Here is a 72,089-nt window from a genome sequence, read left to right on the forward strand (position 1 = left end):
GTTATCAATTTGAAGACGAACAGGCCGATGATGTTTATCAAGAAGAAGAATTGCCAACCACTTTTACTATCGATGAGGGTGTTGCACTGAACTCACTAGTCGGAGACCGTAACGATGTCACTGCTGATGAGTGTGTTGCACCGAAACGAAAACAAAATCCAAGGAACAAAAAAGCCACATTGCGAGCTTTGGATCGAAGAAGACTCCTTGATCGTGATTCTGATGAATTTTGATGTGTAATGCATAATTTCATATTATGTGATGTATTATTTGATTTTTTATTAATTCACTTAATTTTATGGAACTAATACATTTAATGTTTTTCTATTGAACAGGATGAGTGGTAGGAAAACAAAGCGCACTGCTAGGGGGTTTCTTAATGCGGTTAGCAGGATACTCCCTGGTGCACGTTCCCTTTTCCAAGGGAGTTCTTCTAGCCAGAGCAGACAGGAGGCGTTGCTGAGACACGCCCAGCCAGAACTACGTGATACACCTATCGCTCTACAATGGAGTACCGATGTAAATGTTTATGTAATTGATCTTATTTGTCAGTCACTTATGTAATTGATCTTATGTAAATGTTTATGTAAATGTTTACGTGTCTCTATTTCATGTCCATAGGAAGAGGAGGACGACGAGGAGGAGGTGCAACACCATGAGGAGGAGGACGAGCAGGCCCATGAGGAGGAGGAGGTGCAGGCCCATGAGGAGGAGGAGGAGGTGGGCATAGATGTTGAGGCGGATGACGATACCACCGAGGCTCCTGTCGTTTGACGAAGGGGCACTCGGAAGGGCCACTTTGTCCTACCTCCGTCAGCGCCTGCACAATCTGAAGCTTGAGTACTCATCATCCCGGTTGGTGATAGGTACTCACGTTTGGCCGCATTGTTCCTACTTATTTGTTTATTGTACACTATATATATGACATGACTTCCTTGTTTTTTTGTCATGCAGCCAATGGGAAGACACGTCATTTGACGGTCGAGGTCACCATAGATAGGTTAATCAAGTCTTAGGTAACCTCTGTCGTCTACATAATCCAGAAATTGTCACCGACCCGAAAGGTGTGGTGGTTCCTTGCACTAGCTGGTCGCACTTCGCACTAGCTCCACATGCTACATATGGAACAACTCAAGGCGCTGTCAAGCACGACTTTTGGGTAATGTTTCAAACTAACATTTATTAGTTGTTTCAAACAAACATTTATTAGTTGTTTTCAAACTAATTTTATTTTCTATGTTTGACAGAGACGCTATCGTGTGGAACCTGAGGCTCAAGAGCATGCATACCGAGTATTAGAGAAAAATGCGAAGAAGGTGTGCAGGGATGCATTTTCCAATGCTCGTCTACAGGTTGTGAACGCGTACATGAAGTGCCGAGGACATTCTATCAACAACTTTCGACAATATTCGGATGTCTACTTGACTGTAGACTAGTACATGGAGGTAAAAATCTAATTTAGCAGCTCATTCAGATGTGAATGTAATTTTGAGCTAACGCTTTATATGCAGGTAACTCTTCCATGGATGGAACACCGGCCGCAGGCTTACAAGGCTTTGTGTGAGATATGGGCTTCGCCCGAGTGGATTGAGAAGTATAACAGGAATCGACATAGGCAGCGCCATCAGCAGGACGAGGACGATGATGAGGTCGTAGTCAACCATACCTATGGTGCTGATGGACACATTCGGTTGGCGAAGCGAATGGTGAGTATGTAGTATTCTGTTTTTCTCAGAAATGAAACCGGATTAAACTCATATATTTGCAGGAGGCTCAAACTGGAGTTGTCTCGAGCCCAATCGATGTTTATAGGAGAGGGCATAGAGTGAAAAACAGTGAAATCTCCGATGAGCTGTGTAGTCAAGCGGCCATTGAGCGTATGGTTAGTTGTTGTTATGATTAATGTTTTCTTGCCATATAGCTATAAATTACATGTATGCTGAACCTTCATATTGTATTGCAGGAGACATACGGGCAGGAGATGGTTAAGAAGTATGGAGAAGACTACGATTAGCGAGGAGCGCCTACCATCGACGCTGAAGTTGTGCATTCACTTGGAGGCAAGGCGCATGGATGGTATGAGCTTGTGAATTTTTTTCAATAATATTGGAACTATGACCGAATAGCTAATTTTCTTGTTTTTCAAGATATTCTATGTTTACCGGTGTTATCGATTCGATGGAGTTGCGTTCTCGTGGCGGCTCTTCGTCGTAGGCGGGTTTTGGTAGTAGCAACCGTAGTCGCCGCTCTGTATCTAGCATGGAGGAGGCTATAAGGGAGCAGCAAGAAAAGTTTCGTGAAGAGCTGCTGCAACAACAAATGGCATTCCTCAAAGAGCAATCAGAGTACATGGCTGCTTACAACGCACAGGCCCAACAAGCAATGAACGTGAGTGTCTTATTTCTTCTCAACACGCTCGATATTAGTTCTATAACTAACATATTATATTTGCAACAGTCTTGGTTTCCACAGCAGTCACAACAACAACCATTTGTTTTCCCTCAGTTTCAGTCGCCGATGCCTCAATGGGGATTACATGCTCCGCCACCTCCACCTCCACCTCAGGTAATTCAATTTAGTTAAGACTTGTCGTTTGTATCAACCTAATTTCAAATCTTTACTAAACTTGATTTTGTAGGGATCCGGGGTCATGGGCCACAACACGCCACCACTGGTCATACCAGCACCAGGAGGAGCTTATGCAGGGGAGGGAGCTACTCCAGGAGAGGTTAGTTTGAGAAACAATTTGTTTGAATAGTGGTCATACATGTAACCAATGTTGTTATTAATGTCTTCTTTTTTCTTTAGAATCCAAACCCGTTACACGACTTCGTCAACGAGTTTTTCACTTCTAGAGGTAGTGGACACAACTCCAACGACCCCGATATGTGATGGAGTTAGCTTTCTACCGTATTGTGCGTTATAATGGACTATTTGTGGACTTTATGTTTGTATGGATTATTTGTGGACTTCATGTTTGTATGGACTCAAGTATGAATTTTCTGTTATTGTATGAATTTTCTGTTATTGTGTGAATTTTCTGTTATTTTTTGCATTTCTTTCAAAAAAATTTTGCTCTGAAATTATTAATTTTCGGCGGTCTCCCTGGCCGCCGAAAATAAGAAATATTATTTTTGGCACTTGTTATTTTCGGCGGCTGACTCCCTGGCCGCCGGAAACTACCTGTTATTTTCAGCGGCTGACTTGAGGTCGCCGAAAAAAAACTATTTTCGGCGGCTAGACCTTGGCCGCCGAAAATATGGCCTTATTTTCGGCTAATTTTTTCTGGTGGCCAGGAACCGCCGAAAATAAGCCTAAAGCCGCCGAAAATAGCTTATTTTCGGCGGCTTCTGGCCGCCGAAAATGACTCTAGCTCTTGTAGTGTGGTTTTTGTTGGGTCTCAACTCTAGTCTACCCTAACTAACTTGGCACTAAAAGGCTTTGGCGTCGTCATTGTAATTTGTAAATTATATAATTCGTAATGTTCAACCCATAGTACAGGACATGACATTTGCTAATTGCAAGAGTCCACCATCTGCTCTCCATATAGTGATTTTTTCCACGACACTCAGGGAGTTAGGTAAAACAATCACAAACAATACATGATATCAGTATATATATAAGATTTTACTTTCTCATAAAACATGTATGGGTCTATGGTCTGCTCTAGGCTATAACGTTACACAATCCGATAGAGAAAATGGTAGCAGAGAATACATCATTTTGTATTTGTAATAGTCCATCCAAATTAACAGACTATTTTAGGTAGAGAAAAAGTTTAATAATTTCCAATGACCTCTAGGACTTATTTAGAGTGTTCTTCCTATTGGACATCTTTAGAATCGTCAACAGAGATTAGACGAAATAGGAGATGTTTTCGACACCGTGAGCTTGCCTATGATAGATAGACCAGCAATCAAATTTGCTTTCATTGGTTGAGCAAGATCACCCCATTACAGTTGGCAAACAACTTCCAAAATAAGTTAGCAAAGTCCCTAACAAATTCTACTTAAAAATGAGAGAATTACCTTTTCACCAAGTGCAAAAATTGGCCTAGACAACAGTTGTATCTATACATGAACATTTCAGAGCAACATGCAAAATTGACTTGTGTAGCATGCAGTGGGATAGACCTGAACATCCAGAATCATCCCAAGATACCTAAAATCGCCGTTAAGGTCATACACCTAAGCACAATAACTACAAATATTCAGAGCATCATGTGGGGCAAATTGAATCAGCAAAAGCTTCCAGCTGGTGAGACTTGCCATCTAGTGTGGAATAGTAAAGGGATGGATACATTTTATTTTTGAGAGGATACTAAATGGGTGAATAGTAAAGAAATAAATTAAACAATAATAAGGGGGAACAAGGATATAATAAGACTGTCAAGTACTGGTCTCAGATCATCCATAATATACACAAAGTAACCCCAAGTTAGGTAAATTCTATATATGAATTACTCTACATATGAATTATGTAATGAGATGCTTCCCACAACCATAAATCATGATGCCAAGCGACATGCAATCCTCCTGCGGTAAGTGTCGAAGCAAAAACAAGGAGAAGAAATGGGGCACCTTCTTTGACCTTGAGAAGCCGCCTTCTTCTTGAGCGTCTCATCACACGACACCTAGATCAGCGACATGGACGACAACAGGAGATTGAGTATAAAGCCATATCGAACAGAATGGCTGAGTAAATCCAAGAAAGCAGAGCAACCATACCACACATACACACCAGGCCGAGGTATTGGAGGCCTCACTCCGCGATGGGTGTGAACTCCAGCGCCGCCGTCTCGCCCTCGGCCATCATCGCCTTTTAGCCATCGCAAGCATAACCACCATCAATCTCTTCACAAATAGCCGCTACCTCATTCCAAGACCCTGTCCAGTCCACATCGTCGCTCCAGTTCACCACCTCTTTCGCGTCCAGGATCCGCTCTCGGTCCAGATCCCTGTCTTGCTCCAGCCGGCGCCAATCGAGGTCATAGTCGCGGTCTAGGGAGCGCAGGCGAAGCTCCAAGTCTAGGGAGAGGAACGACATGACATGCTGTAGGGGATCTAGGTCGTGGGGGTCGAGATCACCTTCTCGCTGGAGAGACAATAGCTCGCACTTTGAAGGCCGGTGGGAACAACATGGGGATCGGCCACGACAGGTCAACGACTATCAAAGCTCTAAGGTCTGCATTAGTTTGCAAAGAGATAGAGGCGGCAACTGTCATGGCACTGGACATCGTCTCGTCTTCGGCTGCCATCACCTTTCAGCCATCGTAGACATACACTCAGAGCATCTCCCGCACGGACTGTAGGACTTTCCAGATAAACTCAAACACCTCGGAGTCCGTGAAGGTCACCTTCATATCTTCATACCCCTGCTCCGTCCCCATCGCTAGCTACCCCCAACACCTCATCATGGGAAGAATATTAGTGATTGGATCTATAGAAACCACAGATAGAATCAAGATGAATCTGTGGACGAAGTGGAGAAAATTCGAGAGGAGATGAGGGACACTCACCGGTTGTCAGTGGCAAAGGACACACAAAAATCAAGGTGTTGGTAACGCGGAGTCATGGAGCTTGGTGCCAAAACCGCGTCGGAGAACATGAGAGGGGCGGCTAGGCTAGGCAGGGGTGGGGTGGGGTGGAACTCGGCGCCTTGGCCTAGGGCGGGTCCACGCCTCAGCTGAGGGAGCTCGGCTGCCAGTGCCGACCACCGGCGCTGGGGAGGAGCTCGTCCAGTCGTCCTGCCAGGCGAGCACGTGACCTGGGCGGAGCTCGGGGCGGCGGCGGCGGCTCCATCTAGGCGTGGTCAGGTCCGATTGGCGCCGGCGGGCCGAGGCAGCAGAGTTCGGAGGCGTGGTGAGGGACTGGCCCTAATAGCCCCCTAGAAGATGGGTCCCTGACCATAGCGATGAAAGGGCACAAATGGCGGCGTGGGGAGGAGGTTGGAAGATGGGTGACAGAGATGGTCGTTGTCTCAGTTGTATGAGGGGGAGGGCACGGGACCGGGCGGTGGGGGCAGGCGGGGCATGAGGGAGTGCGGATCTCTGGGCTTGGACCGCGCTGGTGACGGTTGCGGTCTGCGGGGATGGGGTGGGCGCGGCTCGCCCGTGAGATTGGCAGGGGTGGGGGAGGGCGAGGGCGAAGCCGTGGTGAAGCAGTGGTGGATGCCCTCCTTACCCTCTTAAGGAGTAGCAGAGACTAGGTGAGTGCCCGTGCGTTGCAATGGGAACATATAATAACACAATAACTTATTATATAAAATACGTGTTATACTGTTATGAGAAAAGGTTTCATAATCCATTTGTGATCCTGGACATACATAAATTTTGTTATTTTAATCTAGTCGTTTCACCACTACATTGCAACCATCAGTATCATGCAGACTTTGATATATGCCACAAGCACGTCCCACACCTACCGGAAGAAATTCCCTCATACATCGTTAGTCATCAGGCACGCACCACCATACGCGCTTGCTTAGACAAAAAGGCAAGTGTGTGTGTTTGCGAAGAGAATTAAAGGCAGGCAAGCACAAAAGCTACCCCGACGGTGGCGTGGATGGCGAACTGGTCATTGCTGTCAGTCCTTATCTGCGTCACCACCGACGCTGAGATGATGCCACAGTCCTTGATATAGTAGTCATCGAACGCGCGCGATATGGCGAGTATCGACGACTCTTGGTTGGGCTACCAGACGAAGTACACCTCGGTCTCATCAGCGAGGTAGTACACCTAGCCGTTGCACCACCGGATGCGCTACTCCTCTACATACATCATGTTCGAGGAAGCTCACACAACGTTAGCAACGACTGTCGTCCTAGCGCACAAAAATTCATGGTCGTCAGTAGCGACTTACGTGGCAGGTTGGGCTTCAGGTGGACGATGAGCTAGACGACATGATGACGCCGTCGTCGGATGCGGTGCCCAGAACAACCCGAGAGTCGGACATTGGCGACGACCATGAGGTCCCCCTGCTTGACAATAGACAGTGCGGTACATCCGCTCTGGACCGCGTCCAAGCGGCGGCTTGCGCCGAAGCTTGTTGTACACAGCGGCGCATGCGACCACGTAGGACTGCTTCTAGAATTCGAACTGGCAGTCGCTAAGCTTCTTCTCGTCGTCGATGAGCGACGCCAACGCAAGCGGCTCCTGCTAGTGGTGTTTGTCCGGGGTTTCTAAGTAAGAAACATGGATTCATCCTTGGCGTTGGTTTATGAAAATGACTCACAAGTCACATCTATGGAAAAAATATTATGGAGAATAAATGCCACGCATGCAAAAAATGAATTTAAGTTGAAAACATTATTCAAACAAAAGAAATTGCATGCAAGGCTCTTTTTTAAATACTACTCGCTCCATCAAAAATATAATTCAAGAATCTCGGTGATATTTATCTACTACTACACATTGTGCAAGGTTAGCAACTGGGCTTAGGAAAGATGTAGTAGATATTTTTCCTGTCATAGATGTAGATATAAACACATATGTGGTGTAGTGGTAGTTACTACTTGTATTTGCTTGAGGAGTTGTGGGTTCAAATCTCATTAGAGCCATTTGTCTTTTTTAATTTTAGCTAGACGTAGGCTGTACGGGTGAATGAAAATGAGAATAAGCTTTGCGGGGAGGAGAAATGAGAAAGACAGAACAGGGAATGATGACAGAACATAAAATGACATCCTTAACAAGTTGTAGAAATATCATTTTCGAGAGGGTTCTATACTTATCCTAATATTAAGGTTATTTTCACATTTCTATACATATTTCTTTTTTGCAAGTATATCTCTATATTTCTTTTTCCTAAGTATATATCTACATTTCAGTATATATTATATATTTTTATTTTCCGCATCTAAAGCTAAAACGATGCCATCTTAATGAAATGTCAGGCATATACTTCTAATATAAAAAAATACAATTTTAAAAATAGTACTATATCAAAATATACCAAGTTTAGTTAAATTTATAGAAAATACTAATATGTGTCATATTAAATAGATACCATTATATTTTCGGTATGATATATATATATATATATATATATATATATATATATATATATATATATATATATATATATATATATATATATATATATATATATATATATATATATATATATATATATATATATATATATATATATATATATATATATATATACTAGTCACTTAAAATTTGGAACGGAGATGGAGAGAGTACATGATTGTATTTTTATATTTTATTGATTTATCGAATGGTTGGCTAATATCTGTTATTAGGACAAACTATCTACCAAATATTGGTTATCTATTCGAGTAGTGTCTGATATCTTTACTCATTCGAATTATTATCTAATTTTATGTTTTTACATGTCCAAATTATTATCTAATTTTATTTTATATTTATTCTGAATTTTAATTATCCGTATAAATCTTGTATGCGAGAGAATTATATTAAGAAACAATCTAAAAAATATCGTGACGAGATGAACCGGCCGACGCCTGTAACGGCCCCAAGTTCCAAAGTACGAAAGCCAGGAGTTGGCACTCGGCACAGTCGAGTCGAGTGGCGGCCTTCGAGATCTCATCGGTGTTCGTCTCAGCCCAGAAGGGGCTACGGCGCGGAGTCGGCGAGTTCCGAGTGGAACCTGGGTTCGATTCGGTGATCGGCGGCGGAATGGGGGTGCCGGAGGCGGTGGCGCTGGAGATACCTGCGGTGGAGGAGGGGTCGCCGACGCCACTGGCCAGGGTGCCACCAAGGATCAGGCGGAGGCTCCTCCAGGCGGGCAGCGGAGAAAACGGCGGCAAGGCGCCGACGGCCGAGGAGATCGAGACCAAGCTACGCCAGGCGCATCTCCGGAGGCAGGTGTGTTTGTGTTCTCCGTTCCCCCTCGCGTGACGTAGAAATTACTACATTTTGTCCCTGTTGGTTTTGTAGGTGGAAAAGTTAAGATGTTAATATGTTTTATTTATTTAACCGAACTCGGGTTTGAATTTCGTGTTCGGTGTAGTTGCGAGCGGGGATTTTGTACATGTTTTAGTAGTATAATAACATGTAGATCAAAAGGTGTCGGTGGATGCTAAAGTCTGCGTTAGCTTAGGAGCAATTAGCACTCTACCACGCGTCCACACCACACGCATTAGCTGATCAAATCCGGAGTTGCATCATGCTCCACTTCGAGTGTTACATTTATTTGCCAATTCTATTGGCTGTGGAAGCTCGCACTTGGTTAACTAACTAATGCAAGACCATTTCTATGCTTTCGTAGTTTATAGATAAAACTTGATTAGGTGGATTGGTGAACTCTTCATTAGCTTGGCACTGTACCTGACCACATTCAGGAGCTGCATGACAATTGACTTGAGAATTGAGATGTATCTGGAAGCAATTCTATGGACAAAGGAAGCTCATGTTTGGCTAGTTAGCTTTTGCAGAATTTAAGTCATGCTGTTACAGATGAGTTTTTGCTATGTCCTCTATCTTATACGACTTGCTATTCTCCAGCAATTCCATGAAGCATTGTCCTCCAAAGCAAGGCGCTCAATTAAGAGCCCTTCAGGGTCATTGCAGGAGGAGGATCGAGGGCAGCTTCTTGAGGCAAAGCTCCTGGCTGCCAGGCAGAAGAGGTATTCAGAAGAGGAATCCAGTAGGGTACATTACTCTGTTGTATTTGGGAAAAAGGTCTGAAGAAACCCGTGTCCTTTGTAGGTTGACCCTCTTGGAAAAGGAACAGAGCCGGTTGGCTAAGCTGGACAAACTGCGACAGGCTGTTAAGAGTGATGCAGAGATGAGGTTCGAGAGGGAAAGGGAAGAACTCGGAATGAAAGTTGAATCACGGGTTCAAAAGGCTGAGAACAATCGTATGCAACTAATGCATGATCGTTTGAAGAGGCAGGCTGCATTAGAGGAGAGGACAAAAAGGTACTTTATGCAAAGATTGACTTGGGAAAACAAGTACAGGGAGCGTGTACAATCTGCAATACAGAAGTGTAATGCTGCTGAGAAGAGACGATTGGGGCTGCTTGAATCTGAGAAAAGACGGGCACAGAGTAGGCTCTTGCAGGTTCAACTTGCTGTGAAGACTGCCTCTAACCAGAGAGAAACTGAGAGGAGCAAGTTAAATGAGCAATTAGAAGAAAAGCTTCAGAAGGTATGCATTTCTGTGATGTATTGTTTTAGCTCTTTAACTTGTGTCATAACCATCTATACATATGCCAAAATAGGCAGAGCAGCAGAGGGCTGACTATTTGAAGCAGCGGGGAAATCCTCACAGTTCTATGCACAGCAGTTCAGTTAAAAATGGAGAATTTCTTTCAAGAAAATTGGCAAGGTACATCTCATAGCACATTCTGAAATTTCCAATTAATTCTTTGTCTTCCATCTGCAGCTTATGATTCTTTTCATTTTTTGGAACTTCAGATGCTGGAGAAGATTCAGAACTTCTAGGAAAACAACAGTAGTATTGGCTAGGGCCTTTGATGCACTGGGGATAAATCAGCGATCAGTTGTGTCTATGCCATTTGAAGAATTAGCTCTCTGCATTGAATCTCCTGCAGTTCTCCAGACCACTAAGGCATTGCTTGACCGTCTTGAGAGTCGTTTTGTCTTTTCTCAGTCATCAACTTCATCAAAACCAGAAAACATTGACCACCTTCTGAAGCATCTAGGATCACCGAAGAGGAAGATCCCACTGAGCAATGTGGGGACAAGTGAAGCAACACTGAAAAACGCAGTTGGAAATTATGATTCCAGTACGTTGTCTAGATATTCGCAAAGGATTGCACTTTGTGCTTATATGATTCTAGGTCATCCAAAATCTGTTCTTAGTGGACAAGGTGAACAAGAGAAATTTCTTATGGAATCAGCAACAATCTTTGTAAAGGAATTTGAACTGCTGGTTAAAACAGTACTTGATGCCCTAGATGGTGCATGCATATTGAGCTGGTCAGTTATAGATGATGCCACACCTGTTCGTTCTAGCTACGAGGAATCTTCATCCATTGTTGCTGATCTGAAGAAATTCAGAACTCAGCTGCTTGCCTTTGACAAAGCTTGGTGTGCTTATCTTTACCATTTTGTGGCATGGAAAGCAAAAGATGCTAAATCATTAGAGGATGAACTCATTAGGGCTGCATGCAAGCTTGAGCTGTCAATGATTCAAACATGCAAAATAACTGAAGGTGAATCTGATAACCTGGGTGGTGATTTGAAAGCCATCCGGAAACAGGTATGATTTGTATATGCAGTTCCTATTCTTTCTTGGTCATTTTTTCTATCAGCCTTGAGGTGCATTGATTCATTTATTGTTAAAATACAAGAATCAAGCTAAAATTAAACACTTCATCTGTTAAGCTTTATGCCCTCTTGTTGACATCTTCAATAGAGAACTACCTTTTAAACTAAGTTTCTGTTCATCATCCAGGTCGCAGAAGACCAGAAACTTTTAAGGGAGAGTATTCAACACCTGGGCGGTGAAGCTGGTATCGGAATGATGGAATCTGCTTTATTTGAAACACGGTCAAAGTTCTTTCAAGCAAAAGAGAAGAGGAGTTCCATTGCAACTACAGTTGCAAATGTAGCATCTCCTTCAGTTACATGTTCTTCAGGACAGTCTAATGATTCTGAAACTGGTATCGGAATGATGGAATCTGCTTTATTTGAAACACGGTCAAAATTCTTTCAAGCAAAAGAGAAGAGGAGTTCCATTGCAACTACAGTTGCAAATGTAGCATCTCCTTCAGTTACATGTTATTCAGGACAGTCTAATGATTCTGATACTGGGGAGAATTGTAACATGGATGCTGAAAAGGCAAGTCGAGTTGTCCAATCTCTTTTTGGAGCATTGTCTTCACGATATGAAAATAGCAAAGGTGGCAAGCTGATGAGTAACGCAGCACCAGAAAAAATGCCTACTGAGAATGAGCAAATAGTCAATGAGATACTACATGATATACATGGTTCTTTTGCTGACATCTCTGATGGTGCTGGTACCGTTGAAGGTGACTTCAAGGTTAGTTCCAATCTTATTGTAAAGTTCAGCGACACATAAAATTTGGAATGTATGTCATAAAAGGTATATTTTATCAGTTTTGAGGATCTTTTACAGAAATTAACATATCTGAATTCAGGTTGTATGAGTTGATTCTCTTGTGTAATTTTATATTTCCTATCTTTTTTGTTATAGGTAAAAGTCAAGGAAACAATGGAGAAGGCTTTCTGGGATGTGGTTGCTGATTCAATGAGAGGAGACATGCCAGACTACTGTTATCTGGTCAGCCTGGTAAAGGAAATCAGGGAAGCACTGGAAGAGTTATCTCCTACAGGGTGGAAAGAAGAAATCAGTGACAATATTAACCTTGAAATATTGACCCAGGTAATAATATTTCAGTTAGTATTATGGACTATGGTGAACCGTGATGCATATTTGAGACAAATATATATATTTTTTGGTGGAAAGTTACTTGAATCAGGTTCCCAGGACAGACAATACCTTGGACAAATTTTGCAGTACTCTCTGGATAAGCTGCGAAAACTGTCTTCTCCTGTGAAGGAACACGAGATGAAGAAGAGTCATGATACATTGTTGGGAGAATTGGTCGAAGACTCTAAATCCAATTATAAAGATCCAAATTCATTTGTTCTTTGCGTTATCAAGGGTTTGCGCTTCACTATGGAGGAATTACAGGTCCTTATCATGAGTCTGTTTCCAAATAAACTTATGAGCTATATGTGAACTTACAATATTACCTCATGAATAAATTTCCTTACTGAAACAGGCTCTAAAAACAGAAGTTACTAGAGCACGCATCCAACTATTGGAACCATTGATTAAGGGATCAGGTGGAGTGGAGTACCTGCAGAAGTCTTTTGCTGGTCGCTGTGGTTCCCCTTCTGATGCGTTAGCTTCTCTCCCTTCAACTGCCCGGTGGATTTTCTCTTTGAAAGATGTCGTGGAAGAACAATGGAATGAACATGTCAGCTCGTTATCAATTCTGCCAGAAGCAGACCATGTTAGTTCTTCATTTGGCCTTGTTTTTTTTTCTTTTCTTTTCTCGAAGGAGAGCTGTGCATTGTTGCATTAAGAAACAAATGCACATGGACACAAACACACAGACACATACACACCTAGCTTCATACATGTCACACCCTAATTCAGAACAACCAATGAGAGCGCTTAAAATCAATCAATCCTCAGCAATGGTCAGAAATGGCAAGCCTTCCGTGCCAATCAATCCTCTTCTTTGAACTAAAGCTGTGGACTGGGTGACAATGCCGTGTTTCTCCATGTTTTCTAGCCAACAGCTTATTTACTTTGTAGTTTGTGCTTATCATTTTTCTCCTGTAGTTGTGATTACACATAGAACTTCTGAGAGTTCCCAACTGTATAACAGGTTCAGACACTTGTTGCCACCCTCCGAACTGGCCATGCAGTTGCAGGTGTACAATCTGTGATACCTGCAGCAGGTAATTTTTTTGTTTCCGGTCTATCTCCACAGGTTGCTATTGACTCATATTCATGGCTGATGTTGCATATCGTGAAGCAGACAATACAGGATTACCAGAGTGTAGGGGAGAAATACTTGGCAAGCTAATAAGGATTGGGCTATTACAGCTCATCAGCAGCATGGAGGGTGTAGAAAGGGAATCGGTTCCTGAGACCTTTATGTTGAATTGGTTGAGGCTGCGGTCTGTTCAGAGTAAGTTTCAACAAGTGATTGTGATAGCGACAAGGTGAGCCATCATCTGGTAGTTCCATGTTTCTTTATCATGTTGTTGTGTTTGTAATCTGATAGAATGGAATGATTGAACCCAATCGTGTTATGTTTCTCTTGTTTGCAGCATGCTTGTTTTGCATCAGGTGTTAGCGAGTGAGAACCCAAAGATCACTTCTTCTGAGCTGGAGAATGCCACTTCGGAACTGTTCAACGTCCTCACAAGGCTGCTAGACAACTTTCCAGATGTTGGCACTGAGAAAATCATTGAGGCCATGATGTACTCGTCAACCTCAAGGAGCTTGTCAGATCATGAAAGGATGAACGCCAGAAAAGAGATATTGACTAGGGTCTTCCTTAGAAGCCTCCAGACCGATGACACCGTCTTCAAGAAGGTCTCTCAGTCCGTATACTGTGCATTCCGTGCAGTCACCCTGGGCGGCAGTGGGGAGAAGGGCCGGATGCTCGCCGATGCATCCCTGAGGCGCGTCGGGGCAACAAAACTCACTGCGCGGCTGGTGAAGGCAGCTGAAGTGCTTATCAAAGCAGCAATGGTGTCAGAGCAGGTCCATGGCCCATGGTACACGCAGTTATTGTGAATGGCTCTGCTACCGCGATATATATATATATATAGCTCTGCTCATGCCCCGTTGTTACAACTGAATGAATGGTTTGTGGGAGTGCCGTGATGTCTGAATTCCAATAAGCATAGGCGACCTGAATGCATGTATATGTAAATATACACGAAACGTAATACGACTCCGAAATGCTCCTTTCTCCCTTTCTCTCTCATGCATACAATGAATGTATTATACATGTGTCTCTTCCATCATCATGCACATCACTACAACCTCATCTGTAAGCTGCCACAAAACCGAATCAGCTGATGAGGACAGCTTCCTGCGCCTCCGGAGCCGCCGAGTCCTGGACAGTGGCGGCGCCATCCTGCGCCTCTACCGCCTCCGCCGGGGCGGGGGCCTCAAGGGTCTGCGCCGGCTGGAACTTGGCCACGTAATAGCTGAGCGGCGGGCCGTTGTAGGCGGCTTCCGGCACCTGCGGCTGGCTCTTGTTCACCTGGATGAGGATGGACGAGGCCGCGGCGACGGTGATGAGGACGAGCCCCGCGGCGATGGCGGCCGTGTTCTCGGCACCCTCCGCCGACATGCCCGCCGCGCCGGAGCTGATGGCGCTCTCGGCCACGTACACCACCGGCTGGTGCATTATAAGCACGCAGGGAGTCAGACCGCTAGAGGTCGTCGGACACGGCGGGACACCAGTGGTCGCAAAATCTGTACGCAAGGCATCGAAGGCTAGCTAGAGCGTTTGAATGTAGGAAGAGCGCGAGTATTATCACCTCGACAGAATAGATGTTGGTCTGGCCGGCGGTGTCCTTCTCCACTAAGCCGGTCCACCCTCTCTTCCTGGGAGGGAAAGTGCCGACGACCTGGGTCCTCTCCTCGGCCAGCCACTCGGCCCTCAAGCTCCCGACCTGCGCGCGCACAGAAATAATGGCATCTCGTTCTCGTTGCTGCTTCAATCCCACACACTCTCTGCTTTTGCTGTCCTGTGCTGGCGTAAACAATCTACGGCTGCGCAACGAGGGAGGCACGCCAAGTCCAGGGCGGAAAGAGGAGCAGCAGTACCTCCTTCTCCGGGGCGCACTCCTCGTCGTTGCAGTCGGGGTCTTCCTGCGCCGGCGCCGGCGAGGGAGGAGACGGGGAAGAGGAAGCGTTGCAGGTTAGCTGGAACGGCCTGCTGCTGCAGCCACCGCCGATGATGCCCCCTCGCACGTGGGAGGAGGAAGCCCGAGGCTTGCTCCTCAGGAGGATGCAGCCGCTGGCGGAGAGCATGGACTGCGCAGGGCAAGCCATCTCTGCCTACTCCTCTTGGCAGACGGCAGACGTGCGCGCGCACACCGCGGGACGGGAAACAAAGAACACAAGGATCATCCAGACGCCCTATTTTGTGTGTTTACTGTTTCAGTCGTGAGCAGAAATCGATATATTTCCGGTGCTTCAGTTGGTTGCTGTCAAGTGGTCACCAGTCCGTCCACGTTGCCGCGTTGGTTGCTGCAGAGATCGCTGGACGGCGCACGGCCTTGTGGGCCTGGCCCGCCCAGCGACAACAGGTGGCGTCCCTTGGTCCATGGTAAACCCCAATGGCACAGGCCACAGCCAACGTATCAACACATATGAACCTGCTATACGTCCGACAGCGTGAACAGCGAGCACACACAAGGTGGGACCCGGCAGCTACTGTGCTCTGTGCTCGGACTTCACCGCACGGCACTTAGGTCAGACGCGGGTATGACGTCAGAGTCGTACGCGTAGCGTTTCCAAAACACATATACCCTTTCCCGAAAACCGCACAAAACTGAGACTCGACAGCTGGGAGCCGCTACAGGGCCACAGCCAAAGAAAAGCTCCGAGCAGTCATCGAGGGCGGCTGCTATTTGTTGTCCGCTCCATGAGAGTCAGACCTCGTCTATATATTGTTTGATTCGCTGCATCTATGATACCGAATTCGCACATTCTAAATTAATTTATCTATATTCGTAAATACGCCAGAAAATATCTGGTAGACCAAGTTGGTAAATGAAAACACGGTAAGCCAACATTGGTAAGACTTTTAACTCTCGATTCGAGTGTCTTTAATCTTTTAACATCATTTTCGTTAGCCTTGCATTTGATTCCATACCATTTGGTTCGAATCACACAACCGTTGTAGTCGATTTTTTGGGTCTCCATGCCGTTTAGTGCACAGAAAGTCACCAAACATGTCATTCACTAAATCCAGGTCCAAATACAACACCGTTGGATGAAAGGCTAACGAAAAATTGTGTTAAAATATTAAAGGCAGTCAAATCGAGTGTGAAGGAAATGGGTGACGCCTAAGAGGGGTGAATTAGAACTTCTAAAACTTTCTCTAAACTAGACCACAAATAAATCACTAAAGCAAAACTTATGCAAATAATCAAACTAGAATGTGCAAACTAGGTTTTGTCTAATTGTTGCTATCTCTACCACAATGGCTAAGTTTCAATCATAAACAATATAAGTATAAGCACAAGATTAAAACTTAAATACTTAATATAAATGCAGAAACTAAAGAGCAAGCTAGAGATGTAAACTCTCGTGGATGACACTGGTATTTTTTACCGAGGTATCCGGAACCACGCAAGGTCCCGACTAATACTCGTTGGTGACTCTACGCAAAGGGAAGCCCACGCGAGGGTCAAGCACCACTGTCGACTAACTCCGTAGAGAGCCGCGGGCCTTCTCCACGTGCAAGTGGTGCTCCGCTTCCGACTCCTCTCAGACGCTCCCCGCCGTCTCCACTATCGAGCTTTCGGCTGAAAACGTCGCGGGCCTTGTTCCCTCCGGTACACGGTGGCGGCCGTGACATAAACGCGGTTTTCACGGTCTCGCAAAACTCTCGCCCAACTCGGTACAATTACAACGGCTTGCGCAAGAGCCGAGAAGTTGTGTGGTTTTTCTAAACTCACTCAACTAACTAGGATTCACCTAGAGCAAGCGCTAAAGCGGTCTAACTAACCTAAGCACTTCGCAAAGCACCTACACTAATTACCAAGTGATTCTATTAAGCACTTGGGTGTATGAGCACTTAGAAATGTCTACTATAAGACTTGGTATGTTGCTTGGGCTCCCACACCTTGAAATGGCCGATTGGGGTGGTATTTATAGACTCCAACACAAAACTAGTCGTTGGAGAAAAGCTGCTGCTCTCTGCGGCACACCAGATAGTCCGGTGCCCCTGTCCGGTGCACCTAGCCATTGGATCTGACACCGCAGGTCACCGTTGGCGCTGCAGGCGTTTACACCGAACGGTCCAGACGTCACACCATATAGTCCGGTGGCTTCTGCCCACCAGTGCCCCTAGAACTAGCCGTTGGGCTACTGTTCCGTGGTGCACAGGACAGTCCGGCGTGTGGCACCGGACAGTCCGGTGCTTCTCAGCCGCGCAGTCCGCCAGTGGCAACACTATTATTTGTTGGTCTTCATTTGATCTTCATAATGTCTTCTTTTGAGGTGTTGCTTTCCTCAATGCCTTAGTCCAAGTAACTTTAGCATCCTGTGAACTACAAGCATAAACACTAGCAAACACATTAGTCCACATGTTATGTTGATCATCAAACATCAAAACCTATCGAGACAAATGGCTTAGGGTCCATTTTCCTTACAATATCCCCACTTTTGGTGATTGATGACAACACAACAAAAACAAGCAAATATAACAATCTTTTGAATGAAAATATGCAATCTACTTGTTAGGATGCATGAGGGTCCCCACAATGTGATATTATGGACTTAAGCCTCCCCCTAACTCCATAATTCACTTACTTCCTATTTAGACCAAAGTGCCAAAACCACTTGAAGGATGAAATTTTTTAAGTTGGTGGTATTTGGTGTTTGATACAATTTTCATTGATTTGGTCCCTAAAACTTCTTCCCCTTTGACACCAACCAACGAAAAGGAAGACATTAAAAACATATAGGAAGCAAATAAGTGTCACACCCGGATTTAATGGACAAAGCCGGGTGCATCTCATATATGCGCCAAAGAAGACAACACATATAATAACAGAGTGTATAGAGATAAATGTCACAATATCATCAAAGTACTTATTACATAGCGGGAGTCTTACAAAATAAAAGATTAATATAAAACGAACTAAAGTCCATCCTTGGCGCCATAAAGTCGACTGGGAGACGCCACCAAGATCAAGTCGAACTCCTCGTTGTGCAGCTCCTCTTGGGCCACCTGTTCTTCTCCTATGGGGGTGGGGGTAATGAGGCAGCAAGGGTGAGCTCACATATGTTCATCGCTCAACAAGTGGTGGGGAATAATGTGCATAAACTCACCAAAGGTGGGAGTTCATGTGATGTGTAAGGCTGATCAACAATAGGGGTTAAAGCTGAGCATTGCTTTTAATAAGTTGGTCAAATTTTATTAGCAGTTACTAAGTGTAAGTAGATACCAAACCATAATAAGAATATAACAAAATTAATGAATAATCCCATGCAATGCAAATGACAAATTGAATTTAGTTCCATAATTTAATCATGTGAGAGTCCTGAGCTGTTCATGACCGTGAGCTTGACTAATATATCAGTTTTACACTCTGCAGAGGTTGTACCCTGTACCCACAAGTCATGTTACCCATCTGCCACGGGGTTGTACGGGCTCCATACACCTCTACCAAGGAAGTGAGGCAGGGTAACACTACGAGGCCTTTACAAAGTTCCACTAGCTTCTGAAAACCCGCTACAGTTTCTGGGAAGAGCAATGCAGGAATCACTCGTCTGACCGCCATCGTAGCAAAATCAACCCGAGAACCTCCCTACACGCCTACTCCTCTACTTCCCTTGCCCCTTTTGGGTAAGGTAGTCTTCCACTAGCTTTCCTAATTAGTCAGCCAAGGGCGTCCCATTCCACCCTTGTGGTGGCACACGTTTCTCAAGTTAAGCTCCTTGTTCCAATTAAAGATAATGATCTTGACATGAACATAAATAAAATAACAGAATAATTGGAACATGGATATAATGAAATATTAACCCAAAACCATATAAAGCAATAGCAAAACTAACCAAATGATTCAGGGGTAAACAAGGTAAAAAGGATAACCAGTTTTGGGTGACCTGTTGGGTCCCATCAAAATTAAACCTATGCATGGATAAGTTATAATAAAAAACATTATTGGGTAAAAAGTGGTCAAGGGCACAACTTGCCTTCAATGAGCTCCTGCTCAGCAACTTCTATCTGCTGAACACCGGGGTCCTCAGCCACTGACTCTTCTACTCACCACAATACAAACAAGCACAGTATAAAGACAAAATTAACATCACACCAAACATGTAAACAAAATACATATGGATAATCTACATATTAAAATAAGATCATAGGAACATGAATCACTAATTTTAGAGTTATGGATTTTAAGTTATGAATTTTTGAAGGTTTTATATATTTGATACAAGATTAATTAAGAGATAAATTTTAATATGGATTTCATGTCAAAACAAAGACACTATGTGATAAATAATAATATTACAAAATTATAAGAACTGGAATGGATTAATTTGGACTTAATATGAATTATCTATGATATAAACAAGTTCTAACCATTATTTTTACAGTAGAAATCATTTTCTAATTACTTTTCCCTGGTTTTCTAGTTTCCTGGACTAGGTGCAAAATAACCGAAAGCGTAGGGTTTAAATCAAAAGATTCACCAGACTCCAGCTACACCTGCACGAGGACTACGGGTTGGTTATGTGGAAGGCCAGGGTCTCATACGCAACATTCTCTGGCCGAATCGGTACATGCCGATCTCAACCGCCCGATCAGCGATGTGGGGTCACGATTAGATCTAGGTTGACCCACAACCCGCACACGACGACTGTCCTTGAATTGTGGATCCACGGTCAGGATTGGTCGCACGAAGGAGGTATCACGCCGTTAATCACGGTCGTCCATCCAGCCACCTACGGTCATGGTCAACACTCCCATTAGCCGCTCGATGTTAACCCGACGGCCCTGATCTAACTCATCAAACGGGGCACCCCAGATCAAATCTCCATCGCGCATCTACAAATCTATGGTGTACGCGTTATCCTCTCCCTCGACCGCAACGACGCAACACCCCGGTGGTGCCATCTCCAGAGTACTCTCTCCCAACGATCCACTGTTCCAACCAGAGCGCTCTCAAGACCCTAAGAACGCAGAGATAAATGTGAACTCAATTGAACGATCCATACCGATGATCGTTGCCGGGATAATTCTGGCCGTGGTGTAGGGCGGAACAGCGGCGATGCGACGACGACGATGAGCAATTGGTGGGTACCCGAGTCGCGCTACTGCCCGTAGAGGGTACACGCACAACACCGGTACCAAGACGATTTGCTTTGGCTGGTCTCAGGGCTCCCTGACGGTGAGAAGGTGAAGTGCGGCGACGGCGGCACTCAATACCTTGGGTTTGGGGGGGGGGGTTCTGGCTTCTATCAGGGTTGGGACGAACGCGCGAAGGGGGCTGTCAGCATTATATCGGCGTTAGATGGTCAAGGTGGCAACGGTCAGGCCGAACTCGTGGGGCGGATCCCGGTTTCCGCGCCGGCGAGCGGCGAATTCGCATCCAGTCCAGCGACGTGGAGGTGGAGGAGATTCGCATGACAACCGGGACCCACCAGCCAGAGCGAGCAGCGCGCGTGTGGGTCAAATGCGGCTGACGACTGGGGCTCGATGTGCAGTGAGCACGGCGGCGCGGACACGGGCAAGGGGGCTGCGCGGTGTACACTCTGGTGGGCCGAGCACCAAGGATTGGGCCCAAAGGGCAGTCTTCTTTTTCTTTTATTCTTTTCGATTTTGTTTTTCCCTTTTTGTTATTTGAATTCAAATTTTCAAATTAATAATTTGAATTCCCAGTCAAATTCAAACTTCATAGTAAATTTTATTTCTCGTCACATGTTCAACTTAAACATGGCATGGGTGAACTCATTTATTTTTATTATTTATTTTGTTAAATCTAGTGCTTTTTTCTCCAATTTCTAGGATTCCAAATTTATGTTAAATTCCTGTTGGGGACTTATTCTCAAATGCTATGAGTTAAGAACAAGGCAACACAAATGATGTTAAATGTTAAGGTCCTTCGTCCTTCGAAGCATTATTTCCCTTGGGATATAATGATCTTCGGACGAAGGTTATGAAGGCCATACCTTCATCATCTCAACATATAATAATGAAGAAAGAATCATATACAACATAAAAGATAATATAAATAGTCATGTATTATTATCAGCTCATTTCTATTTTATTACTATGGGAAAAATAGAAATGATATCAAATTACAAGTGTACCTTCGGCTTGAAAGAAGGTAAAAGTACAAGCGTGACGCAAGAGCCAATGCCAAGTCAGCGTGAACAGTACAAGAGCACTGTTCATCTATTTATAGGCACGGGACGCAGCCCATGTAAAATTACACCCATGCCCTTTACATTTGCTAATAACTCTATAGTAATCCATCGGGGTCTAAATAGCCTTTTCCCCTTTAAGTCTGTTTCCTTTTCTGCTATCACGCCGAAGCTCCCCTGTGCATAGCTTCGGCTCTGTGCCATCCTTCGTATTCTTTGTGCTTCTTCACACTGTGGTTTTGACCCAAGTCCGAAGGTACCTGTTCATGTATTATACTCCAGAAACATTGTTAAATCATGTTTTTGAGGACCTTCGGAAGCCGAAGGCCCCCAACAGTAGCCCCTCACAATATTAATTTGTTAGAATGATAAATTCAGATTGCGATATGGACGAAGGCTCTAAGCCGAAGGTCCGAAAAAACACCTTCCCTTTGCTAGAATAGCAACAGTCATTGACAAGCGGGGCCCTCCAACTTGCAACGCACTAGGCGTATAAATAAGAGCACACCACGAGCTCATTTGGCATGCTTTTTGCCATCTGCTCTGCTTGCTCAATTTTTAGCTCTTGCCTACAAACGCTTGCCTGGCTTTTTAGATTTTCTAAGCTTTGGCCTTAAGGGCACATTTTCAGCATTTTCGAAGAGATGTCTCAAGATAAGAAAGTTGTTGCTGAAACGAAGCTGAGTCTTTCTGAGGAGAATAATCTTGGCTTTATTGAATCAATAGCAAAGACAAATATAGAGAAGATTACTAGAGAAATTTTAGAAGGCTTATCTGAAGACACCGGTGATAGTGATAGTTATGATGTGGAAAGTGGTGGCGAAGACTCCGAAGATCGACCCTGGCGACCAAGACATACAATTTTCGGAAAATCAAGTATTAAACAGAGTCATCTTGATAATATGAGGGGAAGATATTCCCGAGATATGTCTGTTGTGAGGGCAGATGATGGATACAAGACTGTTCCTACTCCCAAAGAGAATGAAGTTGTGATCTTCCGAAGCTTTTTTAAAGCCGGGCTTCGGTTCCCCTTAAGCAATTTTGTGGTTAAAGTTTTAAAGATATATCAGGTCTACCTTTATCAAATTACTCCCGAAGCAATCATAAGAATGGGAATCTTCGTCTGGGCCGTGAGGAGCCAGGGCTTGGAGCCAAATGCAAAAAGTTTCTGCAGTATGCACGAACTGCTATATGAGACGAAGCCCTGGGGTAAAGAGCAGTATCATAACAATGTGAAAGCCCTGGGGTAAAGAGCAGTATGCACGAACTGCTTCGTTGCCCGTTCTGGCTCAAGCTCCCCATTGCCGACTTTTCGGAAGAGATGGCCCGGAGACTAGATGAAAGAATGGTTCTATGTGAAAAATGATTTAAAGACACGAGAAGACATTAAAGAGATAATCATGCGCCCTATCTGGCAGTGCTTCGGCCTTCGGAAGCCGAAGGTAGAGATTGATGAGGCAGCCGAAGGATGCCGAAGAGCCTTCGGCACAGTTTGCTCTTTCATCGGGACAAGGGATCTAATCCAGGAGCATATAGCTTTTAGAGTATGGCCACTTGTAGAAAAGTGGGAAATGCCGAAGGAGACTGTCACTAAGACTGGCGAAGGAGAGCTAGTTCAGTTAAAATACACCTTCAGATATGAAGGTAAGTTTGTTGAGCCGGATGATGACTGGTTAAAATGTATCGAAGCTACAAGTGATGAATTGGTTGGGCCGTACTCCAGAGCAGAAGATAACACATTATCTGCGGCCTTCGGAAACCGAAAAAAGAAGAGGCTAAATAGAGTTTTTGATGCTATAGGATTTATGTACCCTGACTACCGGTACCCACTACGGGGTCAGAAAAGAAAAGGTGCGGCTCCTGTGAGGGATGTTGCTTCGGCTGCCTCTAGTGAGCCTACGCCGAAGAGGAAAAAAGTGAAGGTTCTTACTCACCGACGACGCTACATTGAAACGGCCACGGTGCCCGAATTTGGTGGTGAAACCTCTTCGGCTACCGAAGCTAAAGAACCTGCGCTCACGCAGAAGACTGAAGAGCCAACTGCAATGCCGAAGGCATCATTGGCCAAATTAGGTGAGCTGAAGGCTGATAATATTGAAGAGATAGAGGTCGAGAAAATAAAGACATTAGAAGTTATAAGCCCTTCGGCAGAGGTGACAATGCCGAAGGCGCAAAAGGATCTTACAACGACTCCTAAGAGGAAGAGGATGGTCAACGTACTAGATGTGCTGGAAACGATAAAAACTTCAAGCTCTACTCCGAAGAAGACTGCCGAAGCTTCAAAAACACAAATTGAGGCAAAACTATCCGAAGCCGAAGCTGCCAAGAGCCAGGCCGAGACCGAAGCTGGGCCTTCAGAGCCCGCCAAGGAGAAATCCTTGGAAATCGGAGAAGAAGAAACGAAAAAAGAAGTTGCAGAACAAATTCTGTCTGAAAAAACTACCATTCCTATTCCCGAAGCATCTTCCGAAGCTCTCGATTATATTGTACGACATGCTTCGGGAAAAAGGTTGTCTGCAGAAGAAAAGCTAGAAGCTCAATGTTATGCCCAGAGACTGAAATATCCAAAAGGGGCGTTGATATTCAACGGCAGCGGAGAAGAAGACTTCTTGTATTGTCTCCCAGACAGCAAGGAGATTTCTGTCTGCCGGGAGATGAGCAAAAGCTTCGGGTTCCCGACACTAGAGGACGGGCTTTCGGTGCTATCAAAAGATGAATTGGCCGACAGTTTAGCATATAATAGTTTAAAGGTACGAGAATGAACTTTTTGTACTCTAAAAACAAAAGATTTTTTATTTGCTTATACTTAATACCGCACTCCTTTCACAGGGCCTCATTCTTAGCAACGCCCTCAGGGCGCAAAAAAGTGCTAAAGACGAAAGATGCACTATAGCTTTGAACAACCTTCGTTCCGAGGTAATTGAACTAAGGACCGAAGGTCTTGAAAAAGGTAAAATATTGAACTCATTGGTGAACAAGATAAAAGAAGACGAAGCTACTTCAAAAGCCCAAGCTGAAGCCCAGAAATGTGAAATTGAAGATCTTCGGAAACAGCTAGCAGAAGCAAAATTAAAATGTGCAATTGCCGAAGCTGACCGAGACGCCAGTGATTACTGGAAAAATTATTGGTAGAAAACAGCTGTAGAACTTCAGTCTTCAAAAGAAAGATGTTATAAAAAATCCATAGAATGTGTGGGAAAAATAAAGACTAGCTTCGCCAACGTTGGCGCATACTCCAGCGAGGACAACTTCATAAGAGGCGATCCTGAGGGCCCAATTGAATGGACCAGCAATGAAGCCGATGCTTTTGAGGAAATTTTAAATGGCCATGGAGACGTCTGCGCCTTCTCTGGCGCGAGGGGAGTTGCGGCTATCTTGGAGAAGGTAGGTTGCGAACATGTAAAATCTTTGGCGCAAAACGAAGCTGCCTTATCTATTGAAGATACAAAAGACCCCTCGGTCGAAGCAAGCTTAGTTGGTGGAAAGTTTTTCACCGACATCTAGGAAAATGGCGGCCAAGGGATGGCCCACGAAATTATAAAGAAAAGTGAAAAAGATACTCATGATGCTAGAGAAGCAACAAAGGCAGCTGAAAAGACTGCAGAACTTGAAAGGCGGATAGATATTGCCTAATTGCTTTTGACTTTATGTTTTATTTTTGTGACTTTGGACTTATTTATGTTTTATATCGCAGCCGAACTATCTCCTCCCCCGGAGCCCTTCGTGTCACTGGCCGACCCCGAGGCAAAAAAGGAAGATGAAATTACTAAGATGGCCGAAGCTATTATGGACGAAGCTGTTACTCGACTACTAAACGAAGTTGTGGAAGCAGTTTTAAAAGAAGAATAGCTATTATTGTAAAAACATTTGGAATAATAATGTAATATTTGCTGAACAAAGTGTGTAATATTTTGTAGTTTTGAATGTAATATATAAGCTATTTGTAATTCAATTCTTTATGATGCATGAAACTTTATGTACATACCGTTTTTGAGCCTTCGGCGAAAAAACACCTTCCCTTCTTTTCATGCTTCATGAAGAATATCCATATTCCGTAAAAACATTATGCTTCGTAAGCAATAAACCTCCTTTGATATTAGAGTTGATGAAGTTGTACTTCTTCAAAACTTATTTTGTGCCTTGGCACAACTTCTTTGAAACAATTTCCGAAGATCAACATTGTATCCCCTTCTTGTGCCATTGATGCAATATGATGTATGATGTCATGTTATGCGAATGATGTGATGATGTTATGCTATGCAAAATGATATTTGTGCCGAAGATACACACACATTCCCACAGTAGAACACACAATCTCTTTGCCGTTTATTTTTCGGCTTCACCGCTTATTTTTCGATGTATCAGCGTTGACTTTTCGCTGTAAGTTCTGCATTCCCTTAGGAACGTCTTTTGAACTTCTTTGCCTTCTATTTCGGCAGTATTTGCGTTGACTTTTCGCGCTTCGCCTTATATTTCGGCGGAATCAGCGTTGACTTTTCGCTGTAAGCTCTGCATTCCCTTTGGAACGACTTTTGAGCAGAAAACTTACGCTACGCTCCCTTAGGAACGACCTTTTGTTGCTTCGGTAAAACTTATGCTGCGTTCCTTAGAATGATTTTTGTTGCTTCGGTAAAACTTGTGCTGCGTTCCTTAGAACGACTTTTGAGCTTCACCGACTTTTTGAACTTCGTGAGTCTGTGAAGAAGGTATATTATGCCATGACAATAACGAAGCTATTACAATAAATTGAAAACAACAAAAGAACTAGGCTTTCAATGATTGTTCCTTATTAAAAAAGAAAATGATGACGAAATGCAAAAACTGTTTCATAAGTAGGATATCTCTTAGTAGATGTGCTTCGATTCTGGCACAGTACTATTGACTGTGCGAGCTTCGGACTCCTCCCTGAAGTCTCGGTGCTGGTGAGTGTGCCGGCTCCCTTCTGGCTGCTGGCCTCGGGGATATGCGGGTTGCGTTGGTGGTGGAGGTGGAGGCTGTTGCCAAGATGCCTGAGGTTGGCTTGCCGAAGCAACAAAAGCTATAGGATGGTTACCCACATACTCTGGTATGTACGGTGAATGATACGAAGCAGTATGCATAACTTGCTTCGACTGGTTCTGTTGGGCTACAGCTTCTGCTATCTCCTTCTGTTTTTGGATGGTGACATGGCACATCCTTGTAGTATGGCCCTTGTCCTCACTGCAGAATAGACAATAAATCTTCCTGGGCTGATCCCCAAACCTTCCTCCGAAGCCCCTGGCGCCTCTGCCCCTTGGAGCTGGCGGCCGAAGGTAGCTTTGTTGCTGCCCCGAAGCCTGCGAGGAACATTGTGGCCTCTGTTGCTGGCTTCCTCTGTCGTCATTCTAGGTGGAGTGGATTGATCTGACATGCCTTGGATGAATCCTCCCTCTGAAGCCCCTGGTCATCTCGGAGAATCTGTAAGCTTCCTCCCTTCTTTGACGAAAGTCATTATCAGCGTGGATGTATTCATCCATCTTCTGAAGCAATTTCTCCAGGGTCTGAGGGGGCTTTCTGGCGAAGTATTGGGCCGTAGGTCCTGGTCGAAGCCCCTTGATCATGGCCTCAATGACAATTTCATTGGGCACTGTTGGCGCTTGTGCCCTCAGACGCAAGAATCTTCGGACATACGCTTGAAGGTATTCTTCGTGATCTTGCGTGCACTGGAACAAAGCTTGAGCAGTAACCGGCTTCGTCTGAAACCCTTGGAAACTGGTGATCAACATGTCCTTCAGCTTTTGCCATGATGTGATTGTTCCTGGCCGAAGAGAGGAGTACCAGGTTTGTGCAACATTCTTGACTGCCATGACGAAAGATTTCGCCATGACTGCAGTATTGCCTCCATATGAAGATATGGTAGCTTCGTAGCTCATCAGAAACTGCTTTGGATCTGAGTGCCCGTCATACATGGGGAGCTGGGGTGGCTTGTAAGACGGGGGCCAAGGTGTAGCCTGCAGTTCTGCTGATAGAGGAGAAGCATCATCAAAAGCAAAATTTCCATGATGGAAATCCTCATACCAATCATCCTCGTTGAAGAAGCCGTCTTGGTGAAGCTCTCTGTGTTGGGGCCTTCGGTTTTGCTCATCTTGAGCAAGATGACGTACTTCTTCAGTGGCTTCGTCAATCTGCCTTTATAGGTTAGCTAGCCGAGCCATTTTTTCCTTCTTCTTTTGCACTTGCTGATGAAGCATCTCCATATTCCTGATCTCTTGGTCCAACTCATCCTCTTGGGGTGTTGGACTGGTGGCCTTCCTCTTCTAGCTTCAGGCCTCTCGAAGAGAAAGGGTCTCCTAGTTCGGGTCCAGTGGCTGCAGAGCGGCAGCCCCTGTCGCTGAAGCTTTCTTTGGCGACATGACGAAGGTCGATGCTTACCGAAGGTGGTCGAAAAGGGTTCACCGGAGGTGGGCGCCAATGTTGGGGACTTGTTCTCAAATGCTATGAGTTAAGAACAAGGCAACACAAAGGATGTTAAATGTTAAAGTCCTTCGTCCTTCGAAGCATTATTTCCCTTGGGATATAATGATCTTCGGACGAAGGTTATGAAGGTCATACCTTCATCATCTCAACATATAATAATGAAGAAAGAATCATATACAACATAAAAGATAATATAAATAGTCATGTATTATTATCAGCTCATTTCTATTTTATTACTATGGGAAAAATAGAAATGATATCAAATTACAAGTGTACCTTCGGCTTGAAAGAAGGTAAAAGTACAAGCGTGACGCAAGAGCCAATGCCAAGTCAGCGTGAACAGTACGGGAGCACTGTTCATCTATTTATAGGCACGGGACGCAGCCCATGTAAAATTACACCCATGCCCTTTACATTTGCTAATAACTCTATAGTAATCCATCGGGGTCTAAATAGCCTTTTCTCCTTTAAGTCGGTTTCCTTTTATGCTATTGTTGGGGACTTGTTCTCAAATGCTATGAATCAAGAACAAGGCAACACACAATGTTAAATGTTAATATCCTTCGTCCTTCGAAGCATTATTTCCCTAAGGATATAATGATTTTCGGACGAAGGTTATGAAGGACATACCTTCATAAGCATAAAATATAATAATGAAGAAGGAATTGTATAAAACATAAAAAATGACGTGAACGATTATGTACTATCGTTAACTCATTCACATTTTATTATGATGGAAAAATAGGAGTAAAATCGGATTACAAATGTACCTTCAGTTCGTGAGAAGGTAAAAGTACAAGTATGACGCAAAAGCCAATGCCCAAAATTCCCGTGAACAGTACGGGGATACTGTTCACCTATTAATAGGCACGGGTCGCAGCCCATGCAAAATTACATTAATGCCCTTTACATTTATCAATGAATCTATAGTAATTCTTCGAGGTCTAGTTTGGCTTTTCATCTCTAAGTCGGTTTCCCCTTGCGTCGTGATGCCGAAGCTCTTCCACATATCGCTTCGTGATCGTCTCCGTCCCAGTTAAGCTTCGTCTTGACCATGCTTCTGTATACCCGCAACCTGATTTCTTATTCCGAAGATACCTGCTCGCATACTTAGAAAGCATTGTCAAATTATGTTTTTGAGGACCTTCGGAAGCCGAAGGCCCCCAACAGTAGCCCCTCGCAATATTAATTTGCTGGAATAATAAATTTATATTGCGACATGGACGAAGGCTTCGAGCCGAAGGTCCGAAAAAACACCTTCCCTTTGCTAGAATAGCAACAGTCCTTGACAAGCGGGACCCTCCAGTTTTCGACATAATGAGTGTATAAATACAAGCTCGCCACAATTTATTTTGGCACGCTCCCTTGCCATCTGTTTTGCCTGCTCAAATAGTTTTCTGCCCACAAGTATTTTGTTGCCTCCCTAGTTTTAAGCTTCAGAAGCGAGAGGCAAGAATTCCGAAGAGATGTCTGAGGAGAAGAAGGTTGGTGCCGAAATGAAGCTGAGTCTTTCTGAAGAGATGCATCTGGGTTTTCTTCGATCTATGTCGAAGACTAATATAGAGAAGATCACTAAAGAAATTTTGGAAGGTTTATCTGAAGATACTGGTGATAGCGACAGCTATGATGCGGATAGTGGTGGCGAAGACTCCGAAGATCGACCTTGGCGACCAAGCCATGCGGTTTTCGGCAAATCAAGTATTAAAGAAAGTCATCTTGCCAACATGAGGGGAAGATATTTCCGGGATCTGTCTATTGTAAGGGCCGATGAGGGAGAAAAGACTTGCCCAACTCCTGAGGAAAATGAAGTTGTAGTATTTCGAAGCTTCTTGAAAGCTGGACTACGATTTCCCCTGAGCCGCTTTGTTGTGGAGGTGCTGAAGATATTTGAAATCCACCTTCACCAACTTATCCCCGAAGCGATCATAAGGATGAATATTTTCGTGTGGGCTATGAGGAGCCAAGGCTTGGAACCCGATGCAAAGAGCTTCTGCAATATACACGAATTGTTATACGAGACCAAACCCTGGGGTAAGGAGCAATATCACAACAACTTTGGCTGCTATAGCTTCAGCTCTCGTTCTGGGTCAAGCTGCCCAGTGCCGACCTTTCGCAAGAGGTGGCCTGGCGACTGGATGACGGAATGGTTTTACGTGAAAAATGACTTGAAATCTCGAGAAGATATAAAGAAGATCATTATGCATCCCATCTGGCAACGCTTCGGCCTGCGAAGGCCGAAGGTGGAAATGAATGAAGCAGCCGAAGAATGCCAGAGAGCCTTCGGAGTTGTTTGCTCTTTTATTGGGACGAGGGATTTAACACAAGAACATATTGCCTTCAGAGTGTGGCCTCTTGCAGATAATTGGGAAATGCCGAAAGAAACTATTAAAGAAACTGACGAAGGTGGGCTAGTCCGGCTGAAGTACACATTCAAGTATGGAGACAAATTCGTTGAACCAGATGACGATTGGTTAAAGAGCATTGAGACTGTAAGTGATGAATTGCTTGGGGCATATTCGAAGGCCGAAGATACTGCTTTGTCAGCGGCCTTCGGAGGCCGAAAAAAGAAAAGACTCAACCGGGTTTTTGATGCAATCGGGTTCGTCTATCCCGACTATCGCTATCCAATACGAGGGCAAAAAAGAAAAGGCACAACTTCTGCAAAAGAAAAAGCTGCAGCTGCTCCTAGTGAGCCGGCACCGAAGAGAAAGAGGGTAAAAGTTCTCACACACCGGCCACGCTATATTGAACCAGCCACGGTGCCTGAATTCACCGGAGAGACCTCTTCGGCCACCGAGGCTGAAGAGCCAACCCTGCTGCCAGAAGTCGCAGAAATGGCCGAAGCGCCAACAACAAAGGAATTGGAGGAACCAAAGATTTTGTTACCAGAAACCAAAGAGATGGCCGAAGCGCCATCGACAGAAAAGATGGAAGAAGCAAAAGCATCAACTGAGGGAACAAAAATATCAGAAATTTTAAGTCCTTCAGTAGAAATTGAAGTAGCAAAAATTAAAAAGGGGCCAACAATGACCCCAAAAAGAAAAAGAATGGTCAATGTGTTGGATGTTTTGGAAACAATTAAACTTCCAAGCACAACTCCAAAAAAGGCTGCTGAAACTTCTGAGGGGCCTGCTGAAGTATCTGTTGCTAAGGCTCCGAAGCAACAGACTGTAGTTGAAATTGGGCCTTCAGAACCAACCAAGGTAATACCTTTGGAAGCAGAAGAAGCAAGAATTGAAAAGGCAACTAAAGAAATAAAAATGTCAGAACCTATTTTGGTCGAAGAAATTGATACTGCTGTCCCCGAAGCATCTTCCAAAACATACGATTATATTGTGTGTCATGCTTCGGGGAAAAAATTATCGGAAGAAGAAGTTTTTGAAGCTAATCACTATGCCAAAGAATTGAAATATCCGAAGGGGGCACTAGTATTCAATGGGACGGACGAAGAGGATTTCCTATACTGCCTCCTAGACAATAAAGAATTATCCGTCTGCCGGGAGATGTCTAGAAGCATGGGGTTTCCGAAGCTCGAAGCTGGCTTAAGTGCTATGACGAAAGAAGATCTCGCGGATAGTCTTGCATACAATAGCCTGAAGGTATGGGAATTAGTCGCTTGGAAACTTTATAATTCGTAACTCATTCTTTTATTCTTATACAAACTCTTTTTCATATAGGGTTTAATTCTAAGCAACGCATTGAGAGCACAAAAGAGTGCCGAGGACGAGAGCTATGAAATTGCGTTCAGCAATCTACGATCAGAAGTTATTAAACTGAGAAACGAAGCTCTGGAAAAAGATAAAATTCTGCTTACATTGGTAGACAGGGTAAGAGAGGACGAAGCTGCTTCGAAGGCCCAGGCCGAAGCTCAAAAACGTGAAATTAGAGATCTTCAGAAACAGCTAGCTAGAGCTAAAGAAGAATGTACACTTGAAGAAACAAAATGAGAGCTTAGTGACCAATTGGCCAATCATTTGGAGATAAGTGTTAAGGAGCTTCGTGCATCCCAGAGGAAATGTTATGTTAAATCCATAGAGTGCGTCAAAAAGATAAAATCCAGCTTCGCCAGCGTTGGCGCGTTCTCTAGTGAAGAGAATTTTTCAAGAGGCAATCCTGAAGGTCCAATGGAATGGATCAGTCACGAAGCAGAGGCCTTCGAGGAAATTCTGAACAGCCGCGGCGATATCTGCGCTTTTTCGGGTGCTAGAGGGATTGCTACTATTTTGGAGAAGAAAGGCTGCGAGCACGTAAAATCCTTAGCGCAGTCCGAAGCTACTTTGTCTACTGAAGACATTAAAGACCCCTCACCCGAAGCAAGCATGGTCGGCGGAAAATTCTTCACCGATATCTGGGATAACGGCGGCCGAGAACTGGCTCAAGAAATTATTCAAAGGAGTGAAAAAGGCATCCCCGATGCTAGAGAAGTAGCGGAAGCTGCCGAAAAAAGTGCAGAGCCCGAAGGGCACATAGGTATTAATTAGTGGTTTTTATCATGCTGTAATTTTTATTTCCAAACTCCGCTCTCGGTTTGTAATAGTAATATAGCCGTATCTTTTCTTCCCTCAGAAGCTGTTGAGGCATCTCCGGACCCCCACCCGAAGGGGGACGATGAAATTAGACAAATGGCCGAAGCTATTATGGACAAGGTTGTCAACCAACTATTGAACGAAGCTGCAGAAATAGTACTTAAAGAGGATTGAATGCCATTGTAGGAACATTTGAAATGTAAAAATGTTTAATATATTGTAACTTTAAATGTAATATGCAATCTATTTATAGTTTAATTCTTTACGATGCATGAAACTTTGCATACATACCATTTTTTTGAGCCTTCGGCGAAAAAACACCTTCCCTTCTTTTCATGCTTCGTGAAGAAAACCTTTTCTATATCATAAGAATTTGCTTACTTCTCTGATAAAAAATGTCCAAGCTTCGTGAAATATTCTTCGAAGCTGTAAAAAAGTTTTGTGTTGCTTTTCCGATGAGGCTATACTTCATCTTGATTTGCCTTGTGCCTTAGCACGATTTTCTCTTTCCCCAAAATATGTTCCGAAGGTCAATACTGTATCCCCTTCTTGTTCCAGATGCATTATGCTGTATGATGCTTATGTTATGCAAAAATGATGTGATGATGTTATGTTATGCAAAATGATATTTGTGCCGCAGATATATCTCCCTGCAATAAAGCACACACACTTTTTATATCAGCGCTGACTTTTCGCTGTAAGCCTCCCTTAGGAGCTTCTTCGCCTTTTACTTTCAGCGGAATCAGCGTTTATTTTTCGCTGTAAGCCTCCCTTAGGAGCTTCTTCGCCTTTTACTTTCAGCGGAATCAGTGTTTATTTTTCGCTGTAAGCCTCCCTTAGGAGCTTCTTCGCCTTTTACTTTCAGCGGAATCAGCGTTTATTTTTCGCTGTATGTTTAGAAAACTTACACTGTGCTCCCTTAGGAACGACTTTTTACTGCTTCGAACAATTTGTACTGTGTCCATTAGATCAAATTTTTTTACTGCTTCGGCAACTCGAGCCTATGGAGAAAACATATTTTTATTATGGTAAAAGACGGAAGTATTACAAGAAATTGAAATTCAATTAAAGACATTTAAACTCTTCATAATTGTTCCTTATTAACAAAAGGGTAGTAGCGAATGTAGGAAATGTAAAAGAACTGCTGTTGAGGTAGGATATTCGTCAGTAAATGTGCTTCGACTCTGGCACAGTGCTATTGACTGTGCGAGCTTCGGACTCCTCTCTGAAGTCCCGCTGAAGGTTAGTGCGCTGACTCCCTTCTGGCTGCTGACCTCCTTGGATCGGCGGTGGCGGTGGAGGTTGCTGCCAGGATGCTTGGGGTTGGCTCGCCGAAGCAACAGAAGCTGCAGGGTGGTTGCCTACGTATTCTGGAATATAAGGTGAGTGATACGAAGCAGTATGCATGACCTGCTTCGGCTGACTCTGTTGCGCTGCTGCTTCCGCTATTTCCTTCTGCTTCTGGATGGTAACATGGCACATCCTGGTAGTATGGCCCTTGTCTTCACCATAGAATAGGCAATATATTTTTCTTGGCTGGTCTCCAAACCTTCCCCCGAAGCCTCTGGCGCCTCTGCCCCTTGGCGCTGGCGGCCGAAAAGAACTCTGCTGTTGGGCCGAAGCTTGTGAAGAGTGTTGTGGCCTTTGCTGCTGGCTTCCTCGATCATCAGTTTGAGCAGAGTTATGGATTGACCTAACATGCCTCAGATGAAATCTTCCTCCGAAGCCCCTGGTCATTTCAGAAAACCTGAATGCTTCCTCCCTTCTTTGGCGGAAGTCATTGTCAGCTCGAATGTATTCGTCCATCTTCTGGAGCAGCTTTTCCAACGTTTGTGGTGGCTTCCTGGAAAAGTACTGCGCTGATGGCCGCAGCCGAAGCCCCTTAATCATGGCCTCAATGACAATTTCATTGGCCACTGTTGGCGCTTGTGCCCTCAGGCGCAGAAACCTCCGGATATACGCCTGAAGGTACTCTTCATGGTCCTGGGTACACTAGAAGAGAGCCTAGGCGGTGACTGGCTTCGTCTGAAACCCTTGGAAGCTAGTTATCAGCATATCCTTCAATTTTTGCCAAGAAGTGATTGTCCCTGGCCGAAGAGAAGAGTACCAAGTCTGAGCAACGCTCCTGACGGCCATGACAAAAGATTTTGCCATGACTGCCGTATTGCCACCATACGAAGATATTGTTGCTTCGTAGCTCATTAGGAATTGCTTCGGGTCTATGTGACCGTCATACATAGGGAGCTGGGGTGGCTTGTAAGACTGTGGCCATGGTGTAGCCTGCAATTCTGTTGAAAGAGGAGAAGCATCATCAAAAGCAAAGTTTCCATGATGAAAGTCTTCATACCAGTCATCCTCATTGTGGAAGCCTTCCTGATGAAGCTCTCTGCGTGGAGGCCTTCGGCTTTGATCATCTTGAACAAGATGACAAACCTCTTCAGAAGCTTCGTCTATCTGTCTCTGAAGATCAGCTAGACGAGCCATCTTCTCCTTCTTGCGTTGCACCTGCTGCTGAAGGATCTCCAGGTTTTGGATTTCCTGATCCAGGTCATCCTCTGGAGGTGTTGGACTGACAGCCTTCCTCTTCTGGCTTCGGGCCTCTCTAAGAGAGAGGACATCCTGATTGGGATCCAGAGGCTGTAAAGTACCAGCCCCTATCGCTGAAGCTTTTTTCGGCGGCATGACGAAGGTGATGCTTGCCGAAAGTGTTCAAGGCTCAAAAAATGGAAGTGAGTTCACCGGAGGTGGGCGCCAATGTTGGGGACTTGTTCTCAAATGCTATGAATCAAGAACAAGGCAACACACAATGTTAAATGTTAATATCCTTCGTCCTTCGAAGCATTATTTCCCTAAGGATATAATGATTTTCGGACGAAGGTTATGAAGAACATACCTTCATAAGCATAAAATATAATAATGAAGAAGGAATTGTATAAAACATAAAAAATGACGTGAACGATTATGTACTATCGTTAACTCATTCACATTTTATTATGATGGAAAAATAGGAGTAAAATCGGATTACAAATGTACCTTCAGTTCGTGAGAAGGTAAAAGTACAAGTATGACGCAAAAGCCAATGCCCAAAATTCCCGTGAACAGTACGGGGATACTGTTCACCTATTTATAGGCACGGGTCGCAGCCCATGCAAAATTACATTAATGCCCTTTACATTTATCAATGAATCTATAGTAATTCTTCGAGGTCTAGTTTGGCTTTTCATCTCTAAGTCGGTTTCCCCTTCCGTCGTGATGCCGAAGCTCTTCCACATATCGCTTCGTGATCGTCTCCGTCCCAGTTAAGCTTCGTCTTGACCATGCTTCTGTATACCCGCAACCTGATTTCTTATTCCGAAGATACCTGCTCGCATACTTAGAAAGCATTGTCAAATTATGTTTTTGAGGACCTTCGGAAGCCGAAGGCCCCCAACAGCTATCACGCCGAAGCTCCCCTGCGCATAGCTTCGGCTCTGCGCCATCCTTCGTATTCTTTGTGCTTCTTCACAGTGTGGTTTTGACCCAAGTCCGAAGGTACCTGTTCATGTATTATACTCCAGAAACATTGTTAAATCATGTTTTTGAGGACCTTCGGAAGCCGAAGGCCCCCAACAATTCCCATCTCAACTTTAGTATAATTGTTTTATCATTATCTTCATGCGTGAATGCACAAACAAATAACCACATCATGATGCACAAATTATTTTAGGTGTCATTTGTTAATTAATGACTTTTGAGGTATTGGTTCACATGTTATAATAAATGGAAGCAAACACATATATGTGAGTCAACTATATTTTCATTTTACATTTTTAGGTATTACAAATTCTACCCCCCTTAACAAGAATCTCGTTCTCGAGATTTAGGAAGGACTAGGGAAAAGATGGGGAAATTCTATCCGAAGCTCTTCTCTCTCCCAAGTAGCTTCATCTTCTCCATGGTGAATCCATTGCACTATGCACATCTTTATCACTTTATTTCTTGTAACTCGAGTCAACGTATCAAGAATCTTAATAGGATATTCCATGTAAGTCAGAACACCCTGAACACTGAGTTCTTCCATTGGTAGTAGTTCCTCGGGAACACGGAGACATTTCTTAAGTTGAGACACGTGGAATACATCATGCACATCAGATAGGTTATCAGGTAACTCGAGTTGGTAAGTGTTGGGGGCCTTCATCTTCCGAAGGTCCTCAAAAACATGATTAACAATGTTTCTCAAGCATAATATATGTACAAGAACCTTCGGACTCAGGATGAAGCTGTACACAATATGGAAAGCAGGGTCAGAACGAAGGTTGAACCAGCGTCGAAGCTGTGCGCAAGGAAGCTTCGGCTCAATAGCAGAAAAAGGAACCGACTTAAGGAGGAAAAGGCTATTTAGTCCTCGACAGATTGTTCTTAAGTCAATACTGAATATGAAGGGCATGAATTTAATTTTACACAGGCTGCGTCCTGTGCCTATAAATAGATGAACAGTACCCCCGTACTGTTCACGCTGACTTGTACTCGCTCATGCGTCACACTTGTACTCTCACCTTCTGTCAAGCAGTACAAATGTAATTCAACATTGTTCTTATTCATCCATGATTATATAATAAGGACATGTAAATAATGTTATGTGATTATTCATGTTATTCTCTCATGTTTCATATGCTTCTCCTTTTATCAATGTAAACTGTGATGATGAAGGTATGTCCTTCATGACCTTCGTCCGAAGATCGTTATATCCTAAGGGAAATAATGCTTCGTAGGACGAAGGGCATTAACCATTAACTTCTTTCTGTGTTGCCTTGTTCTTAATTCATAGCATTTGAGAACAAGTCCCTAATAGTAAGCCATCTCCCCAGCTCGCCTAAAAATTCTGAATGGCCCAATAAAGTGAGGGGATAATTTTCCTTTGACTTTAAATCTCTTCATTCACGAAGTGGTGACACCTTGAGGTACACATGATTACCTTCCTCAAACTCCAGTGGTCTCCTTCTATTATTAGCATAGCTCTTTTGCCTGGTTTGAGCTACCCTCATGTTCTCCCGAATTATACGGACTTGTTCTTCTGCCTCTTGAATAAGTTCAGGCCCAAAGAACTGTCTTTCTCCAGTCTGATCCCAATATAGAGGAGTTCTGCACTTCCTGCCATATAAAGCTTCAAATGGTGACATCTTCAGACTGGCCTGGTAACTATTATTGTATGAGAATTCTACATATGGTAGACTTTTATCCCAACTGCCTCCATGCTAAAGAGCACAAGCTCTCAACATATCTTCCAATACTTGATTAGTCCTTTTAGTTTGTCCATCAGTCTGAGGGTGATAGGCCGAACTGAAATTCAACTTCGTATCCATATTCTCATGAAAGCTTTTCCAAAATCTAGAGGTAAATTGTGATCCTCTATCAGACACGATCTTCTTTGGTACTCCGTGTAAACACACAATTCGAGCCATATATAACTCTGCCAGCTGAGAGCCTTTATAAGTAGTCTTGACCAGAATGAAATGAGCCACTTTGGTCAGTCTATCCACAATCACCCGTATAGAATCATATCCTTTCGAGGTGCGAGGCAATCCAGTAATGAAATCCATGCCAATCTCTTCCCACTTCCATTTGGGTATCTTTAACGGGTGCAATAGTCCATCTGGTCTTTGATGTTCGACCTTGACTCTTTGACACACATTACACATAGCTACATGTGTAGCCACGTCTCTCTTCAGCCCATACCACCAGTATTTCTGCTTCAAATCCTGATACATCTTAGTGCTACCAGCATGAATAGAATAGTCAGAGTCATGGGCCTCCTTCAATATAATCTCACGAAGGCTATCAATCTCAAGAACACATATCCGGTCCTTGAAGCATACTGTGCCTTGCTCATCCTCCGTGAATTCTGGACCTCTACCTTCAGTAGTAAGATCCTTGATCTCTTGAATTTTTGCATCACCAATCTGACCCTTACAGATTTCTTGCTCCAAGGTAGGTTCAACAACAATAGTGACTCCCTCAGTGTGAGCAATTATCCCCAGGTTGAGTCTCCTAAAATCCTCAATGATCCCATTGGGTAGCTGGGCAACAATAGCTGAGTGGGCATGTTCCTTCCGACTAAAGGCATCCGCAACTAGATTTGCCTTGCCCGGGTGATAATGAATCTCCAAATCATATTCCTTAATGAGTTCCAACCATCGGCGTTGCCTAAGGTTGAGATCCTTTTGAGTGAATATGTACTTTAAACTCTTGTGATCGGTGTATACTTGACACTTGGTTCCCATAATATAATGTCTCCATATCTTGAGTGCATGCACTACGGCTGCCAGTTCTAAGTCATGAGTGGGATAGTTCAACTCATGTTTCTGCAACTGACGAGACACGTAGGAAATCTTTTGTCCTTATTGCATAAGCACACATCCCAAGCCTTGGCCGCATGCATCACAATAAATGTCAAATCCCTTCTGTAGATCTGGCATAACCAACACTAGGGGTGACATCAATCTCATCTTTAATTGATCAAAGCTATCTTGGCACTTCTCGTCCCACATAAACTCTCTCCCCTTCTCCAGAAGTGAGGTCATAGACTTAGCAATCTTAGAAAACCCTTCAATAAATCACCTGTAGTAGCCTGCAAGCCCCAAGAAACTCTGGACCTCAGTAACTGTAGTGGGTATGCTCCACTCCACTATCTCCTTGACTTTAGCAGGATCCACTGATATCCCACCATTAGAAATGATATGTCCAAGGAATGACACTTCATCAATCCAGAACTCGCATTTGCTATACTTGGCATAGAGTTGATTATCCCATAGCTTTTGTAGCACCAATCTCAGATGTTCCTCATGATCAGTATCACTCTTGGAATAAATAAGAATATCATCGATGAATACCACGACGAATCTGTCCAGATACTCCATGAACACCTTATTCATCAGATTCATAAAATAGGCTGGTGCATTAGTTAGTCCAAATGACATAACTGTGAATTCATATAAACCATATCGGGTTGAGAAAGCCGTCTTGGGAATATCAGATAGCCTAATCTTCATTTGATGGTAACCCGATCAGAGATCAATCTTTGAGAATACCCTTGCACCTCTCATCTGATCAAATAAATCCTCAATGCGGGGTAACAGATACTTGTTCTTCACAGTAAATTCATTAAGGGATCTATAATCCACACACATCCTTTGCGATCCATCTTTCTTCTGTACAAACAGAACCGACGCTCCCCAAGGTGAGGAACTCGGATGAATGTACCCAACCTCCTATAACTCCGTTAACTGCTTCTTAAGTTCCTTTAGTTCTTCTACGGACATCCTGTATGGCTGTTTAGAAATAGGAGCAGTCCCAGGTAAGAGATCAATGACAAACTCAACTTCCCTATCTGGTGGCATCCCTGGTAACTCCTCTAGAAAGACATCTGGAAAATCCCTAACCACATGGATGTTGTCACCAACAAACTTCCCATCTACTAAGAATACCGCAAGTCTAGTAGAGGTAGTTACTGCAATTTCAACTTCATATCTTTCTCCTTTAGGGCTGGTGAGTTCTACAGTACCCCTACCACATTGTATAACGACCTTTGCCTTTCTTAACCCTGACATACCAAGGATCAGATCTATACTGCATTACTCTAATATTATAGGGGTAGCCCAGAATTCTCTTCCCGTAATTGTCAATGTCAATCTATGTGTCATATAGTTTGCCTCAACAGGCCCTTTAGGTGTAATTACTATCATTGGTGTTTTCATATTTCATAGTGGTAACTCATTTGTGTTGGCATATCGAGCAGACATAAATGAATGTGTAGCACAAGAATCAAATAATATTGTTGCAGGAATTGCATTAATATAAAACATGCCAAGTGCGATGTCAGCTCCTTCAGAAGTAGCATCAGCGCTAACTTGATTAATCCTGGCAATAGAGAATCCCTTGCCAGATCCTGGAGTCTGGTGCTTGTTCTGCACGGGTGTAGTTGCAATCCTCTGCGGACAAACATTAGCATAATTCCCCGTCTTACCACACTTGTAGCATGTGGTACCAACACTCTGTCCTGAGAACTTCGCCGGGGTGCCAGTGGGGGCAGCCTGACGAGTCGGTGGAGTCCCCTAAGGTGTGTACAGGGCTGGGCGTTGGCCTCCTCCAGTGAGAACCAGTGTACCCTAGGGTGGAACATAGCGAGGACGAACGTTGCTGCTTCCCTGACCCTGGGATATGGCCTTCCTCTTCAAATCTCCCAGGTGAACACGCTTGTGTTCAATAGCTAGGGCCTTGTCAAGCAGCCTCTGGAACGATGGAAATGTGTGAGCCACTAAAGCATATTGCAGAGTTCCATTGAGTCCTTCGATGAAGTGTTCTTGCTTCCTCTCATCCTCAGCCACTTCATCCGGTGCATATCTGGAGAGCTGAATGAATCTGTCGTGGTACTCACTGACTGACATGCTCCCTTGCTTCAGCAACAAAAATTCCTTCTTCTTGATCTTCATCAGTCCAGCAGGAATATGGTAGTTTCTGAACTGAGTAGCAAACTCCGCCCATGTGATAGTATCAGCAGCATCGTGGGCAGCAGTATAGGAATCCCACCAATCAGCAGTAGGACCAGTCAGATGACCAGAAGCATAGAGAACCTTCTCTTGATCAGAGCATTGGGAAATAATCAACATCTTCTCCACAGACTTCAGCCAATCATCAGCATGTAGAGGATCCGAAGAGCTGGCAAACATCGGTGGCTTGTGGCTCATGAGCTCCCGGTGCTTGTCCCGGGGTGGAACTGGTGGTGGTGGTGGAGGCAGTGGTGCTTGCTGTTGTTGCACCCTTCGCTCCTGGCGCATCTCCTCCCTTTCTTGGCGCATATCTTGGCGTTCCTGCCGCATCTGCGCGTGCATATTCGCCATAGTATCAGCCATCTGTTGCATTATCTGCATCTGGGCTGCAACTGCTAGATCAGCTCCGGCTGGTGGAGGATTTGGAGGATCCATCTCTGCTTGTTGTTCTTGCTGTCTAAGTACCCTCCGATTGTGTCGATTGGGGGGTAGATCAATTCCACCACCCTTCCTGGTATTGACCATCTGAGTTAGAAACATATGGTAAGAAAGATTTATAGACAAGGCAAGTAATTACGAATCAGGTTACTTTGGGGGATTTATTAGCTAAGTAGATTAGTGAGTTACCTACTAAAGCTAATACATTATCTTATGGTGGTACATGCTAAGATGCCCAACTATAATGTTTCAATCAATCAAAGAAGCAAATCAGACATTTATCATCAGAACAATCAACCAACATTTTTAAATAGAGAAAATAGTTTTAATTTTGTCTTAGGTTTCCTATCTCTTAAAAAGGTCATAAATGTAGGATTCCAAGGTGTGAAACCCATCTTGTCTTAGAGTAGAAAAGATAAGAGTAATCAGAGTAGAACAGCAAAAGGTGAGACAGGATCAAGATAAGTGTAGAAAGAATTAGAGTAAGGTAAGTAGGTAAGGGTTTTGTCCACTTCTATCTAGGTTTTGTCCTACAGTCAACATTTCCTCCGATACCACTTCTGCCACACCCGGATTTAAGGGATAAAGCTGGGTGCATCTCATATATGCGCCAAAGAAGACAACACATATAATAACAGAGTGTATAGAGATAAATGTCACAATATCATCAGAGTACTTATTACATAGCGGGAGTCTTACAAAATAAAAGATTAATATAAAACGAACTAAAGTCCATCCTTGGTGCCATAAAGTCGTCTGGGAGACGCCACCTAGATCAAGTCGAACTCCTCATTGTGCGGCTCCTCCTCGGCCACCTGTTCTTCTCCTGTGGGGGAGGGGGGGTTGTGAGGCAGCAAGGGTGAGCTCCCATATGTTCATCGCTCAACAAGTGGTGGGGAATAATGTGCATGAACTCACCAAAGGTGGGAGTTCATGTGATGTGTAAGGCTGATCAATAATAGGGGTTAAAGCTGAACAATGCTTTTAATAAGTTGGTCAAATTTTATTAGCCATTACTAAGTGTAAGTAGATACCAAACCATAATAAGAATAGAACAAAATTAATAAATAATCCCATGCAATGGGAATGACAAATTGAATTTAGTTCCATAATTTAATCATGCGAGAGTCCTGAGCTGTTCATGACCGTGAGCTTGGCTAGTATACCAGTTTTACACTCTGCAGAGGTTGTACCCTGTACCCACAAGTCATGTTACCCATCTGCCATGGGGTTGTACGGGCTCCATACACCTCTACCAAGGAAGCGAGGCAGGGTAACACTACGAGGCCTTTACAAAGTTCCACTAGCTTTCGAAAACCCGCTACAGTTTCTAGGAAGAGCAATGCAGGAATCACTCGTCTGACCGCCATCGTAGCAAAATCAACCCGAGAACCTCCCTACACGGCTACTCCCCTACTTCCCTTGCCCCTTTCCGGTAAGGTAGTCTTCCACTAGCTTTCCTAATTAGTCAGCCAAGGGCGTCCCATTCCACCCTTGTGGTGGCGCGTGTTTCTCAAGTTAAGCTCCATGTTCCAATTAAAGATAATAATCTTGACATGAACATAAATAAAATAACAGAATAATTGGAACATGGATATAATGAAATATTAACCCAAAACCATATAAAGCAATAGCAAAACTACCCAAATGATTCAAAGTAAACAAGGTAAAAAGGATAACCAGTCTAGGGTGACCTATTGGGTACCATCAAAATTAAACCTATGCATGAATAAGTGATAATAAAGAACATTATTGGGTAAAAGTGGTCAAGGGCACAACTTGCCTTCAGTGAGCTCCTGCTCAGCAACTTCTATCTGCTGAACACCGGGGTTCTCAGCCACTGACTCTTCTACTCGCCACAATACAAACAAGCACAGTATAAAGACACAATTAACATCACACCAAACATGTAAACAAAATACATATGAATAATCTACATATTAAAATAAGATCATAGGAACATGAATCACTAATTTTGGAGTTATGGATTTTAAGTTATGAATTTTTGAAGGTTTTATGTACTCGATACAAGATTAATTAATAGATAAATTTTAATATGGTTTTCATGTCAAAACAGAGACACTATTTGATAAACAATAATATTACAAAATTATAGGAACTGGAATGGATTGATTTAGACTTAATATGAATTTTCTATGAATTAAACAAGTTCTAACCATTATTTTTACATTAGAAATCATTTTCTAATTACTTTTCCCTAGTTTTCTAGTTTCCTGGACTGGGCACAAAATAATCGAAAGCATAGGGTTTAAATCAAAAGATTCACCAGACTCCAGCTACACCTGCACGAGGACTACGGGTTGGTTATGTGGAAGGCCAGGGTCTCATACACAAAATTCTCTGACCAAATCGGTACTGGCCGATCTCAACCGCCGATCAGCGATGTGGGGTCACGATTAGATCTAGGTTGACCCACAACTCGCACACGGCGACTGCCCTCGAATTGTGGATTCATGGTCAGGATCGGTCACACGAAGGAGGTATCGCGCCGTTAATCACGACCGTCCATCCGATCACCTACAGTCACGGTCAAAACTCCCATTAGCCACCCAACATTAACCCGACGACCCTGATCTAACTCATCAAACGGGGCACCCCAGATCAAATCTCCACCACACATCTACAAATCTACGGTGTACGCGTTATCCTCTCCCTCGACCGCGACGGCACAACACCCCGGTGGTGCTGTAGCCGGAGTAATCTCTCCCAGTGATCCACTGTTCCATCTAGAGCACTCCCAAGGCCCTAAGAACACGGAGATAAATGTGAACTCAATTGAACGATCCATACCGATGATCGTTGCCGGGATAATTCTGGCCGCGGTGTAGGGCGGAACAGCGGCGATGCGACGACGACGGTGAGCAATTGGTGGGTACCCGAGTCGCGCTACTGCCCGCAGAGGGTACACGCACAACACCGATACCTAGGCGATTTGCTCCGGCTGGTCCCATGGCTCCCTGACGGCGAGAAGGTGAAGTGCGGCGACAGTGGCACTCAATACCTTGGGTTGGGGGGGCGTTCTAGCTTCTATCAGGGTTGGGATGAACGAGCGAAGGGGGCTGTCAGCATCATATCGGCGCTAGATGGTCAAGGTGGCAAGGGCCGGGCCGAATTCGTGGGCGGATCCCGGTTTCCGCGACGGCGAGCGGCAAATTCGTAACCAGTCCAGCGACGTGGAGGTAGGGGAGATCCGCATGATAACTGGGACCCACCAACCAGAGCGAGCAACGCGCATGGGTCAAACGCGGCTGACAACTGGGGCCCGATGTGCAGTGAGCACGGCGGCATGGACACGGGTAAGGGGGCCGTGCGGTGTACACTCTGGTGGGCCGAGCACCAAGGATTGGGCCCAAAGCGCAGTCTTCTTTTTCTTTTATTGTTTTCTATTTTCTTTTGCCCTTTTGTTATTTGAATTCATATTTTCAAATTCAGAATTTGAATTCCCATTCAAATTCAAACTTCATAGTAAATTTGTTTTCTCATCACATGTTCAACTTAAACATGGCATGGGTGAACTCATTTATTTTAATATTTATTTTGTTAAATCTAGTGCTTTGTTTTCTCCAATTCTAGGATTCCAAATTTAGGTTAAATGCCCATCTCAACTTTAGTATAATTCTTTTATCATTATCTTCATGAGTGAATGCACAAACAAATAGCCACAACATGATGCACAAATTATTTTAGGTGTCATTAGTTAATCAATGACTTTTGAGGTATTGGTTCACATGTTATAATAAATGGAAGCAAACACATATATGTGAGTCAACTATATTTTCATTTTACATTTTTGGGTATTACAATAAGACTTGCCCTCATAAAGGATTTATCAATGATATCGATTGAAGTAGTAAAAATTATTACTCCCCCCTAAATGAGTGTTCTCTTTTAGAAAGAATTTTCTCCTCCATTAGAGACGATGAAATACTCCCCTTGACAGAGATCTTTTACTTAGGAAAAAGCATGTGAGAAATAGAGGTGCAAGACATGATTTGATTAGACTTACTTCCCTTATGCACAGGTAACAATTATGAGTTACCACTTATGCATGTATAACAACATGGGAAGTATAAGATATGAAATATAGTCTAACCAAATATTGGAGAAGACATGTAATTGATGCCAAATGTAGTCTCAAAGGTACCAATTGAAAATCAATGGCGGACCATTTGAAGACCAATGGCAGGCTTGTGAGACATAAAAATTCGTGTGGATTTGCAGTGGAACCTTGTTGTCTTTCTCTGGAAACTCCATTTTCCTTTCATTGAGACTGCTACATGAAATAAACTTGGAAGTAGGTATTAGTCTCAAAGACTTAGATTATAGAGTAACCTCCCCCTGAAAGTGTTCATATAAGTTTTGAGGAGACATGCACTTTGATTTAATATCAAGAGGGACAAATTATCCATAATCCGATCTTTGGCACATATAAGTTAAATGATACCAATTGAGGCATATTTTAAGTATTATACCACTTGAAGTATGTGTCGTATGAAAATATAAATTGATGTATCATTTTCTTAGGAATGTTAAATAAGCTATGTGTCGTGCTTAATTAGACATTTTAAACCATGTAGGTTTCCTCAAGAAGATGAATTGAAAGCGAGCAACCCTACCATATGATTTACCTAGTATGCATGCATTTTTAAGCAAGAATAAATAACAATTGAAACTCTAGGTATGAAAGGTAAAACTAGATACATGAGAATAGATACACATATCTAAAAACAAGAAATATAATAAATCTAGTTACCTTAGTCATGGGTGGGGAAATTGGGGTCCAAAGTATGTACTAACCCACTTGGCAATAAACTTGATCCAATATGATGTATCCCATGATATACATCCCAATCTTTCCAAGTCTCCAAATTCCCTGACGTCCTTCGGACTCGTCACTTCCCTTTCAGGATCCAAATCTTCTTGCTTTTCATGGTTGAAATAATTTCTTTTGGCACCCAGATGCGTTTGGCCCCCTTTCCTTTGTTGGCTTGCTTGTTGGCCTTGATTGGTATCACCTTTCCATTCTTTTCTTCTTGATCAAATATGGTGTAGCAGCCTTTTTATCCACCTTGTTGATGTAGGTGTTGGAGATTTTGCTTGATGGCTTTTGCTTGAACTTTTGCTTTTGCTTATCCCTGGTCATCGCCTTGCATTGGAAAGACTTGTGGCCTTCTTTGTGACATAGCCTACAAATCACAGTTTCGCCCTCCATAGACTTATTCACTTCCGCAGTGGTGTTATCCTGTGGAGGTTAGATTTGTTTGGCTTTGCCTTTCTTGTCATACAAAGCCTTGCCAAGGCGAGCCACTTCTTGCCTTAATTGCTCATTTTCCTTTGCAACCTCATCCGAACATGTTTCTACAACAATATTCTCAACAAGAACTTGGTTACAGGGGTTAGAATCATCAATTAAATCAAAGCAAGAAGTAGAAACATCTTTCTTAATAATTTCAGGAATTTTAACTAATGATACTTCTGGGGTGCTACCAATGTTTTCTAGCTTAGTAGTTAGCTCATTATTGTTTATGCTAAGAATTTCCATTTTCCCTAGCAAATTTTCAATAGCTTCTTGGGAGCTAGCTAACTTAGCCTTAAGTTTTTCATTCTTTTTAATAAGTCCCTCATCGATAGCCGTGGATGGAGCACTAGACTGTAATTGCTCAATTTTAGTTGATAGCTCACAATTTAAATTTGCAAATGTTTCAAATTTTTCTAGCAAACCTTTACAATCATTTTGAGAGCTAATCAACATATTTTTCGAAGTTTTAAGTTGAGCCTTTTGTTTAGTGCAAACATCTTGAAAACTTTAACGGCTTCCGCAAGCTCATCTACGGAGGGCTTTCCTTCACCTTCATCATCACTACTACTATCATCATTAGAGGATGGGATACTCATTTTACCTCTTGCCATAAGGCACTTCAGTGATTACCGTGATGAGCGTGATGAGGATCAGTGGCTGTGCGTCCTTGGAGGTTCATCTTCGCTTAAAGAATCATTCCAATTCTTGACACTTGTAAGCGCCTTGCCTTTGCTCATCCCCTTTTTGGGTTTGGCCATATTTGAACAGCTGTCCCTGAAGTGGCCCTTTTCCCCGCATGCGAAGCATCCTCTCTTTCTTTGCTTTTTCCTGTCAATGTTAAAGAGAAGATCCTCGACCTATAGAGGCACACCCATTAGATTAATCTTACGGATAATCCCCATTACCTTTCCGACGCGTCAGATTGTTTCTTCATCCTCGAAGGATGATGTTGATGGTTGATTATCTTCATCATCATGATTTTCTTCTTCTTCCTCTTCTTCACTTGAGGAACTTGGAGTGGGAGCCTTCTTTTTGTCGATCCTTTCATCACATGCAAAAGCATATGGCCTTGAGAAAGTTGCCTCCTCTCCCCGACACTTTTTTCGTGACATCTCAAAGGCCGCGATTTTCCCAGTCACAATGGTTGGGGTCATTATACTCAAGTCTTACATGTTGTGAAGAATAGTGATGATGCTCCCATATTTTTGTTGTGGTAGTAGGGAGACAATCTTCCTCACAATGTCCGCATCACCTAGCTTATTAATGCCAATAGAATTTAGTTCATTGATGATTAGATTCAAACGAGAATACATATCTCTAACAAGCTCATTTTCCTTCATAGCAAAAGAATTATACTCATTTAAGACTAGGCAATGTTTTTGCTCACAAACATTGGATGTGCCGTCATGGAGCTCATGCAATTTTAGCCAAATCTCATTAGCAGTTTTCAATGTAAAAACTTGATTAAAAATATCCATGCTAAGAGATTCATACAAGCAATTTTTGGATCTAGCTTTTAAATGAATTTCTTTTTCCTCACTCATGGTGGGTTTCTCGGGATTCTTGGGTGGTTTCATCCCATCACGAGTGACTCTCCAAGGACCTAGATCAACAACCTCTAGGTAACAAGCCATTCTAGCACTATAATATGGGAAGTTAGTGTCGTCGAAGTCTGATGGCCTATGGGTATCCATCCCCTTTCTCTAAGAAGCGTCGACTCTTTTAGCGGTGAAGCTAAAGCGTTTCAAATGAGCCAAACCAGGCTCTAATACCAATTGAAGGAAACGGGTGACGCCTAAGAGGGGGTGAATTAGGATTTCTAAAACTTTCTCTAAATTAGGCCACAAAGAAATCCATAGAGCAAAACCTAAGCAAATAATCAAACTAGAATGTGCAAACTAGGTTTTGTCTAAGTTTTGCTATCTCTACCACAATGGCTAAGTTTCAATCCTAAACAATATAAGTATAAAGACAAGATTGAAACTTAAATGCTTAATGTAAATGTAGAAGCTAAAGAGCAAGGTAGAGATGCAAACTCTCGTGGATGACACTGGTATTTTTTACCGAGATATCCGGAACCACGCAAGGTCCCGACTAATCCTCATTGGTGCCCCTACGCAAAGGGAAGCCCATGCGAGGGCCAAGCACCACGGTCGAGTAACTCCGTAGAGAGCCACAAGCCTTCCCCACGCACAAGTGGTGCTCCGCTTCTGGCTCCTCTCGGACGCTCCTTGCCATCTCCACTATTGAGCTTCCGGCTGAAATGCCGCGGGCCTCGTTCCCTCCAGTACACGGTGGCGGCCGTGACACAAACACGGTTGTCACGGTCTCACAAGACTCTCACACCACTCGGTATAATTACAACGGCTCGCACAAGAGCCGAGGGGTTGTGTGGTTTTTCTGAACTCACTCAACTAACTATGATTTATCAAGAGCAAGCGCTAAAGCGGTCTAACTAACCTAAGCTCTTTGCAAAGCACCTACGCTAATCATCGAGTGATTCTATTAAGCACTTTGGTGTATGAGCACATGGAAATGTCTACTATAATCCTTGGTATGTTGCTTGAGCTCTCACACCTTGGAATGGCTGGTTGGGGTGGTATTTATAGACCCCAACATAAAACTAGCTGTTGGAGAAAAGCTGTTGCTCTCTACGGCACACCAGATAGTCTAGTGAGGTCACCGGACAGTCCGGTGCACCTAGTCGTTGGATCTTACACCGCAGGTGACCGTTAGCGCTGCAGGCTTTTACATCGGATAGTCTGGAAGTCACACCAGACAATCTAGTGGCTTCTCTCCACTAGTGCCACCTGGAACTAGCCGTTGGGCTATTGTTCCCTGGTGCACCGGACAGTCCGGTGCTTCTCAGTTGGACAGTATGCTGGTGGCAACACTATTCTTCGTTTCTTGGACTTTGCTTGATACTTGTTGATCTTCATGATGTCTTCTTTTGAGGTGTTGCTTTCCTCAATGCCTTAGACCAAGTAACTTTAGCATCCTATGAACTACAAACATAAACACTAGCAAACACATTAGTCCACAGGTTGTGTTGATCATCAAACACCAAAACCTATTGAGCCAAATGGCCCAAGGTCCATTTTCCTTACAGAGTACCTTAGAGTTAAAAATTCATATTAGGGGATTTTTAATAACTGTTTTGGACCAGAGGATACATTAGGCCATCTCACAAAGTAGATAGTTAGACATACAACAAGCATCCATAACATAGGCATGTTAAAAGTTTCCCATCCGGTCAGTACCATCAAGGTCCAAAGTTTCCTAGCAGGCATACGACATTACATGACTTATAATGCAAGTTTTCTAAAAGGCATACTACATCACATGAACTAGGTCCATAGTATCCCCGGTAGACTATTACATGATTAAGGTCCATAGTTTCCTAGCAACAACAAAATATTACATCAAACTTGAGCAAATTTGAGCCTTCTTCCTTTTTGGAGTAATATTCTTCCTTAGAAGACCAATAGGCTTCTTCAGGGTGGTTGTATTGTCTTGACTATTGCTTGGTCCAACTTGAGTAGAGTTAGACAGCCAATTGTGCAATGTTTTGACTATTTCTTGGTCCAACTTGAGCAGAGTTAACCATAGCCCATTGCCTAACATTGAAGGTATTTGTGACTGAGTAAAGTTTAACTGTCATTGGAAACATAGAAACAACAAATTTTTGTTAGGAGTACCTTCTAGTAACTGGTTCTAGACTCGTGTTGGCTATATATGTTGCCACCCTATGCCTTTTTGGAGTAGTTGGTCATGTTTCTTTGCGTCTACCTATCGGCCTCTTCTTTGCACGATTATTCCTACAACTGAAAACAATTGTAGATCAGATTATTTAGCAATTATGAAAAATGGTAGTATGATTTGCAGTGTAATTTTACCTCTTTTTTGTTCCATTGTATGAGCACTTAGTAGAACTCTATTTATGACCCTTACATGTAACCTCCACTTGCCCTTCCCTTTATACTTCGATTTCTCAATATGTGGAACCTGAAGCGAGGTAACGAGGAACCTGAAGCACCAACTTTGGAGAAGTACCTAGAATCGCAAGTATAAGGCAAGTTGTGCCCTTGATCACATCCTTTTACCTAATAATATTCCTGTTAATCACCATGACATGCTTAAGTTAAATTGATTGGACCTAATAGGTTACCCTAGTTTAGTCTACCCTATACCTTACTTACAAATGAACTATTGGGTAGTCTTGCTGTTGCTCTATGTGGTTTTGAGTGTTATGCTATATATGAATCATGATCATGCTTTTTACTATCAATGGATTATTTATTGTTCTTGATAAGATTATTTTGGTTAATTGGAACATGGAGCGACCACCCGAGAAAATAGTGCTACCACAAGAGTGGAATGTGACGCCTGTTGGAACTCGTTGACACGTGGTCGAGCTAATCCAAACAGTGGGAGAAAGGGAATGATTTGATGCTTGTCAACTTGTTGGATTAGAGCAACAATGTTTTTTCAGCCCCTTGCATTAGGGTACAGTGCGGGGGTATTTATAGGCAACCAGGGGACGGTCTCGCCTTGGTAAATACAGTCGTGCCCCTGGTTACCTACGTTATTCCTAGAATATTCCCCTCTTAAGGGCTATTATAGGTCATTACATTGTAATTAAGTACAACACGGATGGTTACACCATTAATCCCACCTACACTGTGGCTTACAAGTGGGACCAGGCGACCTAGGGCAGTTTCACACGGGCTCGCTTCAATTGCAGTGTGCGGGTAGTGACAGTAGCCTCCGTGTTCTGTGCGTCGGGTCTTTGGAAGTTGGTGAGGCCTTCGCCATTCCTAGGTTCATCGGGAACCGGTAGAGCCTTCGCTTGCTTTGGACACTCCCTCCGTCTTAGGGCCTTCGATTGGCTAGAGTGGTCTTCACTTTTCCTCCTTCATGGTTCATACCTCCTGTTATAAATGAACCGAGCGAGGGGGCAGTCCGCCTTCGCCCCAACACTTCCCCCCGAGGGGCCAGTTCAACTTAGTGAGCTGGTCCCGAAGTCTTTTTCGGGAGATGGCCGAGACGCTGCCCTCGCCCGGTTGAAGTGGTCCCGCTGGGGTTTTTGACATGTGACTGTTGAAAGGTGACGTTTTACTGTGGGACTGTTGGGTTCCCGAGGCATTTTCCCTGGCCTATATAAAAAGCCACGCGCTCACCGCTATGAGATTTTTACCCATCTCCATGTGGAAAAACCCCTAGCCCTGTTGCTTTCTGCGTGTTGCCTTCTTTCTCTCTCGCCACCAATGATCTGGCCCGAATCAAGCAAACAGCTCGCCGCCGCCGATGGTACATGATGTTGTCGTCTTCTTCTTCGTCCTTGTCCTCTGCGACTGCGTCCTCGAACGAGCTATCATCAGAGAAGATGATTAGTGATCCGGCAACGGTTGTCGAGCTCCAGCTCAGTCACACTGTGGAGTTTGGGACCTCGAGGATTTACTCAGGTCACATGCACGAGATGCAGCATTTGGGGTATTTTGGGAATAGAGTAGGGTGGGCGCCGGGGGCTGAAGATGTCCCCGAGTCAGAGGGTGAGTTGGTTGTGTTCGAGGCCTTTTTCAGTGCCGGACTTCACTTGCCGGCACATCGATTTATAGCAGAAGTGTTGCTGAAGTTTGAAATTAAGATTCATCAGCTGACGCCGAACGCTATGGTGGTGTTGGCAAAGTATGTTTCGGCGGTGACTTTGTATGGTGGGGAACCGTCTGTTGAGGCCTTCGTGAAGAATTATTGTTTGCATTGGCAGGAGAAGAAGATAGGTGGATTGATTGCCCAATTTGGGCCATGAACATTCACGTCGATAACTAGGAAGACATCGACCGAAGTAGTTTAAATTGTTCTGTGTGCCAAAAACAAGTGGGGTAACTAGTCGGATATCTGGTTGTATGTGGTGACAGAGAATGTCGACGTGGTGCCTGGTTTGCCCCCGTCCATCCTGTGCTCGCACTGTTATTTGGCTTTTCCACAATTTAAAGTGAAGAAAGGAGATAAAGACGAGGAGGTCCTTCGATATGCAGCCCGGTTGAGCAGCGGCCGTGATTTGGCTGAAGAATTTGTTTCCTACGGTGTGTGGACGCTGGCTCATGAGTGGGGTCTAGTCGAAGTCAGGCTTCGCCCGATGCCTTTTTTGGGTGATCAGATGGTGTGGAGTCCTGCTTTCACCCTCGATCTGCGAGTGCGGGAAGCAGCCACCTTTGTTCAGGAGGTGGAGTCGGAGGCTGTTAAGATTGTTGGTAAATATGTGCCGAAGATGGAGATGATAAGGAGCTAGGATATATGCGATTCCAACATCAGGTTGAACCAATTCTTTGAATTGAATAGCTTGCGGTATAGTCCTAACCCGGAGGGGGACTGTGCTGATGCTGGGGACGACCGAGGGAAACAGGTGAAGACCCAGTCTAAAGAGGGCACCTCAAAGGGAAAGGCTATGATCGCAGTAGCTCAGAAGAGGGAAATAGATGTGAAAGGTACAAGAGGAAAGAGATGGGGCCGAAGGCTTCTGGGGTTTTTGTTGAGGAATTGACGAGGACATGTGTTGGGCCTAGGGAGGTTATGACTTCGCTCGAGCTCGGAGAAACGTCTTCACGAATGTTGAAGGTTACCGGGGGTCGATTTCATAGGAAGGACTCTATTCCCTGGCGATGACTATTTTACGTCTCGTATGGCTCGTGAGATGAAAATCTTTCCTTACGGAATAAATATTGGTGCTCTTGTGTTAGTAGTGATGGATAAGGATCGCCAAGAGGCCCAGCGGAAGAAGCGGAAGGCCCCACTTTGACTGGTGGATCCATGTCACGACGCCAAGATGTCGCGCCCCAGCGCGAAGGGGGCCACTTCGGCTGCAACGATGCCCCCCTGTGGCGCCAGTGGCACCCGCGGAGGCGTCTTCACCACCGCGCGTTGTTGAAACAGAGGAGTCGGAGACGGGAGGGATAGGCCAGGAGTTGTCTATCGACGACTACCTGGTGGGGGCATTACCATGTTCGACGGCCAGACGGGGCTACCGCCTGCTTGTATGTAGCGTGTCTATTATGGTTTGGGTAATGCGATTTTTTTTGCTAACCCATGTTTTTGGTGTAGGGACTAAGACTGGGAAATTGGTGGTGGCACCGACGAAGCAACCTGCCGACAGAGGGGCTTCGACAAAGGGTGTGGCTGGGACATCGTTGGACCCATGGTGCAATCTTGCGCTGCTGCTGATGGCGGAGGCGAAGTGGCAGTGGCGTCTGTGGCCGAAGGCGTGGCGGCGGCTGTCACACGATAGCTGCACTATGTGAGTGTTTTTTGACCTTGGTTAATTGTAACGCCAGGCAGCTATCTTCGCAGACCACATTGCATCCGAGGCGCTGACCTCGTAGCTGTGTTTTGAGAGGAAACGACTCGAGGACAAAATTGAGCACCTTCGAATGGAACATATTGAAGCTATCAGGGATAAGTCGGCGGCCGAGAACAAGAGCCGAAACCTTCTCGATAGGGTGACAGTGCTTGGGAAGGAGAAATAAGATCTCGGTAGTCGGCTCAACGACGAGAAAGAAGTCGCCGCTGAGGCGAAGGTGGAGGCAGAGAGCGCCCGTGCGGAGGCCCAAGCTCTTCGCAAGCGTGCCACCGAGCTTGAGCTCGAGGTAAAGAGCATGTGCGCCTACCGTGACAAGACAGAGTCTGCCACCCGTTCCTGGGTGGATAGAGCGCACACACTTTTTGTGGATGCGTACCGTGACCTCGGTGCGCAAACTACTCCCTTCGACAAGTCGGGAGGGGAGGTAAGGACCCGTTTTCTCGAGTGGCTGCAGGAGGAGCTAGAATCGCTCCCATCCATCGTGATGAGCCTTATGTCCTATGCGTCGCTCATGTCCTGTGAGGGGGCTGCGAATGCCTTGGCCCGCGAGGGCTATAGGCACTTCAAAGCCATTGAATAGAGCAACGAGGACTTAGACGCTGGGGTATTCCAGGTCGAAGACGATGTGTTGAAGCACGTGGCTGGGACGCTTTATGATAGGATGTGGGGTCCTCACGGTCAAGGCGTTGTCCGGGAGAGGGCCGACCGAGCGCTTGCACTGTTATGTTTGTGCCCTTAGTGAGGGTGTCTTATGTATTTGCTTTGTCTGACGCATTGTTGTGCGGTCTTCGCAGGCGATGAGGGATGAAGAAGTTGAGTACCTCGCTAGCCTGGAGAGCTCCGTGGCCCGAAAGGATGCCGAGGTGGAGGTGGGAGCTGAAGAGCAGTCCTCGCTCATGAAAGGTGACGCTGAGGACCCTACAGCGGCGGGGACTTCTGTGCAGGTGTAAAGACTATAGTAGGAGTGGTACAATGGTGTTCTATTTTGTATGATACTTAAAATCGGCTGCTATCCAGGTTCCAGCATCTGGGCCTATACAAGCAAATTTTGGTGGCAATGGAAATGATGAATGGTTAATGTATCGAAGTTTGATAGTGCTTAGTAGTGATGAGTCTGATGTTGACTCATGGTCATCGAAAAGTGAAGAGTTGATGATCCCATTTGCTAGGATGGACGTCGAGTCTTTGGAGGATGACCTAGATTATTTTATGGCGTTAAATTTGGCTGATGTGGAGTCTTCGCCTAGGGTTGCTCCGACTGAGTTGCGGGGCAAGAAAAAGATCGGTGTATCAAAATGGAGTGTGGGAGTGTTGGGCAAGCCTTCACAGGGCATCAGGGTCCCCCGGAGGCATCGCCGTATGGGAATGGAGAAACACTTGTGCTGATCCAGCTAAACCCTTAGGCAGCTTTTTCTTGGATAGAAACATGTGTCTCTTGGACGACTTCACACCCTTAGGTGTTGTGATGCACTTGTTTTGTTGATCCAGCTGCACCCTTAGGCGACTTTTGCTTGGATAGAAATGTGCGTCTCTCAGACGACTCCGCACCCTTAGGTGTCGTGATGCACTTGTTGAGTTGATCCAGCTACACCCTTAGACGACTTTCACTTGGATAGAAATGTGCGTCTCTTGGACGACTTCATACCCTTAGGTGTCGTGATGCACTTGTTGTGCTGATCCAGCTGTACCCTTAGGCGGTTTTTGCTTGGATAGGACTTGCTTGTCGGGCGCAACGGCTGTTTAGACTTCCCATTGTGGTGACTTTCTTAGTGTCGAATGCTGAAGACTGTAACACCCTAGGTGTTACCCAAGGCCCTAGCTCCATACATGCACTTATGGCCTATTATCACATGTGTTTAAGTGGGGGGAGAAGGGGCACCAAAACTTTAGAAACCATGGATTAATTAAGGAATGATCATGACAAAATAAATAACCAAAATTTTCATGCATCTTCACTTTGGAAAAAGATGCTCACACCCTGGACCCCCTCTTGAGCCATTGGACCTCCAAGCATGGGATTAGTGGGAAAGCTATGCAAATGACCATTTCATGACTTAAACCCTTTATCAAAGTTGAAGTATATTTATATATCTACAAGAAATGGTAAGGAAGGTATTCAAAAGAGTCCCACAAAATTCTCAAATTTAGCCCCCAAGTGAAGAGCACTCAAGAGCAACCAAATTTTCTCTAAGTTAAAAACCAGCCCTCTTCCAAAGATCAGAGACGTTCACTTAGTTGCTGTCACCAAATCCATATGGTCCAATTGACAAAAGGGAGCCAAATTACCCAAGGCACACCTTTGAAAAATTTGAAACCAATCCAGAACCGTTTGATACGGTTTGGCACCATTTTTGTCGCGGGTTGAACAGTGCCGACACTACTGACTTTGCGCCACCATATCTCCCAAACCAGACCGAATCTTCCATTGGAACTCACATGAACTAGGTATCCCTAGGAGCAGAGAAGAGATCTCACAAAAGTCTTATGGCGAGATTTGCACGTTTGGCTGCTCAGCAAGGGCTAGAACTCGAGCAGAAAGAAATGGCCACGTGTTCGACGCGCCCTGGCAACGCCAGAGCATGCCCCGGCGCTCGGCCCCGCCCCAACGCCCGCGCCCGCGCCTATAAAGCCGACCCTGACCTTGACCGTACACCCCCGCTCGCTCTCAACCCCGTCGGAGCTCAAGTTCACCGGTGATCGCTCTGCGCACAGTGTGCCAGCGGCCGCCCCAGACCCAACCACCGTAGACCGGCCATCCTAGCCATTCCTCGCCTCGTCCGACCCTCGGGATAGCCTCTACGGACCTCAGTGAAGCTTCCAGAGCCGGGGATTGAACTCTACCTCGCCGGAGACACCGGATCGATGTCGCCGGACTTCACCCGACCACCGGCGCACGTGGACCGAGCTCCACGGTGAGACCTTCTTCGATTCCTTGCACTGGTAGCACCCTTAGCCTCCTGTGAAGCTCCCCGTGCGGTTTAATTGAACTCTACCGCCCAGAGCAGGCCGGAGCACACGCCGCCGACGAGCCCGACCGCCTGCGCACGTGGCCCGACCGATTCCGGCCATCACCATCGACGAGTCGTACCTCGACGTGACCGCCAGGACCTCCCGGAGCTAACCCCGCCCTTCGCCGGATCTCCCTCGCCGCTGGTAAGCCGTGCCACCCTTTTTATTCCTGCGGTTACTGTTTCAAAGGGGAGAGGGAGCTCGGGGAAAAAGAAGAAGAAGCCGAGGGGTTTTTTTGAATAGTCAGTGACTCATGTGAATAGTCCCGCAGGGGGTATAAGTTAAAGACTTGGTTTCAGAAAAGCCCAGGGGTCTCAGTGTAAACTGGTTTTTCATAAAACCTTTAAACATTATTCATATAAATGTGGGCAGAGCTTGTAAAATTCATAACTTCAGTTTTATCCAACCAAATCTTGTTAAACTAATTTTGCTAGGTTCTAAATAATATGAACTACTTAGGAAAAATACTAAACATCCTGAGTATTGCAGAAAATTTTAAAGTTTAAATTAAATAGTAAACTGACCAAAAGCTAAATAAAGAAGGGAAAAATAGCTACACTTTTAGACTGGGGTTAAGAAAAATCAGAGAGGTACTAAACCACCACCTAGCCTGTTTAAAAATAATACACCCCTCAATACACCAGATTAAGGAAGGGTTTACCATTTAAATTTACTTTGGTTCAAAACTAAAGAAAACAGAAAGGGGAGTTTAAAATAAGAACCAGGGGGCAACCACATTTTTGCTAGCTTACCTTATTAACATAGTTCACTAGAAAATTTTGTTAAGCCCTCTGTTAGTACAAAAGAAATGTGAAAGGGAAATAGGGTCAAACCTTTTCCTAAATGATTTTGGTGGTTGAATTGCCCAACAAAAATAATTGGACTAACTAGTTTGTTTTAGAGTATATGTTCTACAGGTGCCAAAGGTTCAACTCAAAACCAATACAGGATTAAAAAGGGTTCAAAAGGAAAGGAGCAAAGGAAACCGAAGTGCTCCCTGGTCGGGTGCACCACCGGACAGTGTCCGGTGCACCAGGGAGGATCGACCTCAAACTCTTCACCTTCGGGTTTCCCAGACGCACCTCCGCTATAATTTACCGGACTGTCCGGTGTAGCACCGGACAATGTTCGGTGCGCCAGCGGAGCAATGGCTACATGCGCGCAACGGTCGACTCTGACAGGAATAGTGCAGAACAGTGAACGCGACAGAAGTCAGAGCAGTTGGTCAGAAGGGGCACCGGACTGTCCGGTGCCACATGAGGACAGAGCCTCCAACGGTCGACCAGCTCCATGCCCTAACGGGAGGATGACGTGGCGGCACACCGGACACTGTCCGATGGCGCACCGGACACTGTCCGGTGGCACACCGGACTGTCCGGTGCGCCCATCGCCAGCAGCCTTCTCCAATGGCTACAATTTGGTTGGTGGCTATAAATACCACCCCAACCAGCCACTTCAAGGTGTGGGAGCCCAAGCAACATTCCAAGTCATCTAGTTGACATACTCAAGCCTTCCCAACCACATATATTCATTGATTCATCCTATACACAAGATTTAGACCACTACAACCAACACAAGTGCCACAAAAGAGAAAGCAAGCAAGAGAGAGCTGCTCATTTGAGTTTAGCACTAGTGCCTTGTGAGATTCATTGAGAGATAGTGCGTGCTACATCTTTGTGTTCATATGTGCGTGGAGTTTTGACTCCCATTGAACTTCCTCCAAAGTTTTGGAGGCTTGTAAAAGCTAGCAAGAGACACCAAAGAGTGTGGTGGTCCTTGCGTGGTCTTAAGTGATCCTTGAGAAGAAGAAGAGCTCGCCGGTCTTGAGTGATCGGTGGAGAGAGGGAAAGGGTTGAAAAAGACCCGTCCTTAGTGGACTCCTCAACGGGGACTAGGCCTTCGAGGGCCGAACCTCGGTAAAACAAATCACCCGTGTCTTGTGTGCTTATTGCTTGTGATTTGTTTGTTCTTTCTCTTTCTAAGTTCTCTTGCGCTATTCTTTGCCAACATTATTTTGTGTTGTTTCAAGTTAAATTCTCATTTAGAGAAGCAACACCATGCAAGAAAGAACTTGTGTTATTGCTCTTCTTATCTAAGCCATCTTGATTTATTCTCATAGACTTATCAATAGTATTGTTTTATCAATTCCGCATTATTTGAAAGCAATACTCTTTACAAGCAAGGACTTAGTTTTTATACTCTGATAATTGTATATCTTGTTCTAACCACTAATCAAGGGATCTAGTTGGGGGATAAAGTTTTAATTTTTAGGTTTCGCCTATCCTCCCCCCCCCTCTAGGCGACTTTCAATTGGTATCAGAGCTAGGCACTTCATATTGAGTCTAACAACTCGAAGTGATGGCTCAAATAAGATCCCAAAAGAACAAGAACACAACTCGGAAGGAGGTAACTCTTGAGATTTTATTTGATGATTGTTCTAATTATGCTTCTTGGTCTACTAGTGTGATAAATGCTTTTAGAACTCTAGATCCACGATTAGAACAAATTATAGATAAGAGTATCATACCCTCTGATTATGATGCTTCTGAGGAAGATCAAAGATGTATACGCTTAAACCATCTAGCTCTTGACATCTTAGGTAATTCTCTTAGCGAAGAAGATTATCATGCCTTCATTACAAATTATAATGAACATATTCCTGATGCGCATGTTATTTGGACTAGGATCAAAAGTAAATTTCATGAGTTCAAATATGATAGTTCATATGATGCTTCTACTTCCTTTAGTTCTTGTGATACTAACCCCTTGAAGGAAGAAGAAGAAAATGAACGATGGAGACCAAACGATGAATCCACCTCTCCAAAAGGTTTGTCTTCCCATTTCGATTCCCACATATGTTGTGTGGCTAATGAAAATGATAGCGGAAGCACAAACGATAACAAAAGGGAAACTAGTGCTTGTGTTACTAATAACATATCTCTTGAGCTTACATATGAAAATCTACAAGAGAGTAAGTGCAAATTTAAAGCCACAAGCCTCGAAGGTTACTCTTCACCCAAAGGAAGAAAGGTAAAATTAAAGGTATGGGAACTCACCTTCTTAATCAAATATGGTTCCCATCAATGGTTGTTTACTCTAATTTATCATATACTACCTATGTGAAGAATAGATTCTTTATTGGACCAAAGTTGGCTAGATGTGCACTCAATCTCATTCTAATAATGTGCACTAATGATAAGGATTTTACTTCATGTCTGTGTGACTTGTGAATGATGAATTATTTATATTCCTTATCTAAAAGAAATCATTCTTCATCATGTACTTCCTTGTGCTATTAACATCTCTCTTAAGTATTTTCAATAAGTTTGAAAGGAAAAAGAGACAACTACAAAGGGAGGACACTCAGATGAAAAAGGAAGACATCAAGAGCAACAACACCAAAAAGGGGGAGATTGAAAGGGAAATAGGGTCAAACCTTTTCCTAAATGATTTTGGTGGTTGAATTGCCCAACACAAACAATTGGACTAACTAGTTTGTTTTAGAGTATATGTTCTACAGGTGCCAAAGGTTCAACTCAAAACCAATACAAGATTAAAAAGGGTTCAAAAGGAAAGGAGCAAAGGAAACCGAAGTGCTCCCTGGTCTGGCGGACCAGACTGTCCGGTGTGCCACCGGACAGTGTCCGATGCACCAGGGAGGATCGACCTCAAACTCTTCACCTTCGGGTTTCCCAGGCGCACCTCCTCTATAATTCATCGGATTGTCCGGTGTAGCACCGGACAATGTCCGGTGGCGCACCGGACTGTCCGGTGCGCCAGCGGAGCAACGACTACATGCGCGCAACGGTCGACTCTGACAGGAATAGTGCAGAACAGCGAACGCGACAGAAGTCAGAGCAGTTGGTCAGAAGGGGCACCGGACTATCCGGTGTGCACCGGACTGTCCGGTGCCACATGAGGACAGAGCCTCCAATGGTCGACCAGCTCCAAGCCCTAACGGGAGGATGACGTGGTGGCACACCGAACACTGTCCGGTGGCGCACCGGACTGTCCGGTGCGCCCATCACCAGCAGCCTTCTCCAACGGCTACAATTTGGTTGGTGGCTATAAATACCACCCCAACCGGCCACTTCAAAGTGTGGGAGCCCAAGCAACATTCCAAGTCATGTAGTTGACATACTCAAGCCTTCCCAACCACATATATTCATTGATTCATCCTATACACAAGATTTAGACCACTACAACCAACACAAGTACCACAAAAGAGAAAGAAAGCAAGAGAGAGCTGCTCATTTGAGTTTAGCACTAGTGCCTTGTGAGATTCATTGAGAGATAGTGCGTGCTACATCTTTGTGTTCATATGTGCGTGGAGTTTTGACTCCCATTGAACTTCCTCCAAAGTTTTGGAGGCTTGTAAAAGCTAGCAAGAGACACCAAAGAGTGTGGTGGTCCTTGCGGGGTCTTAAGTGATCCTTGAGAAGAAGAAGAGCTTGCCGGTCTTGAGTGATCGGTGGAGAGAGGGAAAGGGTTGAAAAAGACCCGTCCTTAGTGGACTCCTCAACGGGGACTAGGCCTTTGAGGGCCGAACCTCGGTAAAACAAATCACCCGTGTCTTGTGTGCTTATTGCTTGTGATTTGTTTGTTCTTTCTCTTTCTAAGTTCTCTTGCGCTATTCTTTGCCAACATTATTTTGTGTTATTTCAAGTTAAATTCTCATTTAAAGAAGCAACACCTTGCAAGAAAGAACTTGTGTTATTGCATTTCTTATCTAAGCCATCTTGATTTATTCTCATAGACTTATCAATAGTATTGTTTTATCAATTCCGCATTATTTGAAAGCAATACTCTTTACAAGCAAGGACTTAGTTTTTATACTCCGATAATTCTATATCTTGTTCTAACCACTAATCAAGGGATCTAGTTGGGGGATAAAGTTTTAATTTTCAGGTTTCGCCTATCCACCCCCCCTCTAGGCGACTTTCAAAATGCATCACATTTATATTTCATGAAAACAAGGGAAACTTAGAAAATTCCTAGAAAAATAACCCTAAAGAGAACCCACCCCAATCCTTGGGATAACTAATAATATGCTGATAGGAATCTAGGAAAAATATAAGTTCTGTTGTTTGACATTTTTCAATTAACAAATTAGTTATAAGTACCTTTTTGGCATTAAACTTTAAAAAATCACAACTAAATATCCAGTGAGCCTTTTCCTATAAATTTTAACACAAAGACCTATTATCACCTAAGAATCATAGCAAATATAAAATTTAGTACATAAACCTCACCTAAAGCAGATCTATAGTGTAAAGTGCCCTTTTACCCTTACTTTTGTTATTTTTTCACAAGGAATATCTGAATTAATTTCAGCCCCAATTTTTTGAATAAACCACAGAGGTAAATGTTTACCCACTGTAATTTTTATAACATTTTTGAAAAATTCTAAATTGATATGGTAGTTCAAAAGCACTCGATAAGAAGCACAATAAAAAGTAAAAAGAGAATTATGGAAGAAATTAGTGGTATGCAGATTTAATCCTCCAAGGGCTCAAAGCAAACATCCAAAGGATAACTAAAATGTTAAGTGCATTCAGGACCATAAAATAAGTGTATGAAACCCTTAAGGCCAAGAAAGGAAACCCTAGTATACCACTATTGTTGGTACTAATTTACCAGACTTAGTATTTACAAAGTGCCATATCATTAATATGCATATATCTTATTCGTTGCATTCAATAGACTGTAATCTCGCTGACGGAGAGTACATCCTCGTTCTGGAGCAAGGAGTTGCTTAGGAGGTAGTCCAGGAGCCAGCACCAGAGCCTGCCATCGTGGATCTGCCTGCCCCAGCTTTGGAAGGCAAGCCCCGGTTTTATGCATAACCATTATATATATGCTATTTTACTGCACTTAATGTTTGTAGGCTTGTATTGTGCACTTAAGTGTAGGAGTTGACTGGAACCTTATTTGCATCAACTCAGGATTCCTTTTGTGATGGATACTAGTATGCTAGGTCGAGTAGCTGCTTTACTAATTAGGGATCTCGGTAGAAGTCGAGTGATTTTTCTAGCACTTGCGCGAGGTCAGGAATTGGTTGTATCCACTTTGATAACAGAATGATGATGGTCTGTGGACACGGATCCATGGGGATGCGTTGTTTACGAGACAGAAATTGGAATAAGGATTAACGTGCGGTTACCTGTGTCAAGCGTTTGAACGTACTAAGCACATGCCGAGAAATATGGTAAATCGGTAAGCCTAGTACCTGAGTGAACCTGGCAGTAGACTTTACTCCTCACGCGACCTGAGACGTGGTCTCCCATTCTGGTTATGGTGGGTACAAGTGCGGTCACTGCACGACGGCAGTCGGGGTCAGTGAGGCATTGTACGCCAAGACGGTGAGCCCTGATATGCTGACGGGGAATCGATGGGGACGATTGATATGTGTGGGGACGGAGTGCCTCGCCACGTTGTGTGTTTAGGTTTACCTTGCAAGGATAAAAACTCGATTCGAATCGTCTGCTTCTCGTAGCTAATGAGACTACTTGATCCATTGTACTGCATTGAGTAATAAGTGGAAATGTGTTGATTTGCAAAAGCTGTTGATTGATAAATGTTTGATACCATGTATGACTAGCTAGGTACACATTTAGTCTTAAGAGAGTCACACTAAAATTTGAAAAGCCAAACTTGATTTTAGACTCAGCTAGTGCTTTTGGCAAACCAAACCCCTTAGCCAAACAGGTGCATGTCTAGAAGTAGAGGAGTAGACTCCTCACACCGGGTAAGTAGCCGAGTATTAGTATACTCAGCCTTGCTTGTGGCATAATTTTTATAGGTTCTCTGGAGGACATGGTTGCTAGAGTGACCTTGCCGTCCATCTTGCCACCGGGATGGACAGTCAAGTGGGACCCTACCTCAGCAGAGGAGAAGCATGATGAGTGATGGGCCAGGCTTCCCCATCCCTCCGTTTACTTACCGTTAGTTATATTCCGCTGCATTCCGAACAATGAATCCCTACTTTTGATAAACTCCGAAAATGTTGTAATAAATTAAGTATTGCTTAATGTATGGTTTTATGCTTTATTGTATTTGCTCTGTGCCTCACCTTCGAGTGAGTACGTGGTACTTGATCCTGTTAGTGGCCCTGTCGGACTAGATCCGAGGGACTGACGTTTTATTCCTATTTAAGTGTGGTCTAACCTCTAAGGTGGGACTTAGGCACTTAAGTTAGAATAATTCGGGCGGTTCCGCCACAGCTGGAATCGGAGCTTGTACCACCACAGAGGAATCAATAAACCGTAATTACCATCCTTTTCAAAAAGTAAAAACTTGTTAGAAACCAATGTTGGATAGATCGGTAAGGCGATAAGGATGGACCTAGAGCGTGAAGCCTTAGGATACTGGATGGGTAGCTAGGTGGCTATTTGAATGTGCCCTACAGGCTACTATAATGGATGGAGATTTCTCTATCCCTATAGGTTGATGTGAGATCGCTTAGGACGAGCATGCATGCATCATTTTATTCAAACTACTTGGTAAGTGGTCAAGAATTTTTAAAAGCTATGAGGCATGATAATAAAAGATTACGTATACTCCAAGACCTCAACGTAACTTTAGGAAAGCCAAGCACTAATTCCCTTTCTTTTGTAATTCTTTTCCTTTTTTCGCTTACGCTTACCCTTACACAGATGACTTCTCACGAATCCTCGGAAGGAGGGAACGCACATTCCCACACAAATGGACTTGCACGCGAGGGTTTTCCCTGCATTTTGTGGGAGATGCTGCAGGGAGCCAGATATACGACGCCTCCCCAGTATGCAGTGCAGTTGTTCGAGGAGCACCGGGTACCCCGCTGTAGGGTGAGGATGACCTTGGAGCCTCATCCTTTGTAGCCTAGCTGGCGTTCGTTGGACTCCGAGTCTTTCGGGTTCAGGGCTGAAGATACTATCGAGTCCATTGCTCTCCACGCGCTGACGACCTTTTGCGGCTTTCACCCCTTGGAGTTATCTACTCATCCCATTGGCTTGTTCCCCGCTGAAAAGGAGGACGACCCAATGTGGAAGGATCGAGTGGAGCATGCCAAGGATGTGTGGGCTCTTTACCTAGGACAGACTGCTCACCTGACAGTGCGATGCATGAATGCCCTGTATCGTCTGCAAGCAGTGCAAGGTGAGGCAATGTCACAACTGATAGGATTGGTGGAGTCTACCAAGATCACCCTCGATAACCGGGAGGACCTTGTGGTAGACCTATCCACCGAATTGGTGGAAAAGGACCTCCAGGTGGAGCATATGGCCACCCAAATCCAAGAACTTGAGGAGAAAGTAGGGGCCAGGGAGAACACCATAGAGGTTCTCGAGGATTAGCTCATGACCACGCAGCAGCAACTTGAGGAAGCCAACCAGCACTTGGATATGCACCACCAGGAAATTCAGGACATGGAGGCAGAAGGGGCCGACGAGGATGTTGACATCGAGGGAGGAGGGGAGCCGGAGCCTGCATCCAGTTTGGACACTGATGGCTTAGGAAGACCACCTTCCCCCGAGTCTAGTGTTGCCTCGTTTGCCCATTAGGTTTCAGAAATTGGGATAGAAGTATGCGGCAGTAGAACTCCTCAAAGCTAGCTTAGCTTTTGCACCTTTGGGGTACTAGGCTAGGAAGAGTTGAGTCTTTTGAACATTGTTGTAACCGAAAGAAAACTCTTTTGATTTATGAATGATGGATGATGTAGATTTTAAGTTATGAAGGAGATTTATGTCATGTGGTACCTCTTATGAAAATGCAAGGAAATGTTTGCCATTTTACCGACTTTGTCCTTTAAGGAAATCTCTTAACATGTGCAACCCCTGATTTCCCAAGTATGATATTATGAGCATCCTGAATTTCAGATGGCAGGAAGAGCGCGCCGTGGACAGAATGAGCGCATTCCTCCACCACCGTCGTTGCCTCCTACCATGCAAGAACTGATGGCTTAGCAGAATGAGATTCTGCGACAGTTAGCTCAGCGTCAGCCACCACCCCAGCACTATGGTGGCGGTGATCACCATCAGCGTCCCCCAGCAGCGGCCACCTATCAGGAGTCCCTCAGTACTCAGCCGCCATTGTTCACTCAGGCAGAGGATCCCCTTGATGCCGATGTATGGCTCAGAGTGGTGGAATCCAAATTCCCACTGCTTAATGGGGTTTGTTCAGATGTGGCCAGGCCGTTTCGCCACCCAGCAGCTTCGTGGACCCACGCGAACATGGTGGGATCACTTCCTCGCTATGCAGCCAGTTGACCATGTGGTGGAATGGGGAGAATTCAAGGCAGCATTCAGAGGACATCACATACCAGCAGGCATCATGGACCACAAGCTCAATGAGTTTCTGGCACTCACTCAGGGGAGTCGTACAGTGTTACAGTATGCTCAAGCCTTCAACGACCTGTGTCAGTATGCTGGCTATCATGCAGACACTGATGAGAAGAAGAGGGACAGGTTTAGGAGGGGCCTCAGTACTAAGCTCCGCGACTGACTCAACATAGTCAGAGCCAACAGCTACAATGAGTTAGTCAACATGGCCATTTCTCAAGAAGACTGCATCACAGCTCGCCAGGCAAAAAATAAGAGGAAGACCCCTATGGCAGGACCTTCAGCTCAGCCTCAGCGCTTCAGGATTGTGTCCGACACTCAGAATAGGGGGCCTCAGCAGCAAGGACGATGGGTGATCCGACAACAGCAGCAGCAACAGACACCCAACCGCTCTTAGCCCTCAGTTCAGAGGAACAACAACCAGCTACAACAGCAGTACCGTCAGAGCAATGACAACATGTGTTTCACTTGTGGCAGCACCGAACATTATGCCAAGAATTGTCCCAAGAACCAGCAAAGGCAGGGGCAGAATTCAAATCAGACCCAAGGCAAGAGGCAGAAGGTGCAAGTGAGACAAGGTAGGCTGAACTTCACCACCATGGCTGATATTCCAGAGGGAGCACCTGTCATGACTAGTATCTTTTCCGTTTCAAATTGTCCTGCATTCATTCTTTTTTATTCAAGTGCATCACACAGTTTTATCAGTGCAAAATTTAGTGCCAAATGCCAGTTGCCTTTTCATCACACAAATGGGGGCATTTCAACACCAGGAGGCAGGGTTGCCACCTATCAAATCAACAGGCAGGTGCCTATAAAATTTGGTAGTCTTATAATTAAAACCACCCTCCTTATCTTGGGATTGGATAATGTGGATATCATATTAGGAACTGACTGGTTATCCAGGCATCGGGCAGTGATCGATATCGCAACAAGGGCCATTGAGATACATTCACCTACTTGTGGTGAAACCACACTATATTTGCCTAACCAGGGTTGTACCTGTTCCTGTGCCTTCGCCCTGATAGAGTCACCTGTGGAGAAAATTCCAGCGGTTTGTGAGTACCCAGATGTTTTTCCAGATGAATTGCCAGGGATGCCGCCCGATAGAGACATAGAGTTTGCAATTGAACTACAACCTGGAACTGCCCCTATATCCAAAAGACCCTATAGGTTGCCTGCAGCAGAGTTGGCAGAATTGAAGAAGCAGTTACAAGAGTTGTTGGACAAGGGATTCATTTGTCCAAGTACTTCTCCATCGGGATGTCCAGCATTGTTTGTGAAGAAGAAAGATGAGAGTCTGAGATTGTGTGTTGATTACCGCCCTCTCAATGCGGTAACAATCAAAAATAAGTATATGTTGCCCCGCATTGATGTGTTGTTTGATCAGTTGGTGGGAGCCAAGGTGTTTTCTAAGATAGACCATCGCTCTGGCTATCATCAGATCAAGATCAGGGCCAGCGATATTTCGAAGATGGCTTTCTCTACCAGATATGGACTTTATGAGTACTTGGTGATATCTTTCGGGCTGACCAATGCCCCGACATATTTCATGTATTTGATGAACTCAGTGTTTATGCCAGAGCTGGACAAGTTTGTGGTGGTCTTCATTGATGATATTCTGGTCTATTCAAAGAATGAAGACGAGCATACTGAGCATTTACACATCGTACTTCATCGACTGCGCGATCATCACTTATATGCTAAGTTGTCCAAATGTGATTTCTGGCTGAGGGAAATTAAATTTTTGGGTCACACCATTTCTTAGGATGGGATATCGGTTGATCATGAGAAAGTGCAAGAAGTGATGGATTGGAAGCCTCCTACCACTGTTTGGCAGATTCGGAGTTTTCTGGGATTGGCAGGGTATTATCGGCGATTCATTCTAGATTTCTCCAGGATAGCCAAACCAATGACTGAATTGTTGAAGAAAGGAGTAAAGTATGAATGGAGTCAGAAATGTGAAGATGCCATTCATACATTGAGGCAGCATCTGACAACAGCACCCGTGCTAGCACAGCCTGACAACACCAAATCTTTCGATGTTTATTGCGATGCTTCAGGCACTGGATTAGGATGTGTCTTGATGCAAGACAACAGAGTTATTGCCTATGCATCCAGAGCACTCAAGCCTCATGAGCAGAACTACCCCACACATGATTTGGAGTTAGCAGCCGTAGTTCATGCTGTGAAGATATGGAGACATTTTTTAATGGGAGCTCATTATAACATTTATACTGATCACAAAAGTCTCAAGTATATTTTCACTCAGGCTGATCTTAATATGAGGCAGAGAAGATGGTTGGAATTAATCAAGGACTATGATTTGGAAGTGCATTACCATCCGGGCAAGGCCAATGTTGTGGCAGATGCCTTAAGTCGAAAGGCCCAGTGCAACTGTGTAACTATGGACTCCAAGGTCACCACTCTGTGTGACGAGTTGTGCAAGTTGAACATGGAAGTTGTTCCCTCAAGTACCTTGAATTATATCTCAGTGGAGCCCACTCTACATGAGCAGATAATCATGGAACAGATTGGTGACAAGGGTGTTCAAGTCATTAAAGAGATGCTCGAACAAAAGGTGGATAAGTACAAATGCTTTCGTTAGGACAGCAAGGGGGTTCTATGGTTTGAAGACCGATTGGTTGTTCCTAAGAATCCCGAACTCAGGAAGAAAATATTGGATGAAGCTCATCTTTCCAATTTTTCCATGCACCCCGGTAGTAATAAGATGTATCATGATCTCAGATCCTTGTATTGGTGGACCAGAATGAAGAGGGAAATTGCTAAGTATGTAACTGAATGCGACACTTGCCAAAGAATCAAGGCTAGTCATTTGAAGGTAGCAGGTACCTTACAGCCTCTTCCCATACCATCTTGGAAATGGGAGGATATTTGCATGGATTTTATTGTGGGTTTGCCCAACACCTCCCGACACCACGATTCTATTTGGGTCATTGTGGATAGGTTAACCAAGACAGCTCATTTCTTGCCAGTGCATACAACCCGCAAGACCGAGAAATATGCAGAGATCTATATTGACCAGATAGTGCGTTTGCATGGAATTCTGAGGACTATTGTGTCTGATAGAGGAGCACTGTTTGTGGCACGTTTTTGGGAGCAGCTCCAAAAAGTGCGTTTGCATGGAATTCTGAGGACTATTGTGTCTGATAGAGGAGCACTGTTTGTGGCACGTTTTTGGGAGCAGCTCCAAAAGTCACTTGGAACCACCGTGATTAGAAGCTCAGCGTACCATCCTCAGATAGATGGTCAAACGGAGAGAGTGAATCAAATTCTCGAGGACATGTTGCGAGCCTGTGTGCTACACTATGGTAAGAATTGGGATAAGTGCCTTTCTTTGGCAGAGTTCTCGTATAACAACAGCTACCAGTCTAGCCTAAAGATGGCACCCTTCGAGGCCTTGTATGGGAGAAGGTGTAGAACACCGCTGAATTGGTCACAAGATGGAGAGAGGGAAATATTTGGACCTGACCTTGCACTTGAAGCCGAAAATAAAGTCAGAGTTATTAAGAGGAACTTGGAAGCTGCTGAGGCCAGGCAGAAGAGCTATCATGATAAGAGAAGGAAGCCCCTACAATTCGAAGTGGGAGATCATGTATACCTTAAGGTGTCACCTACCAAAGGTGTTCAGAGGTTTGGAATCAAGGGCAAGTTAGCTCCTCGCTATATTGGGCCCTATGAAATCAAAGAGACTTGTGGACCTGTAGCATACCAATTGAAGTTGCCACCTCATATGTCAGCAATTCATGATGTGTTCCACGTATCTCAGTTACGGAAGTGTGTTCTCTTACCCACAGAAGTGCAACCGGAACCATAATTGGAGATAGAACCAGACTTGTCTTATCAAGAGAACCCCGTCAAGGTATTGGACCAAAAAGAAAGATCAACTCGAGCAAGGTCAATCCAAATGTATAAGGTTCAGTGGAGCAACCATTCGGAAGAAGAGGCTACGTGGGAAACTGAAGATTTTCTACGTTCTCGCTTCCTCGACTTTCTGCCTAAAGGAGTCGTTACGTAACCCAAAACACCCACCCCCACTTGCCATTTTTGTCGTTTAGAAGTCTCTTCTTTATAGTGCTGAAATTTTTCCCGTTGGTGCGTTCTACTACCCCGTTGGATTGTGTGTGGTAGATAGACGTGAACATTGCCTTCATGTCGATGGAGTCGTAGAATTCCCTGAAGTCCTGATTGTCGAATTGTTTGTCGTTGTCTACTGCCAATTCGGACAGAACTCCGAAGCGACAGACAATGTTTTGCCAGAAGAACTTCTGCACTGTCTTCGTTGTTATTGTTGACACAGCCCTGGCTTCGATCAACTTAGTGAAGCATTTTACTGTGATGAAAGCAAATTTGAGGTTGCCCTGCGCGATGGGCATTAGTCTGACGATATCGAGGCTCCAACGCTGTAGTGGCCAGGTGTGTGCAATGAGCTTTGTAAATTGCAAGGGGGCACCCGTGCGATGTGAGAACTTTTGGCACGCTTCGCACTAGCGGACCACTCTATTGGCTGCGCACACAATGGCTGGCCAGTAGAAGCCTTTTCGCATTACCTTGATGGCGAGAGCCCTAGGTATCGAGTGTGATCCACATGTTCCTCTGTGTACCTCACGAAGGAGTTCCATGCCTTCGACTTCTATGATACATTTGAGCATGGGTTGGCTTATTCCCTTCTTGTATAGTTGTACGTCTATCACAACGAAGTCACGGCTTCTGTGTTTCAACCTTTTGGCTTTGCTTTGGTCAGATGGGTGATAATGACCTTGAAGGTATAAGGTGATAGGTTCCCGCTAGTCTTCGATCATTATCACATGTACGATTCGGTGGCCATCGAAGTCTTGTGTTATATGTAGGCCTTCGGGGTTTCTTACAACTAGTGTGCCGATTGTGTGGAAAAACACGTCAGATGGCAGTGGGTCGCCTTTTGCTGCTGCTTTCACCAACATGTGGGCCTCTTCATTCTTGTTCCACTCTCTGTGTTGCAATGTAAATCCTTTGAGTTGCATGAGGACAGGCTCTTTAGCGGTGCAGTCCTTTTCGATTTGGCTGGCGATAATCTTAGAATCAGTTTTTACGATGCATGTTGTCACCCTAGGGTTGTAGCTTGTGGAGTCCGAGGATGACATCTTCGTATTCTGCTATATTGTTCGTGCAATTGTCTAATTCAAGTGCAAAATGGAGGCATGCGACAAATCTGTATTTGAGACCTGTGGGCAATTTGATAAATGCTGCAGCACCGGCGCCCTCATGACACCACACAACATCGAGTGGATGGTCCAAATAGTCTCTACGTGAAGCTGGTGTGGCTCCAAAGGTCCTACCAATCTACTATAAAGTTTGCCAAGACCTGGGATTTGATTGTTGTCCTTGGCTCGAAGGTGACGTTGTATCCGGAGAGTTCGGCTGTCCATTTGGCTATTCTGGCAGATGCCACGGGATTTCTGAATAGGTCTCCCAGACCTCGATCTGTGGTGACCCTGACTTTGTTTGCCTGAAAGGGAAATGTGCCCTTGGGCCATTTCTA

General features: G+C 44.4%; 2 protein-coding genes across 4 annotated transcripts; one reads left to right on the forward strand and one right to left on the reverse strand.

Annotated features, from left to right (window-relative positions):
- Positions 1-8,423: 8,423 nt before the first annotated feature.
- Positions 8,424-14,511, forward strand: LOC103653627 (T-complex protein 11). Of its 3 annotated transcripts, XM_035967321.1 has the most exons (13): positions 8,451-8,848; positions 9,488-9,609; positions 9,692-10,133; positions 10,207-10,313; positions 10,403-11,210; positions 11,406-11,578; positions 11,729-11,993; positions 12,168-12,356; positions 12,441-12,668; positions 12,760-12,993; positions 13,375-13,447; positions 13,528-13,714; positions 13,823-14,480. In XM_035967321.1, the coding sequence occupies exons 1-13, from the start codon at positions 8,660-8,662 to the stop codon at positions 14,292-14,294; spliced, it is 3,489 nt and encodes a 1,162-aa protein (XP_035823214.1). In that variant the 5' UTR covers positions 8,451-8,659; the 3' UTR covers positions 14,295-14,480. The 3 variants fall into 3 exon arrangements, with proteins under 3 accessions (XP_008678693.1, XP_035823214.1, XP_035823213.1); XM_008680471.3 differs by having other exon boundaries at positions 8,424-8,848; positions 11,406-11,993; positions 13,823-14,511; XM_035967320.1 differs by having other exon boundaries at positions 8,466-8,848; positions 9,252-9,609; positions 11,406-11,993; positions 13,823-14,511.
- On the reverse strand, positions 14,393-15,850 carry LOC100275488 (uncharacterized). Its single transcript, NM_001149550.3, has 3 exons — positions 15,339-15,850; positions 15,050-15,184; positions 14,393-14,907 (listed from the first exon to the last, which is right to left on the reverse strand). Exons 1-3 carry the CDS (start codon positions 15,564-15,566, stop codon positions 14,575-14,577), a joined length of 696 nt encoding a protein of 231 aa, NP_001143022.1. The 5' UTR covers positions 15,567-15,850; the 3' UTR covers positions 14,393-14,574.
- Between the last annotated feature and the right edge of the window lie 56,239 nt (positions 15,851-72,089).

Source organism: Zea mays, chromosome 4 (assembly GCF_902167145.1).
Source record: "Zea mays cultivar B73 chromosome 4, Zm-B73-REFERENCE-NAM-5.0, whole genome shotgun sequence".
Lineage (NCBI taxonomy): Eukaryota > Viridiplantae > Streptophyta > Magnoliopsida > Poales > Poaceae > Zea > Zea mays.

Excerpts from the sequence above, each read along its gene's own strand:
- LOC103653627 (XM_008680471.3), top strand. The coding sequence starts at position 8,660 with ATGGGGGTGCCGGAGGCGGTGGCGCTGGAGATACCTGCGGTGGAGGAG. Across the intron at positions 8,849-9,487 it reads AGGCGCATCTCCGGAGGCAG|CAATTCCATGAAGCATTGTC; the intron begins GTGTGTTTGTGT and ends GCTATTCTCCAG. Across the intron at positions 12,994-13,374 it reads TTCTGCCAGAAGCAGACCAT|GTTCAGACACTTGTTGCCAC; the intron begins GTTAGTTCTTCA and ends ACTGTATAACAG.
- LOC100275488 (NM_001149550.3), bottom strand. The coding sequence starts at position 15,566 with ATGGCTTGCCCTGCGCAGTCCATGCTCTCCGCCAGCGGCTGCATCCTC. Across the intron at positions 15,185-15,338 it reads AGTGCGCCCCGGAGAAGGAG|GTCGGGAGCTTGAGGGCCGA; the intron begins GTACTGCTGCTC and ends GTGCGCGCGCAG. Across the intron at positions 14,908-15,049 it reads CCAACATCTATTCTGTCGAG|CCGGTGGTGTACGTGGCCGA; the intron begins GTGATAATACTC and ends ATAATGCACCAG.